Source organism: Phytophthora cinnamomi, assembly GCF_018691715.1.
Source record: "Phytophthora cinnamomi strain GKB4 chromosome Unknown Contig59, whole genome shotgun sequence".
Lineage (NCBI taxonomy): Eukaryota > Oomycota > Peronosporomycetes > Peronosporales > Peronosporaceae > Phytophthora > Phytophthora cinnamomi.
In genome coordinates this window covers 19,338-88,084 of record NW_027150992.1, presented here as the reverse complement: position 1 = coordinate 88,084, position 68,747 = coordinate 19,338, and the positions used below count along the sequence as shown (strand labels likewise).

Genomic DNA, 68,747 nt, shown 5'->3' with positions numbered 1-68,747 from the left:
CTCGACTCAACGCCTGATGAGGAACTGGTACGACTCGCTGGGACTCCCAAAGCGTGTACCAAGTCATCCTCGCTGACCGAGCGCCCACTGCGTCGAGCTGCTCCGCCAGAGTCTTCGATCTTGTTGATGTGCTCCAGCACATCATCACCTTCCGCCATCATCGTCGTGAAGAAACGTCGACGAAGGAAGAGCTTGTTGGCCAAACTCTTCTTCTGAAGTGTCCTTCCAGTTCTTGACCATGCATCGTACGCATCGCTTCAGCCGACCGGACCAGCGGCGCTCGAATCTTCCATCGCGAGACAGATGATCGCCAGCGCCTTGCGAGACTTCCTCTTGAGCGTCGTTTGGTCCAAGTGGCGCAGGTGCCAACGTTCGACCCCCTTGTCACTTCCACAGGTCTCGTCCTCGAGCACCATCGCCATCTTGAACTTCCACGTGTAAGTTGGTTCCGTCGAACTTGTTGATGCGAGAGGTCGTGGTCGAGGCGGCGTCCATGGCGAAAGCGTAGTCGAGCTCTTCAGCAGGAAAACGGGCTGGGCTCATAACCAAAAGGAAGGTCGTTTGAGCCTAGATGCAGAATGCAAAGTGATTGATTTGGGTCCTTAGGTTCGCGAACTGCCTGCTGCCTCTAAGCCTCTGGATATTCCTGCTGGATACACTTACTGGATTCCTAACTGGATAGAAGGTCCTTCAGCCAATCATCAGCGAGTGCCACGTAGATGCCATCCTGTACCCACATCTTGTACCCACGCGTCCATCATCAGCGTCCTGTAATTCGTCCATCATCAGCGTCCGAATCCTCGTCCCATCATCACACGAATGATGGCGGCACCACTGAGTGAAGGTCACACCGGTACCTTACTGGTACACCGCAGCTGGTCGAGGCGATCCCTTGACAACAGAAAAATCGGAAGATGACGATGAAGACGGCTCGACTCCGCCCATGTTCTGGCGTGCAAGTGCGAATGCTGTAGAAGCAAGTGACAGCGCGGAGCCGAAGACGTTTCAAGAAGCTGTGAACGGACTCGACCAGTCCAGTGGCGCAAGGTAGATTCGCGCCGAACTCAAGTCACCGCGGCTGCGAGCGCCTGCCCCGCGCCCAACTCAACCAGCGCGCAGTCGGTATGCCAAGTGGCGTGTTCAAGATCAAGCGCAACGCGGACGGATCGATCGAGAAGTTCAAGGCTCGGCTCGTCGCGAAAGGCTTCTGCAGAAGTACGGCATCGACTTCACCGAGACGTTTTCGCCCCGTGGTCAGTACGTCACGCAGTGGAATGATCACTGGTGGCTGGCACTTCGGATGGCCGATGGACCAGCTCGACGTGGTGACTGCGTTCCCATACGCTTGATGAAGGGAAGGTGTTTGCAGCGTGCCTGAAGGCGTGGAACTGACGACGGTTTCGACTGCGTGGAACTGCTCATAAGGATTTACGGGCTCGCAAGCTTCGCGAGTTTGGAACGAGACCTTGACGAGTATGTGCGCTCCATCGGTTTTCGCGTGTCAAGCTACGACCCATGCTCACATCAAAGGTCGTCGATGGCGAATGACGTTCTGCTGCTGGTCTACGTGGACGGCGTCTTGGGACCGGAAGTCGGCGATATGATCGCGGAAGTCAAGCGCCAACTCAGAGTCGCGGTTCGAGATGACCGACAGTGAGCAGTGTTCCTTCATCCCTCGGATCGAGGTGGTCGACAACGCGGATGGCAGTGTTACGCAGCCAAGCTCGCTACATCAACGACATCCTGAGCGCTTCGGCATGCAAGACTGCAAACCCGCTGCAAGCCCGGTCGACTATCAAGCATGAAGCTAGTCTCAAGCGACGCCATGACCAAGCTGACGCTGCCATTTCAGGAGGCTGTCGGTGCCTCATGCAGCTTGATGACACTCGACTCGCTCCGGACATTTGCGTTCGCAGTTGGCTACGTGTCACGCTTCGTGGAGAACCCGCAAGTCGAGCACTGGATTGCGGTCAAGCGCATCTTCGCTCCTTCATAGCAAGTCGCACGGACTCCGCTTTTCGCCGGGCAGGACATCGACTTTCAAGGTTACTCGATGCCGACTGGGCTGGTGGATCCCAAGTGATCGCAAGTCTACGTCGGCTACCTGTTCAAGTCGCCGGCGGACCGATCTCGTGGGTTCCAAGAAGCAGTCAAGCGTGTCGCTATCGACAAGTGAGGCCGAGTATATCGCTGAGTTTGGCGATTCAAGAAGGCAAGTGGGTACGTGCTGTGCGAGATCCTGGTTGCTGCAGGCGGAATCACGCCCGGTTGAAGATTTTCGAGACAACCAGTCGTGACAAGATGACTAAGAACCCGTCAACATGGCCGCGCGCATCGACATCAAGTACCATCACATCCGCGACGAAGTCAAGCGCGGCGGAAGTGATCGTCGAGTACTGCGAGACTGCGACCATCTGCTGGCCGACATCATGACAAGGGACTTGCCGGACCACGCCATAAGGACTTGACGGCTGCGCCGGCGTTCACGCGTTGCATTTCGAGGCGGCGTGTTGCAGCACTGAACCTGGTACACTGTACCAGGTCAGTCCGGAACCGGTTAGGAACGGTCCAATACGACCACACGTGATCGGTGGTGATTGGACGAGCAGTGTAGAATGATGGCTGATTAGACGCCCGTTGACAGGACGCACGGCCGCGTCTTTAGCACAGCCAGGTGTAAGCTCAACAATCCACCACTTCTGAATTTCGATTCAACCCCCCAAGTGACCTTCCTCGCTCGCCCAAGCCTCGCGGTAACGATGGCCAAGGAACCAGTGCAGATCCAGTACGACCTTCTTCAGGAATGAGACCTTCGACGAGTATGCGCTCCATCGGTTTCGCGTCTCGCTACGACCCTACCCGCACATCAAGGTCGTCGACGGCGAATGCGTTCTGCTGCTGGTCTACGTGGACACGTCTTGGTGACTGGAAGCTCGGCGGAAATGATCGCGGAAGTCAAGCGCCAACTCAAGTCGCGGTTCGAGATGACCGAAGTGGCAAGTGTTCTTTCATCCTCGGGATCGAGGTGGTCGACAACGCGGATGGCAGTGTTACGCTGAGCCAAGCTCGCTACATCAACGACATCCTGGAGCGCTTCGGCATGCAAGACTGCAAACCCGCTGCAAGCCCGGTCAAAAGTAAAGGTCGTTTGAGCACTTGATGTCAGAATGCAAAGTGATTGATTTAGGTCCTTAGTTCGCGAATTGCGTGCTACCTCTAAGCCGACTGGATATTCCTGCTGGATACACTCTACTGGATTCCTAACTGGATAGAAGGTCCTTCAGCCAATCAGCGAGTGCCACGTAGATGCCCATCGTGAACCCACAATCCTGTACCCACGCGTCCCATCATCAGCGTCCCGTAATCCTCGTCCCATCATCACACGAATGATGGCGGCACCTGAGTGAAGGTCGCGTACGTACCTTTATTGGTACCCGCAGCCGGTCGAGTAGCGATCCTTGACAACATTCCACGCGACTCGACGTCGGCTGCACCTTGGATCCCAGCGTGTCGCAGAACTTCGAACTGCACAGAAGTGATCGCCTTCGTCATGATGTCGGCCAGCATGTCCTTCGTCGAGCAGTACTCCAACACCACCTGACCGACTTCCACCTTCTCACGCACGAAGTGGTAGCGAATGTCGATGTGATTGGTGCGCTTGTGGAACTCCGGGTTCTTGGCCAACGCGATGGAGCCTTGGTTGTCCTCGTAGATCTTGATTGCTTCATCGCTTGCCATTTCGCCGAGCTCCTCGCAGAAACACCTTGAGCCACACCGCCTCCTGCGTCGCCTCTGACAGCGCCGTACTCGCCTCTGTAGATGACAGCGCCACCGTCCGCTGCTTCTGCTCCTCCAGCTGATGCACCCGCCGTTCATCATGAACGCGTACCCGCTGTACTTTTCGATTCGATGTCACCAGCCCAGTCTGCGTCGAGTAGCCACACACAACTCCGCAGCCGTCACCCTTCGAGAACTCGATGCCATGCGTGGGCGTGGCTTGCAGATACCGGAGCACACGCTTGAGGGGCTTGCCAGTGTGGGACACGGGTCGGCGGCGAACTGACTCAGCACGCCTACTGCAGCAGCCAGGTCCGACGCGTCGCCACATCAGGTACATCAACGCGCCGACAGCACTCGATAGCAGCTTTCTTCATCGTGTCTTCAGCGCTTTGCAGCCACCCTCGCACATGTTCTTGGTCAAGTCCTGGATCTGGCGTCTTCACGGGTTTGCTGTCCCTGCATGCCGAACTTGCTCAGGATCGACTTGAGAAAACGGCTGCGCATCGTCGTCACCTTTGCTGGACTCAAGTCGTTCTTGATCTCCATACCGAGGAAGTACGTAAAGCTCGCCGAGGTCTGTCATTCGAACCGTTTGCTGAGTGCGCGCTTGGTCGACTCCATCAGCTCGTGAGTCGTTGCTGGCCAGGATCAGGTCGTCACGTAGATGACCACGAAGATCATGCTGTGTCCGTCGCGTTTCACGTAGACGCAATGGTCGATTCCGCACGGTGAACCCGCAGCTTCGCATGAACTCGTCGATGGTCTTGTTCACATGCGCGGCGACTGCTTCAGCCGCAATGACTGCTTCAGCTTGCCACGTAGTCCGGGTGGTCTTCATCGACGTAGCCGTCCGTTGCACCATGTAGATCTCTTCGTCCAAGCCGCCATTCAGAACGCCGTCTTCACATCCATCTGATGCAGCTTGAGACCATACTTGCGGCCAAACTCAGCACGGCCGGATCGACGTGAACTTGGCCACTGGAGCGAAGGTCTGTCGTGTCGATGCCGTAATTCTGCGAGAACCCGCCTACCAGACGCGCGCCTTGAACCGTTCGACCTTCCAGCCTGGTCTCCTTCACACGAAACACCATCTGTTGCCGATGGCCCAGTCCCTTCGGCGTGGCACCACTCCCACGTCTTGTTCTTGAGCAGCGAGTCGCACCTGAGTCGCTACGCCCTTCCACTGGCTGCGTCGCTGGATTCCATCGCCGCCGAGACGTAGTCGGCATCTCTCACTGAATCCACATACGCATGCAGCCTCAAAATCTTGACTCTTTGGGCCGCCGCAGAGACATCTCATCCAGCGTCGGACGTCCATTCTTCGGCGCATATCAGCGGCCCTCAGCACTCCACGGCTTCTTCTAGTGACTGCGTCGCGGGTGTCGCTTGCTGCCGGGTTCGGAAGTCTTCATCCCGCGCAGCCTCATCCTCACCATGCCGTCCTTATCCGATTCGGACGAAGTCTCTTCATCCGTGGCATCTTCATCATCTGGAAGACTAATCACCACCTCCTTCGTAGCATACTTGCATCTCCCACCGTCGAAGACGTCTTCCATGAACTGCGCGTCGCGAGCTCACCAACACGCGCGACCGCCTCTCGATCTCTTCAAACCGATACGCTTTCGTGCCTGAGTACCAAAGGAACCGGCACGCACCGACGGGCGTCAAACTGACCGCTTCGCCTTCGGGACCAGCACGTACGCGTGGCACCAACACCTTTGAGGTTCGCCAGCAGTGGCTTCTTCCCGTCAAACTTGGTGCGGCGACTTATCGTGGCTAATGGCGCGTGTCGGACACCGGTTCCGGAGGAACGTGGCTGTCACCACCGCTTCACCCAGTAACCCTTCGACAACCCGGCATGCTCCAACATGAGCGCGCGCACTCCACCAACGTCCGGTTCATCCGTTCCGCCACGCCGTTCAGTATGTGCGTGTACGGCGGCGTGAACTTCTACACGATACCACGGTCGCTGCAGACGGGCCATCTCGCGCGAAGTGTACTCGCCACCGTTGTCGCTCCGGAGCGTTTTCACACGCTTGCCGGTCTGCGTTTCAGCCAACGCAACGAACTCCAGCGAACTTGGCGGCCACCTCCGACTTGTTCCGCATCAATTACACCACACAGAAGTGCGACTTGTCGTCGATGAACGTGACGAAGTAGCGCTTGCCACCAAACGTAGACGTTCGCTAGGGCCGCACACATCGCGTGAACCACTTCCAGCACTTGCTTGGCACGGTTTGGAGACGACTTCATTAGCTCACTCGCGTTTGCTTGCCAGTGAGCATCGATCACAGTCTCCACTGCTTCACCGACGTCATAAGTCGATGCCAGAGCCGTAGCCTTTCTTGACGATGGCGTCTAGATGGCCATATTAGTGACCGCGCTCGAAGGTGCCAGAGGTACGACGTGGTGTCCCCTTTGCGATCCTTCGAGCTTCCCACATTGGCCTCGTCAGGAGCATCACCGGTGTCATGCTCATGCAGACAGCCCTTTGCCTTCGCGAGCGCCGAGCTTCCGCTTGAGACCCTTCGTCTCCGTGAAGCACCCGTCGCTCTGAACGTCACAGCCCGACGTCCTTGGTGAATCTGCCGACGAGAACAGGTTGCGCGACAAGCTGGGAATGTGCCACACATTCGTGAGCACACCTCTTGACGCCGCGAGGCTGCATCTTCATCACGATGTCGACTCTCGATCGCTTGCACCACACCGTCGTCCGCGAGATGCGTCCACCGGCGAGATCTTCTTGTAATTCCTCAGAACTTCTGGAACTGGTCATGCTGCGTCGCACCCGAGTCGACCAGCCACACCTCATTCGACTTGGTGGTGTTGCTCCCACCGCAACCGAGAAGGAAGTCGCCAGAGTCGTCCTCACTCTGCGCGACGTTCGCTCGCTCGGCCTCTGCCGCTCCGCGTTCTCGCAGGATTCGCACAGGACACTTGGCGATCAATGTCCTTGCTCCCCACAGTAGTGGCAGGCGCTGGCCTTGTTGGCGGTCGCCTGCCGTCCTTGCGCTTGCCGTTGTCGTTTGTCATGAACGCTTGGCCTTGACCGTGCGCGGCTCCGTCGACGCCGCCACCTTTGCTCTGCGCTTCATGTCCTCATGCAGCAACCGAGCCGTCACGAGTTCCCCACGTCAGCGAGTCGGCTCTCGACTCCAACGCCGTGATGAGGAACTGGTACGACTCGCTGAGACTCCCAGAAGCGTGATCCGCAAGTCATCTCGCTGACCGGAGCGCCCACTGCGTCGAGCTGCTCCGCCAAGTCTTGATCTTGTGATGCTCCAGCACATCATCACCTTCCGCCATCATCGTCGAAGAAACGTCGACGAAGGAAGAGCTTATTGGCAAACTCTTCTTCTAAAGGTCCTTCAGTTTGACCATGCATCGTACGCATCGCTTCGCCAACCGGACCAGCGGCAGCTGCAATCTTCCATCGCGAGACAGATGATCGCCAGCGCCTTGCGAGACTTCCTCTTGAACGTCGTTTGGTCAGCGTAGTGGCGCAGTGCTCCAGCTTGATCTCCATTGTCACTTCACAGGTCTCGTTCGAGCACCATCGCCATCTTGAACTTCCACGTGTGGAAGTTGGTTCCGCTCGAACTTGTTGATGCGAGGTCGTGGTCGAGGCGGCCCATGGCGAAAGCGTAGTCGAGTCTTCAGCAGGAAAACGGGGCTTGGGCTCATAACAAAAGTAAAGGTCGTTTGAGCGATGCCGTGGTCGCAAAGTGATTGATTTAGGTCCTTAGTTCGCAAAATGCGCTACCCTTTAAGCCTACTGGATATTCCGCTGGATACACTCTACTGATTCCTAACTGGATAGAAGGTCACAATACCAATCAGCGAGTGCCACGTAGATGCCCATCCTGTACCCACAATCTGGTACCCACGCGTCCCATCATCAGCGTCCTGAATCCTCGCCCCATCATCAGCGTCCCGTAATCCTCGTCCCATCATCACACGAATGATGGCGGCACCACTGAGTGAAGGCCACACCGGTACCTTACTGGTACACCGCAGCTGGTCGAGGCGATCCCTTGACAACACGGTCGACATCAGCATGAAGCTAGTTTCAAGCGACGCCATGACCAAGTTGGACGCGCCATTTCGCGAGGCTGTCAGTCACTCATGCGCCTTGATGACATCGACTGCCCGGACATTGCGTTCGCAGTTGTACGCGTCACGCTTCATGGAGAACCCGCAAGTCGAGCACTGATTGCTGTAGTGGGTCTAACTTGACTCACATTTTGTTACACTGCGCTACGATGAGGAAGCGTAAGTACTTAGTAATTACTTAGGTTAATTATATTTGAATACACAAATATATTAAACAATAAGACTCCAAGGACTAGATTAGGTAAAATGAGAACTGTATTGTTTGTAAATTGATCTTCCTCCTAAATCTGCTAAAACTGTTTATCATCTATGAAAGGGTTGAGGGCTGGCTGTCAGAGCCCCAGCATATTGCTGCTCGATTGGTAGAAAGATGCGCTTTCTACCAATAGGATCTTTTAGTGTGTGGACCACTCATGTGGTGGCCACTTCAATGTATCCATGGTGTGCTTACACCAAGTGAGGAAGTATCTAAACTTTAAGATAACCATTCATATACCAGTGGCTTGAGCCACTTGTACGTGTAACCCGTTACACCATCCCCTTAGGTTAGACGCCCTGCAGTCAATCTTTGAATTGACCATTCGTCAATTCTCCGCGTTTGAGAAGAAACCGCGCTCATTCAACGATGAGCGGCCTCAGAAGAAGTCCGAAGTCGTGGGGAGTCATCTCTCCATCGAGACTACTTCGAACGCCAGAAGGCGAAGTGAGCGACGTCGCGACTTCGACGACGACGATGAAGACATGGAGGGCGAGGAGGACTCGCCTCAAAGCGTAAGACTCAGTGTCGAGCGAATCGCTCGACCATGCTAAGAACTTCGCCGCGTGAGGGACGAATCGGACGCTTCAGTTCGAAGCGTTCGCATTGAGCGAACCCCACTCGCTTCCGCTGGGGCTCTCAGTTCTCGCGCGCTGCTGCAGCGGTGATTCAAACTCAGGTCTCCGCGCGGCTCCGCGCGCGATCCGTGGATGCCGTCCGCTCCAGATCGGACCGGTAGGAACTCGGTACCTCCGGATGAGGTGCCGCGACGTATGCAGCGCCATCAAAATGACGCGTTGCCGAGCTGCACTTTGATGCGGAAACGCATCAAGGATATACATCGGACTCTTTCATGAGCTCCGATGGTTCAAGCAAGAAGACATCTTCTCGCAGCAAAGTGCCGAGTGGCAGGCACTTTGTCAAAGTTGGAAGCTTTGTTGAAACTTCAACAAGAGCCGAGTGCTTACCGTGATCGGATTCAGCAGCCGTGATCGCTTGACGTACTCGAAGCGTGGAAAGTGGAGCAACTCAGTTGCTGCGAGGAGGCATAATGTGCCGTGCGCGCTGAGGGCTTTCAGTGCACGAAGTGTGCCCCAGGGCGGTCCGCTGAGCGACGCGACCTGAACGGGTACACGTCACGTTCCAAGTCTAACAAGAGCTCCGTGCTAAGTTCTTAGCACGTGAGGGTTCGGCGCTAGCGATGATCCGCAGCTCGCCTACTTCCTGCCAGGCGTACTGCCCGTACGCCCTCACATTTCCGGAACGTCCTCCAGCAAGACGTTCCGCGGTCTATGTATCTGATGGGAGGAAATCCTCTCCACGAATACGAAAACGAGCCCTGAGGGTTCGTTTCGGGATATCATGGTCAACAATCCGCTCAACAATCAGCGGGTTGAGCCGGGGCGTCACGGATCGGCGGTGGCGGGGTGGAACACGCCCGGGTATGATCAGCCCCGGGCTGATCAGTATGCGCCTCTCCACGACCGGGTGACCGCCGAGCGTCTCGGGCGCTGAGTTCGCCGCCCTGAAGCAGGAGCTGGCGAACCAGAAGGCCAGTCGCGGCGGTCTCGCAGACCGCCTCGAATATCAGGTCGAGTTGGGACCCAGATGAAGGTTGCTCCGCGCGTCCGCGCGCTAGGATGCTCGTCGCGAGGCCAGTCTCGCTCTGCTCGCTCTGCCGAGGTTCGTCACGAGCAGATGGCTCGTGCTGCGGTATGGTTCAGCCGTCCGACGTAAAAGGTCGGATGGAGGCGCATGCTGACGGTATCTAGCGTGTAGTTGCCGTGCCGTGCCAACACAGTGAACGGCCCGATGAAGCGCGGAGCAAGCTACTGTCCGAAATGAAACTGCATGTTAGGCAGGTTTTGAGTAGCTAACAAAACCAATGAACAACTTTAATTCATTTGTGTTGCCTCTGCCCCATTGTCTGCGTTCAGCTTCTGTTGATCAACAGAAGCTTATTACCTGGACAAACCGAGATCACGGCTTGTCTTTTGGTAGAAGTTGATTGCATCCGGCTGAAGCATCAGCTCGCTCTCCGCTAGAGGCCCGGCCTCTGCGTGGTTTGCGTCTGCGCCTGCGACCCGTGGTCTTGCTCGTTGAGCTGCTGCGCAGACTCAGTGGTTTGTCATTGTGCAGCTGACACCATGTAAGTCAGCGGTTTCTGGCTGCTGTATTGCAGTCGTAGATCCTCCCCACTTAAAGTGGAGCCATCACCCGAGTAAACTCAGACGTGGATGCCGCATGGCATTCACGTAGAACGGTGTATGCCCGGTCGAGGCATACTGAGTTATTGATGGCAAACTCTGCCATCGATAAGCACTCGCTCCAGTATGGAACGAGTGAGCGTAGCTCTTCAAAATCGACGAGCACGCGATTCACGCGCTCGGTTTGACCGTCCGTCTGCGGATGATCCGCAGTCGACATGAAAGCTGGCTCCCAGAGTGCACTTCTACAGGTGCGCTGTGAAGCGGGGTCTCTGTCCGACACGATGTCGGATCGGCATGCCATGGTGTTTGGACACGAATACAGGAGGGCCGTCTGCTTCGGTCACCTAGCACCGCAGCAAGATGTACCATCTTGTAAGCGGTCACAAGACCACAACACCGGTTTCCCTCCGCTATCCGGGGAAGACCAAAGATGAAGTCAAAGACATGGACTCCAACACTCCGACGGAGTCGGTAGTGATTAACGGAGCCTGCGCGAATGGCGCAGGCTTACGCGTTGAGCATACCTCGCAAGCACGGATGTACTGCGCACCCATATACTGGTGGTGCCAGTAGAAGTCGCGCGTGAGAAGGACGTAAGTCTTCACGTCCGAGATGTCCGCAGTCGGGGCATCATGATACTCGTCATGATCCTGAGTCGCAGGTCATGGTCATTGACACGACAACGCGATCCGCGTTGTCGTCATCGCGCCAGATAAGCAGTCCGTCGTGCACACGAAAGCGTGTGCACGCGCCGAAGGTGCTTTGGGCAGCTTCTGACGGGACTTGTCAGAAGGCGCTGTGCCATAGGCCAGCAAAGCTTCGCGTCCGCGTCGTGCGCGTGCGGCCTTCACATCATCAACAGAGAGATGTGGGTTTGCTTGATCGCACGGCGTCAATGGCATCGTCAACAGCTTCGGTAGTCCGGCCGACGTGATAACGCGTCGGCCACAGTTCAATCTTCCGGGTTTGTATTCGACCCGGAAGTTGTACTCCGCAAAGAATAGAGCCATCTCGCCATTCTTTGTGAAATGTGGGACTTACTGCGCAGAATATGGTCGGTGTAGACCACAAAGGTCTACTCCAAGCAATACACCTGAACTTTGCGAGTGCATAGCGGAGTTCCTTTCATGCACGGATAGTTGCGCTCAGCTGGCTTCAGCTGACGCGATTGGTAGACGACACGATCACGGCCCTCGTGATCGTGTGTGATAACGCGCATCCGATCGCGAAATCGGATGCGTCACACACTAGATGAAATGGGCGATCTTGGTCCGCCACTGCCAAGATCGGCGCCTCAGTCAAGCCCGCTTGACTGTCGAATGCCTTTGGCAATCGGGTGTCAATTCCACACAGCTTCTTTCTTAAGAAGCGTGACAGCGGGCGGATCTTGCCCGCGTAATCCTCCACGTACTTGCACAAGTAGCGTGGCCAAGGAACCGCCTCAGTTCCTTGACATTTGAAGGCGTTGGCCATTCATTTATCACTCTGACCTTTCCGGGTCAGGCGAACACCATTCTTCCCTACGAGACACCCGAGGACGAGTATCTCGCTCGCCCCGAAGATACACTTCTTCAGGTTCGCGTAGAGCTTATGTTTCGCATGCGCTCGAAGTCTCCGGAGATGCACCCTGTGCATCTCTACGTCGGTCTTCCCGCCACAGCCGGCTGTGGATGAAAATCATGAAGCGAGCTCGGTGCGAAGTCGCGCACGAGCGCACACGGCGCTCGCACTGTTGAAGGTCGCAGGGCTTCTTAAGCCCTGTGGCATTACTAGCATCTCCCAGAGCATGCCGCTGGCGTGCTCACTGCCGTGAGAGGGATATCGCTCTCACGCATTAGGATTTGATAAAATCCATCTCGCAGTCGAGAGCACTGTAAACGGTGCTCCGGCCATCGAATCGATGATAACATCTTTTCGGTATCGGCGTTCGCGTTGGTACCGTCGCATCGTTCAGCTTGTTGTAGGCATGAACGATGCGCCATCCGCCCTGTGGCTTGACAAGAACGCGGAGCACTGTGCGGGACTTGATTCCGCACTCTTGCTTTTCGACGACTTTCAAGAAGTCGTCGATGCTTTCATTGCTTCGCGGCGTGGCCACTGCCGCGTGACACAGACTTGTGCCCGGCACGAGATCAACTCGTGCTGAATGCCCTTATCCTGCGGAAGCTCGCGGAATTCTTCCGGAGTACGTCTTTGTACTCCTCAATTCGTAATAGGGACTCGACTTCAGCGAGTCCCAACCTTGTTCCTCGAAGCGCCTCGCTTCGTTCGCACTGAGAGCGTCTTCACTCTCAGTGGTATTCCCATGAAGAGCTGCTCAGCTCTTCGCTCGCCTCCGTTCTTTCGCTGTCTGAAAGAACAGACTGTTGATGCGTCCATCGTGCAAGTCGCGGTGAAGCGCTTCCAGCTCATGGCTGAAGCGAAGTCAACTCCGACGCCGCGTCGGAGGATAGCGAGTTCTTCACGATACTGGAATCCAGTATTGGCGCCAAGACGCTTAGCGTCTGACATTCGGCGTACGCCCAGTCTGCCCAGCAGATCGTTCTTGTTGCGTCTCGGTCCGACCGAGACCTTGCGCGTTTCCGCTGCGCTGTTTGTTGTGCGGGCCGGCCTGCACAGTTGTTCTTCTGGTCCAGGCCCGGCTGTGGACAGCTTCGGCGGACCTTCCCGGGGCGCGTATCGCCCGGCTGTATTTCTTCGCAGCCCGGCTGCACGGATGTCTCTCGCCGGCAGACCCTGCTGCGGGCGCGCGATATCGCCCGGCTTGATCGCATGGCGCTTCGTCGCCGGGCTGCACGACGCATGCAACGGTCAGTGCGGTACGTTTGCAACCGTCCGCACTTTGCAGCGTCAACTCCCGGAGTTGAACGCCTTCGTCACCTCGACGCCATTCATTGGCGGAGCCCTCATGAGAGGGTGCGTCGGCTCCGAGCCGACGCGTCGTTGTCGACCTGACCCTTCGGGTCAGGGATGTCCCTGCACGCTGTAACTCCCGGAACCAACATCATCTTCCGACGTCGGCAGCATTCGCGACGTGGGTTCTTCACTTGTGCGCCCTCGCGCACCTTCTGGGCACCTGGGACAGCAGCATTAAGCGCTGTCTCGATGAGAGGCGCGCACCTGCTGGTGCGGCGCTGCGGTAACAGGGCCATCGCTCTCTGTTCCCTTGCGTCCGAAGCGCACGAGCGTGCGCTTCTTCCAGTCTATCACCGATCATGCCGTGCAAGCCACGGCATGCCCATTCACGTCGAACTTATCGTCCAGGTCCAGGACGATAAAGGTTCGACAAACACCGTTGTTTGAGAGAAGCGCACGTTCACGACGCGCTTCTCGGTCTTACGATGGCACCTGTTGCCAGTCGTACTCCAGAAGACTTCGAGGTGTATTACCTCCTCGAAGTCAAGTCTCGCAGGTTCGTAGTCGAACAAAGTTGTTCGACGCGCCTCGACTACCAAAGCTCGAAGAGAGTCACTCGCTCTTCGAGTAAACCTTCAAGATGACTAGGTTCGGCCTGTCATCTTGTTTCTTCAGTGAGCTGTCTCATCGCTGCAGTCTCAGTGTCGCGTGCCGATGTCGGCACGCGACTGCATTACGCAGGGCGCCCCGCGCCTACTGGATGTTCGCGTTTTTTTTATCCGCGGCGATGCCTAGCATCGCCACGACGACCTCCAGGGGCATGGGAGCTGTGCACTCCGTGCAAAGTGACCGATCCTTCCGCAACGGAAGCATCGCACGTTACCTCCTGCCGCTGGTAACCAGCAGTTGCTGTTCTCGAGAGGTCCATTGGTTCCGGACCTCCCGTCCTCGCTACCGGGCGGGTTGCGGCCTCGGCACTTACATGTGAGTTAGCCTGCCGCAGGCTAAACTCTTCTTGCATGGCAAGGGATCGATTCTGAGAGTACTCGGTACTGATAGGTCTTCACAGGCCATCTCTAAGTCCCTTCATGAACGTGACGACCTTATCGCCTGTCAATCGGTAGTCACGATATTTGTAAAATATCGTGGCGCTGCGCGTAAGCATGGACGTCATGCTTACCCTGCTGAAGGTCGAGGAATCCGCCCTCGACCGGAACTCGTTGCGGGGCTCAAACGCTTGTTTGAGCCCTCTTTGAAATTCGTCGTGCTGAAGCACGGGATCGGAGAGTCGGCGTCCATACGCTCCCTCTTGCGCGTCCGCCAAGGCAGGACATGGCGAACGCGACCTTCGACAGCGGGTCGACGATTCGTCGAGCGCTATGGCTGTGTTCAGTCGACAAGCCATCGGAGGAGAGGCTCGCCCTCTTCCCACGTAATTGCTTACGCTCAATTTAATTTTACACGCGTCGTCCCTGACGACGCCGTCACTGAGGAAGCAGCTCACGCCTTCCTTCATGATGAATCCCAGAGCACACCATGTTGCTCCGTCGGCGATAGCGTACGCAGCATCGTAGTATCGCCGCTTCTCCAATGACTGTTGACAGTCGTTGGAGGGCTCTCCCACTCTGGGTCAGACAGGTGGGGGAGTCAGGCGCGTGCAACATGCGTTGCAGGCGTGTTGAGCTCTCGGTCACCTCCGTGCCTCGTCTCGACTGCTCTGTACACCGCGTACGAACGTCAAGCAGTCGGTCGTTGGACGGACTACAAAGTGCTACCAGGTGTAGTGGGTCTAACTTGACTCACTACTTTAGCTTACACGTTGCGCACGTGTATGAGGAAGCGTAGGACTTTATTATTTAGGTTAATTATATTTGAATACACAAATATAATTAAACAAAAGACTCCAGGACTTAGATTAGGTAAAATGAGAACTGTATTGTTTGTAAATTGATCTTCCTCAAATCTGCTAAAACTGTTTATCATCTATGAAAGGGTTGGAGCGGCTGGCCGTCAGAGCCCCGCAATATGCATAGTTCTGATTGGTAGAAAGATGCTTTTACCAATAGGATCTTTTAGGTGTGTGGACACTCAGTGGTGGCCACTTCAATGTATCCATGGTGTGCTTACACCAAGTGAGGAAGTATCCAAACTTTAACAGATACCTATCTTTAAATTACGGCTGCAGCCACTTGTACGTGTAACCCCGTTACACCTGCGGTCAAGCGCATCTCGCTACCTAGGGACCAAGTCGCATCGGGAATCCGCTTACTCGCCGAGGCAAGGACATCGACTTTCAAGGTTACTCGGATGCCGACTGGGCTGGTGATCTTAGTGATCGCAAGTCTACGTCGGGCATTTGTTCCAAGTCGCCGGCGGACCGATCCGCTAGGGTTCCAGACAAGTGTGTCACTCTCTGTTGCAGGGTACTGAACCTTGGTACACTGTACCAGTTCCGAGGTACCCGAACCGGTTAACCGAACCGGTCCAATACGACACACGTTGATTGACGAGGTAGGTTGATTGGACGAGTAGGTTGATTGGACGAGTAGTGTAGAATGATGGTTGATTAGACGCACTAGTTGATAGGACGCACGGCCGCGTGTCTTTATCACTAGCCTAGGGTGTAAGCTCCAACAATCCAATCACTTCTGAATTTCGATTCAACCCCCCAAGTGACCTTCCTCGCCTCGCCCCAAGCCTCGGCGGTGTCAACGACCAAGTCAACCAGTGCAAGATCCCAGTACGACCTTCTTCATCCGTCATGGCGCACGAACTTCACCCTGGCATCGAATTGCTTCTCCACCTTGGTGATGAATCGGCGCAAGCAGCCTTCACTCTCCGACCTGGCTCGCACAGACAGAATCCACACGCAGCCACTGGCTTCGTCGTGATCAGCAACAGGTGCGGCTACCACCCAGCGACTCTTCTTCCATGGGCCCGCAAATGTCGAAGTGGAGGAACTCAACGGCTTGTACTTGCGCTTGTTCGTGCTTGGGAAGGCTTTGCACCATTTTACCTTGTTGCCACGACACTGGCGACTTCTTCGACGATGTCGGCATTTTCGCACCCGTCACCATGCCACTTGAGACCATCTTCCGAAGAACGTCATTCGGCGCGTGACCCAAACGCGCATGAAGATCCACCGCGTTGACCGACGCCTTGGAACGAATTCGCAGCGCAGCTTGGGACTCGGAGCCAGTAGGAGACCGTCGATCAGGTCCGCGGAGCCACGATTGCTTCGACTTCTTCTGTGCGATGTGCATTTCAGCACCATCAAACACCACCTTGAACAGTCCGCTTCGGTTGATCTGCGGCACCGAAAGCAGGTTCTTGTTCATGCTCGGGACGTAAAGTGCATCTTGAATGCGGATGTCGCGCTCCTTGCCGTTGGGCAGAGTGACCCGCTGCACCACCGTCCCGACTCCCATGATCTTGGCCGTGTTGCCGTTGGCGACCGTGAGTTCACCGTCGCACACACCTGATGTCGACAAACTTGGCCTTGTTGTTGCAGATGTGGGTGCGGCACCCACCGCCCGCGAGCCTTGAAACTTGTTGGTCCTGGAGACTCTCACCTCCGCCAGAGACCGCGAACGCGACGCAGTCGTCATCGCTGTCGTCACGCCACTAGACGTTGTTCGCACCGCGACCAGACCAGCCACGTCGTGCACCTCGATTCTCTTCCTTCTGCTTGGTCAGCACTTTTCAATGATGTGCCCCGATTTTCCGCAGTACGTGCAGTGGTGACTCCGCTCGGCGTTGAAGGCCCTCGCAGCATCTTCAATCTTCACCAGGCCGTCTTCTCGCCCTGCCGCGATGTGCTCGTTCGTGAGCACCTTGATCACATCTTGAGTGCGCAGCTCTGCGTTGCTCATCTCCAGTTGAGAACGACGTTCTCGAAACTCTTGAGCAGACTCCTGAGCAAGCAGATCGCCACGTCTTCATCCTCCATCTGGCGCCGATGTTGCTGAGTTGGCGCTGATGAGGACCATTGCAATGATGAAGCACATTGCCGCCTTCTGCCATCTCCATGCTGAAGCTGGCGCTTCAGGTAGATGCGGCCAGCCTTCTGCGACCCCCCCGTAGAGCGAACGCAGTCGCGTCCAGGCCACCCACGCTTCCTCGCAGTCGTCGACCACATGATGGTAGTCAGCATCCATGTGGGAGCAACATCAGGCCGAACGCGATGTTGCTCGACTTGACGTAATCGTCCTGGCCCTCGTGTCCGCGAAGTTGGTTTCGTCTCGCCACGATGCTCCCACCGACGGTCAGGAACACGCCACGTAGCGGTTCCACGTGGCGAATTGTCGCCGTTGAACTTGCGATGAGTCTGCGTGTCTTGGACAGAGGACATGGTGCTTGGGCTCATAACCTGAAGAAGGTCGTGGTTGGGTCTTGCAGTGGTCTTGGTCGTTGACACCGCCGAGGCTTGGGGCGAGGCGAGGAAGTCACTTGGGGGGTTGAATCGAAATTCAGAAGTGATTGATTGTTGGAGCTTACACCCTGTGAGCTAGTGCTAAGACACGCGGCCGTGCGTCCTATCAACTGGTGCGTCTAATCAACCATCATTCCTTCACCTTCGTCCAATCAACCTACTCGTCAATCAGCGTGTGTCGTATTGGACCGGTTCGGTTAACCGGTTCGGGTACCTCGGACCTGGTACAGTGTACCAAGGTTCAGTACCCTGCAACAAGGTAGCTAGCAGTTCGCGAACGAAGGACCTAAATCAATCACTTTGCATTCTGATATCAAGTGCTCAAACGACCTTCCTTTTCTCCGAGTCCCAAGCTGCGCTGAGAATTCGGTGTCCAAGGCGTCGGTCAACGCGGTGGATCTTCATGCGCGTTTGGGTCACGCGCCGAATGACGTTCTTCGGAAGATGGTCCCGAGTGGCATGTACGGTGCGAAAATGCCGACATCGTCGAAGAAGTCAAGCCAGTGTCGGGTGCCAACAAGGAAAATGGTGCGGCCCTCCCAAGCAAGCCGAACAAGAGCAGAATCAAGCCGTTCGAGTTCCTCCACCTTCGACATTTGCGGACCCATGGAAAAGAGCGCTGGGTGGCAGCCTGCTTGCTGCTCATCACGGATGAACCAGCGGCTGCATGTCGGATTCTGCTCATGCAGGTCTGAGAGCGAAGGCTGCTTGCGTCGATTCATCACCAAGGTGGAGAAACAGTTCGACGCCAGGGTGAAGTTCGTGCGCCATGACGCAGCCAACGCCTTCTTAAGACGCTGTACTACGAAGCACCAAGTGCAGCCCACGGTTCGCTATGCGCACCAAACGAACGACGGGGCTGAACGCGCCAACCGAACCATCGTGACCATCGGCCGCAGCATGCTTCACTACGCTGTGGGTTGACAAGACGTTCTGGGCGGAAGCAGCGATGACGGCGATTTACATCAAGAATCGTCTGCCGTCACCAAAGTCGCCCGACAAACTCGTTCGAGATCGTCTACAAGTCAAGCCCAACGATCAAGCACATGCGGATCTTCGGGTGCAAGGCCACGTTTTGACGCCGAAGGAGAAGCGACTCAGTGGGACCGAAAGCTCGTGAAGGAATTTTCATGGGTTACGAGGAGCGTTCCAAGGCGTATCGAGTTTATGACATCAGGTGGGGCAGGTGGTATCTCTCGCGATGTCACATCTCGATGAGTCAAGCTCTCCGACGACTCCAAGGCTGCTGGTGAAGAAGTCAACCGACTTACCGACGGTTTTTCGACTTCATTCACAAGTCTCGGGACTCGGCACAAGGGTGTTCACGCAAGGCGAGGAAGCGCAAATCGCGTCCGGACAACCAAGATCGCGACAATGTTCGGCGTCCTCGTCGCAGTGCTGGACTCGAAGAAGCAAGTGCGCCTGGACGCTCGGAAGACGAAGACCAAGGTGAATCTACGGCGGCGCAGAAGAAAAATCGGAAGAAGACGATGAAGACGGCTCGACCCCTGCCCATGTTCTGGCGTGCAAGTGCGAATGCGGTGGAAGCAAGTGACAGCGCGGAGCCGAAGACGTTTCAAGAAGGTGTGAACGGACCAGACCAAGTCCAATGGCGCAAGGCAATTCGCGCCGAACTCAAGTCAATGCGGCTGCGAGGTGTTTTCCGCGCCGCCAAACTGCCCAACAACCAGCGCGCAGTCGGTACCAAGTGGGTGTTCAAGATCAAGCGCAACGCGGACGGATCGATCGAGAAGTTCAAGGCTCGGCTCGTCGCGAAAGGCTTCGTGCAGAAGTACGGCATCGACTACACCGAGACGTTTTCGCCCGTGGTCAAGTACGTCACGCTGCGAATGATCATTGCGGTTGCCAAGTACTTCGGATGGCCGATGGACCAGCTCGACGTGGTGACTGCGTTCCTATACGGCTTGATGAAGGGGAAGGTGTTCTGCAGCGTGCCTGAAGGCGTGGAACTGGACGACGGTTTCGACTGCGTGGAACTGCTCAAGGCGATTTACGGGCTCAAGCAAGCTTCGCGAGTTTGGAACGAGACCTTCGACGAGTATGTGCGCTCCATCGGTTTTCGCGTGTCAAGCTACGACCCATGCCTCTACATCAAGGTCGTCGATGGCGAATGCGTTCTGCTGCTGGTCTACGTGGACGGCGTCTTGGTGACCGGAAGTTCGGCGGATATGATCGCGGAAGTCAAGCGCCAACTCAAGTCGCGGTTCGAGATGACCGACAGTGGCAAGTGTTCCTTCATCCTCGGGATCGAGGTGGTCGACAACGCGGATGGCAGTGTCACGCTGAGCCAAGCTCGCTACATCAACGACATCCTGGAGCGCTTCGGCATGCAAGACTGCAAACCCGCTGCAAGCCCGGTCGACATCAGCATGAAGCTAGTCTCAAGCGACGCCATGACCAAGCTGGACGCGCCATTTCGCGAGGCTGTCGGTGCACTCATGCACTTGATGACATCGACTCGCCCGGACATTGCGTTCGCAGTTGGCTACGTGTCACGCTTCATGGAGAACCCGCAAGTCGAGCACTGGATTGCGGTCAAGCGCATCTTCCGCTACCTTCAAGGGACCAAGTCGCACGGAATCCGCTTCTCGCCGGGCAAGGACATCGACTTTCAAGGTTACTCGGATGCCGACTGGGCTGGTGATCTTAGTGATCGCAAGTCTACGTCGGGCTACCTGTTCCAAGTCGCCGGCGGACCGATCTCGTGGGGTTCCAAGAAGCAGTCAAGTGTGTCGCTCTCGACAAGCGAGGCCGAGTACATCGCACTGAGTTTGGCGATTCAAGAAGGCAAGTGGGTGCACAAGCTGCTGTGCGAGATCCTGGTTGCTGCAGGCGGAATCACGCCCGAGTTGAAGATTTTCGAAGACAACCAGTCGTGCATCAAGATGACCAAGAACCCCGTCAACCATGGCCGCGCCAAGCACATCGACATCAAGTACCATCACATCCGCGACGAAGTCAAGCGCGGCGAAGTGATCGTCGAGTACTGCGAGACTGCCACCATGCTGGCCGACATCATGACCAAGGGACTTGCCGGACCACGCCACAAGGACTTGACGGCTGCGCTCGGCGTTCACGCGTGTTCACATTGAGGGAGCGTGTTGCAGGGTACAGAACCTTGGTACACTGTACCAGTTCCGAGGTACCCGAACCGGTTAACCGAACCGGTCCAATACGACCACACGTTGATTAGACGAGTAGGTTGATTGGACGAGAAGTGTAGAATGATGGTTGATTAGACGCACTAGTTGATAGGACGCACGGCCGCGAGTCTTTAGCACTAGCCTAGAGTGTAAGCTCCAACAATCCAATCACTTCTGAATTTCGATTCAACCCCCCAAGTGACCTTCCTCGCCTCGCCCCAAGCCTCGGCGGTGTCAACGACCAAGACCAACAAGTGCAAGTTCCCAGTACGACCTTCTTCAACGGGTTTGCTGTCCTGCATGCCGAACTTGCTCAGGATCGACTTGAGAAACTTGGTCTGCCGCATCGTCACCTTGCCGGACTCCAAGTCGTTCTTGATCTCCATGCCGAGGAAGTACGTAAGCTCGCCGAGGTCTGTCATTTCGAACCGTTGGCTGAGTGCGCGCTTGGTCGACCCCATCAGCTCGTCGTCGTTGCTGACCAGGATCAGGTCGTCCACGTAGATGACCACGAAGATCATGCTGTGTCCGTCGCGTTTCACGTAGACGCAATGGTCGGACTCGCACTTGGTGAACCCCAGCTTCAGCATGAACTCGTCGATGGTCTTGTTCCACATGCGCGGCGACTGCTTCAACCCGTACAATGACTGCTTCAGCTTGCACACGTAGTCCGGGTGGTCTTCATCGACGTAGCCGTCCGGTTGCACCATGTAGATCTCTTCGTCCAAGCCGCCATTCAGGAACGCCGTCTTCACATCCATCTGATGCAGCTTGAGACCATACTTGGCGGCCAAACTCAGCACGGCCCGGATCGACGTGAACTTGGCCACTGGAGCGAAGGTCTCGTCGTAGTCGATGCCGTACTTCTGCGAGAACCCTTGGCCACCAGACGCGCCTTGAACCGTTCGACCTCTCCAGCCTGGTTCTCCTTCACGCGGTACCCATCTGTTGCCGATGGCCTTGCGTCCCTTCGGCAGTGGCACCACTTCCCACGTCTTGTTCTTGAGCAGCGAGTCGTACTCCGAGTCGCATGCTTCCTTCCACTTGGCTGCGTCGCTGGATTCCATCGCCGACTTGAACGTAGTCGGCATCTCTCCCACTGAATCCACGACGTACGCAGCCTCAAAATCTTGACTCTCTTGGGCCGCCGCAGACATCTCATCCAGCGTCGAACGTCCATTCTGCGGCGCATATCGCTTGGCCCTCGGCACCTCCACGGCTTCTTCTAGTGACTGCGTCCGCGGGTGTCGCTTGCTGCCGGGTTCGAAGTCTTCATTCCGCGCAGCCTCATCCTCACTGCCGTCCTCATCCGATTCGGACGGAGTCTCTTCATCCGTGGCATCTTCATTATCTTCATCTGGAAGACCAATTACCACCTCCTTCGTAGCATATTTGCGTCTCCCACCGTCGAAGACGTCTTCCATGAACTGCGCGTCGCGGCTCACCAACACGCGACCGCTCTCGATCTCTTCAAACCGATACGCTTTCTCGTGCTCCGAGTACCCCAGGAACCGGCAACGCACCGACCGGGCGTCAAACTTGGACCGCTTCGCCTTCGGGACCAGCACGTACGCGTGGCAACCAAACACCTTGAGGTTCGCCAGCAGTGGCTTCTTTCCCGTCCAAACTTGGTGCGGCGACTTGTCGTGGCTAATGGCGCGTGTCGGACACCGGTTCCGGAGGAACGTGGCTGTCACCACCGCTTCACCCCAGTAACCCTTCGACAACCCGGCATGCTCCAACATGCAGCGCACTCCACCAACGTCCGGTTCATCCGTTCCGCCACGCCGTTCAGCTGTGGCGTGTACGGCGGCGTGAACTTCTGCACGATACCACGGTCGCTGCAGAACTTGGCCATCTCGCGCGAAGTGTACTCGCCACCGTTGTCGCTCCGGAGCGTTTTCACACGCTTGCCGGTCTGCGTTTCAGCCAACGCAACGAACTCAGCGAACTTGGCGGCCACCTCCGACTTGTTCCGCATCAAAGTACACCACACAGAAGTGCGACTTGTCGTCGATGAACGTGACGAAGTAGCGCTTGCCGCAAACGTAGACGTCTGCATGGGGCCGCACACATCGCTGTGAACCACTTCCAGCACGTGCTTCGCACGGTTTGGAGACGACTTCATGTAGCTCACTCGCGTTTGCTTGCCGAGTGAGCATCCGTCGCACAGCTCCCACTGCTTCACCGACGTCATGTCGATGCCAGAGCCGTAGCCCTTCTTGACGATGGCGTCTAGACCGCCATGGCCAATGTGACCAAGTCGAAGGTGCCAGAGGTACGACGTGGTGTCCCCTTTGCGATCCTTCGAGCTTGCCACATTGGCCTCGTCAGGCATCACCGGTGTCATGCTCAGCTTGAACAGCCCTTTGCCTTCGCGAGCGCCGAGCTTCCACTTGAGACCCTTCGTCTCCGTGAAGCACCCGTCGCTCTCGAACGTCACAGGCCCGACGTCCTTGGTGAATCTGCCGACGGAGAACAGGTTGCGCGACAACTTGGGAATGTGCCACACATTCGTGAGCACACCCTTCTTGACGCCGCGCGGGGTCTGCATCTTCATCACGATGTCGACTCTCCCGATCGCTTGCACCACACCGTCGTCCGCGAGATGCACGTCCACCGGCGAGATCTTCTTGTAGTTCCTCATGAACTTCTTGGAACTGGTCATGTGCTGCGTCGCACCCGAGTCGACCAGCCACACCTCATTCGACTTGGTGGTGTTGCTCCCACCACCAACCGAGAAGAGGAAGTCGCCAGAGTCGTCCTCACTCTGCGCGACGTTCGCTCGCTGCGGCCTCTGCCGCTCCGCGTTCTCGCGGATTCGCACAGGACACTTGGCGATCCAATGTCCTTGCTCCCCACAGTAGTGGCAGGCGCTGGCCTTGTTGGCAGTCGCCTGCCGTCCCTACGCTTGCCGTTGTCGCTTGTCATGAACGCTTGGCCTTGACCGTGCGCGGTTCCGTCGACGCCGCCACCTTGCTCCTTGCGCTTCATGTCCTCATGCAGCAGCCGAGCCGTCACGAGTTCCCACGACAGCGAGTCGGCTCTCGACTCCAACGCCGTGATGAGGAACTGGTACGACTCGCTGAGACTCCCAAGAAGCGTGATCACCAAGTCATCCTCGCTGACCGGAGCGCCCACTGCGTCGAGCTGCTCCGCCAGAGTCTTGATCTTGTTGATGTGCTCCAGCACATCATCACCTTCCGCCATCATCGTCGTGAAGAAACGTCGACGAAGGAAGAGCTTGTTGGCCAAACTCTTCTTCTCGAAGTGTCCTTCCAGTTTTGACCATGCATCGTACGCATCCTTGGCCGACCGGACCAGCGGCAGCTGCGAGTCTTCCATCGCGAGACACATGATCGCCAGCGCCTTGCGAGACTTCCTCTTGAACGTCGTTTGGTCCAGCGTAGTGGCGCAGTGCTCCAGCTTGATCTCTCCACTTGTCACTTCCCACAGGTCTCGTTCCTCGAGCACCATCGCCATCTTGAACTTCCACGTGTGGAAGTTGGTTCCGTCGAACTTGTTGATGCGAGAGGTCGTGGTCGAGGCGGCGTCCATGGCGAAAGCGTAGTCGGAGTCTTCAGCAGGGAAACGGGGCTTGGGCTCATAACCAAAAGTAAAGGTCGTTTGAGCACTTGATGTCAGAATGCAAAGTGATTGATTTAGGTCCTTAGTTCGCGAACTGCTAGCTACCTCTAAGCCTACTGGATATTCCTGCTGGATACACTCTACTGGATTCCTAACTGGATAGAAGGTCCTTCAGCCAATCAGCGAGTGCCACGTAGATGCCCATCCTGTACCCACAATCTGCGTCCCATCATCAGCGTCCCATAATCCTCGTCCCATCATCACACGAATGATGGCGGCACCACTGAGTGAAGGTCGCACCGGTACCTTAACGGTACACCGCAGATGGTCGAGGCGATCCCTTGACAACAGTCCTTGACCCTCGTGTCCGCGAAGCTTGGTTTCGTCTCGCGGTTCACGACGCTCCATACCGACTTGGTCAGGAACACGCCACGCATGTAGCGGTTCCACGTGGCGTAGTTGTCGCCGTTGAACTTGTCGATGGAGATCTTGATGTCTTGGACAGAGGACATGGTGCTTGGGCTCATAACCTGAAGAAGGTCGTAGTTGGATCTTGCACTGGTTCACTTGGTCGTAGACACCGTCGAGGCTTGGGGCGAGGCGAGGAAGGTCACTTGGGGGGGTTGAATCGAAATTCAGAAGTGATTGGATTGTTGGAGCTTACACCCTAGGCTAGTGCTAAAGACACGCGACCATGCGTCCTATCAGCTAGTGCGTCTAATCAACCATCATTTTACACTACTCGTCCAATCAACCTACTCGTCTAATCAGCGTGTGGTCGTATTGGACCGGTCGGTTAACCGGTTCGGGTACCTCGGAACTGGTACAGTGTACCAAGGTTCAGTACCCTGCAACAGAAGACCAACGTGAATCTACGGCGGCGCAAGAAGAAAAATCGGAAGAAGACGATGAAGATGGCTCGACCCCACCCATGTTCTGGCGTGCAAGTGCGAATGCTGTGGAAGCAAGTGACAGCGCGGAGCCGAAGACGTTTCAAGAAGGTGTGAACGGACCAGACCAAGTCCAATGGCGCAAGGCAATTCGCGCCGAACTCAAGTCAATGCGGCTGCGAGGTGTTTTCCGCGCCGCCAAACTGCCCAACAACCAGCGCGCAGTCGGTACCAAGTGGGTGTTCAAGATCAAGCGCAACGCGGACGGATCGATCGAGAAGTTCAAGGCTCGGCTCGTCGCGAAAGGCTTCGTGCAGAAGTACGGCATCGACTACACCGAGACGTTTTCGCCCGTGGTCAAGTACGTCACGCTGCGAATGATCATTGCGGTTGCCAAGTACTTCGGATGGCCGATGGACCAGCTCGACGTGGTGACTGCGTTCCTATACGGCTTGATGAAGGGGAAGGTGTTCTACAGCGTGCCTGAAGGCGTGGAACTGGACGACGGTTTCGACTGCGTGGAACTGCTCAAGGCGATTTACGGGCTCAAGCAAGCTTCGCGAGTTTGGAACGAGACCTTCGACGAGTATGTGCGCTCCATCGGTTTTCGCGTGTCAAGCTACGACCCATGCCTCTACATCAAGGTCGTCGATGGCGAATGCGTTCTGCTGCTGGTCTACGTGGACGGCATCTTGGTGACCGGAAGTTCAGCTGATATGATCGCGGAAGTCAAGCGCCAACTCAAGTCGCGGTTCGAGATGACCGACAGTGGCAAGTGTTCCTTCATCCTCGGGATCGAGGTGGTCGACAACGCGGATGGCCGTGTTACGCTCAGCCAAGCTCGCTACATCAACGACATCCTGGAGCGCTTCGGCATGCAAGACTGCAAACCCGCTGCAAGCCCGGTCGACATCAGCATGAAGCTAGTCTCAAGCGACGCCATGACCAAGCTGGACGCGCCATTTCGCGAGGCTGTCGGTGCACTCATGCACTTGATGACATCGACTCGCCCGGACATTGCGTTCGCAGTTGGCTACGTGTCACGCTTCGTGGAGAACCCGCAAGTCGAGCACTGGATTGCGGTCAAGCGCATCTTTCGCTACCTTCAAGGGACCAAGTCGCACGGAATCCGCTTCTCGCCGGGCAAGGACATCGACTTTCAAGGTTACTCGGATGCCGACTGGGCTGGTGATCTTAGTGATCGCAAGTCTACGTCGGGCTACCTGTTCCAAGTCGCCGGCGGACCGATCTCATGGGGTTCCAAGAAGCAGTCAAGTGTGTCACTCTCGACAAGCGAGGGCGAGTACATCGCACTGAGTTTGGCGATTCAAGAAGGCAAGTGGGTGCACAAGCTGCTGTGCGAGATCCTGGTTGCTGCAGGCGGAGTCACGCCCGAGTTGAAGATTTTCGAAGACAACCAGTCGTGCATCAAGATGACCAAGAACCCCGTCAACCATGGCCGCGCCAAGCACATCGACATCAAGTACCATCACATCCGCGACGAAGTCAAGCGCGGCGAAGTGATCGTCGAGTACTGCGAGACTGCCACCATGCTGGCCGACATCATGACCAAGGGACTTGCCGGACCACGCCACAAGGACTTGACGGCTGCGCTCGGCGTTCACGCGTGTTCGCATTGAGGGGGCGTGTTGCAGGGTACTGAACCTTGGTACACTGTACCAGTTCCGAGGTACCCGAACCGGTTAACCGAACCGGTCCAATACGACCACACGTTGATTAGACGAGTAGGTTGATTGGACGAGCAGTGTAGAATGATGGTTGATTATACGCACTAGTTGATAGGACGCACGGCCGCGTGTCTTTAGAAAAGGAAGGTCGTTTGAGCACTTGATATCAGAATGCAAAGTGATTGATTTAGGTCCTTAGTTCGCGAACTGCTTGCTACCTCTAAGCCTACTGGATATTCCTGCTGGATACACTCTACTGGATTCCTAACTGGATAGAAGGTCCTCCAACGAATCCGCGAGTGCCACGTAGATGCCCATCCTGTACCCACAATCCTGTACCCACGCGTCCCATCATCAGCGTCCCGTAATCCTCGTCCCATCACCAGCGTCCCGTAATCCTCGTCCCATCATCACACGAATGATGGCGGCACCACTGAGTGAAGGTCACACCGGTACCTTACTGGTACATCGCAGCTGGTCGAGGCGATCCCTTGACAACATTCCCACGCGACTCGGCGTCGGCTGCACCTTGGATCCCCAGCTTGTGTCGCAGAACTTCGAACTGCACAGAAGTGATCGCCTTCGTCATGAGGTCGGCCAGCATGTCCTTCGTCGAGCAGTACTCCAACACCACCTGACCGTCATCCACCTTCTCACGCACGAAGTGGTAGCGAATGTCGATGTGCTTGGTGCGCTTGTGGAACTCCGGGTTCTTGGCCAACGCGATGGAGCCTTGGTTGTCCTCGTAGATCTTGATTGCTTCATCGCTTGCCATTTCGCCGAGCTCGCGCAGAAACACCTTGAGCCACACCGCCTCCTGCGTCGCCTCTGACAGCGCCATGTACTCCGTCTCTGTAGATGACAGCGCCACCGTCCGCTGCTTCTTGCTCCTCCAGCTGATGCACCCACCGTTCATCATGAACGCGTAGCCGCTTGTACTTCTTCTCGATTCGATGTCACCAGCCCAGTCTGCGTCCGAGTAGCCACACACAACTCCGCAGCCGTCACCCTTCGAGAACTCGATGCCATGCGTGGGCGTGGCTTGCAGATACCGGAGCACACGCTTGAGGGCTTGCCAGTGTGTGGGACACGGGTCGGCGGCGAACTGACTCAGCACGCCTACTGCAGCAGCCAGGTCCGGACGCGTCGCCACCATCAGGTACATCAACGCGCCGACAGCACTCCGATACGGCACGTTCTTCATCGTGTCTTCGTGCTTGCAGCCACCCTCGCACATGTTCTTGGTCAACTTAAGTCCTGGATCCTGCGGCGTCTTCACGGGTTTGCTGTCCTGCATGCCGAACTTGCTCAGGATCGACTTGAGAAACTTGGTCTGCCGCATCGTCACTGTAACGGGGTTACACACACAAGTGACAACAGTCACTTGTGCACGATAACGGTCACAAGTAACAACTGTCACTTGTGCATGACATTTGTCACTTATGGTTTAACAGATAAATATCTGTTAAAGGTTTTGGATACTTCCTCACATTGGTGTAAGACACACCGATGGATACATTGAAGTGGACCACCACAGTGAGTGGTCCACACATACCCAAAGATCCTATTGGTAGAAAGCAGCATCTTTCTACCAATCAGAGTCATGCATATTAGCGGGGCTCTGACAGCCAGCCGCTGCCAACCCTTTCATAGATGATAAACAGTTTTTAGCAGATTTTAGAGGAAGATCAATTTACAAACAATACAGTTCTCATTTTACCTTAAACTAGCTACTTGGAGTCTTGTCTAAGTTAACTTATATTTGTGTATTCAAATATAATTAACCTAAGTAATTACTAAGTATTTACGCTTCCTCATACACGTTGCGCAACGTGTAAGCTAAAGTAGTGAGTCAAGTTAGACCCACTACAGTCACCTTGCCGGACTCCAAGTCGTTCTTGATCTCCATGCCGAGGAAGTACGTAAGCTCGCCGAGGTCTGTCATTTCGAACCGTTTGCTGAGTGCGCGCTTGGTCGACTCCATCAGCTCGTCGTCGTTGCTGGCCAGGATCAGGTCGTCCACGTAGATGACCACGAAGATCATGCTGTGTCCGTCGCGTTTCACGTAGACGCAATGGTCGGACTCGCACTTGGTGAACCCTAGCTTCAGCATGAACTCGTCGATGGTCTTGTTCCACATGCGCGGCGACTGCTTCAACCCGTACAATGACTGCTTCAGCTTGCACACGTAGTCCGGGTGGTCTTCATCGACGTAGCCGTCCGGTTGCACCATGTAGATCTCTTCGTCCAAGCCGCCATTCAGGAACGCCGTCTTCACATCCATCTGATGCAGCTTGAGACCATACTTGGCGGCCAAACTCAGCACGGCCCGGATCGACGTGAACTTGGCTACTGGAGCGAAGGTCTCGTCGTAGTCGATGCCGTACTTCTGCGAGAACCCCTTGGCCACCAGACGCGCCTTGAACCGTTCGACCTCTCCAGCCTGGTTCTCCTTCACGCGAAACACCCATCTGTTGTCGATGGCCTTGCGTCCCTTCGGCAGTGGCACCATTTCCCACGTCTTGTTCTTGAGCAGCGAGTCGTACTCCGAGTCGCATGCTTCCTTCCACTTGGCTGCGTCGCTGGATTCCATCGCCGACTTGAACGTAGTCGGCATCTCTCCCACTGAATCCACGACGTACGCAGCCTCAAAATCTTGACTCTCTTGGGCCGCCGCAGACATCTCATCCAGCGTCGGACGTCCATTCTGCGGCGCATATCGCTTGGCCCTCGGCACCTCCACGGCTTCTTCTAGTGACTGCGTCCGCGGGTGTCGCTTGCTGCCGGGTTCGAAGTCTTCACCCCGCGCAGTCTCACCCTCACTGCCGTCCTCACCCGATTCGGACGGAGTCTCTTCATCCGTGGCATCTTCATCGTCTTCATCTGGAAGACCAATCACCACCTCCTTCGTAGCATATTTGCGTCTCCCACCGTCGAAGACGTCTTCCATGAACTGCGCGTCGTGGCTCACCAACACGCGACCGCTCTCGATCTCTTCAAACCGATACGCTTTCTCGTGCTCCGAGTACCCCAGGAACCGGCAACGCACCGACCGGGCGTCAAACTTGGACCGCTTCGCCTTCGGGACCAGCACGTACGCGTGGCAACCAAACACCTTGAGGTTCGCCAGCAGTGGCTTCTTTCCCGTCCAAACTTGGTGCGGCGACTTGTCGTGGCTAATGGCGCGTGTCGGACACCGGTTCCGGAGGAACGTGGCTGTCACCACCGCTTCACCCCAGTAACCCTTCGACAACCCGGCATGCACCAACATGCAGCGCGCACACTCCACCAACGTCCGGTTCATCCGTTCCGCCACGCCGTTCAGCTGTGGCGTGTACGGCGGCGTGAACTTCTGCACGATACCACGGTCGCTGCAGAACTTGGCCATCTCGCGCGAAGTGTACTCGCCACCGTTGTCGCTCCGGAGCGTTTTCACACGCTTGCCGGTCTGCGTTTCAGCCAACGCAACGAACTCAGCGAACTTGGCGGCCACCTCCGACTTGTTCCGCATCAAGTACACCACACAGAAGTGCGACTTGTCGTCGATGAACGTGACGAAGTAGCGCTTGCCACCAAACGTAGACGTCTGCATGGGGCCGCACACATCGCTGTGAACCACTTCCAGCACTTGCTTCGCACGGTTTGGAGACGACTTCATGTAGCTCACTCGCGTTTGTTTGCCGAGTGAGCATCCGTCGCACAGCTCCCACTGCTTCACCGACGTCATGTCGATACCAGAGCCGTAGCCCTTCTTGACGATGGCGTCTAGACCGCCATGGCCAATGTGACCAAGTCGAAGGTGCCAGAGGTACGACGTGGTGTCCCCTTTGCGATCCTTCGAGCTTGCCACATTGGCCTCGTCAGGCATCACCGGTGTCATGCTCAGCTTGAATAGCCCTTTGCCTTCGCGAGCGCCGAGCTTCCACTTGAGACCCTTCGTCTCCGTGAAGCACCCGTCGCTCGAACGTCACAGGCCCGACGTCCTTGGTGAATCTGCCGACGGAGAACAGGTTGCGCGACAACTTGGGAATGTGCCACATTCGTGAGCACACCCTTCTTGACGCCGCGCGGGGTCTGCATCTTCATCACGATGTCGCCTCTCCCGATCGCTTGCACCACACCGTCGTCCGCGAGATGCACGTCCACCGGCGAGATCTTCTTGTAGTTCCTCATGAACTTCTTGGAACTGGTCATGTGCTGCGTCGCACCCGAGTCGACCAGCCACACCTCATTCGACTTGGTGGTGTTGCTCCCACCACCAACCGAGAAGAGGAAGTCGCCAGAGTCGTCCTCACTCTGCGCGACGTTCGCTCGCTGCGGCCTCTGCCGCTCCGCGTTCTCGCGGATTCGCACAGGACACTTGGCGATCCAATGTCCTTGCTCCCCACAGTAGTGGCAGGCGCTGGCCTTGTTGGCGGTCGCCTGCCGTCCCTGCGCTTGCCGTTGTCGCTTGTCATGAACGCTTGGCCTTGACCGTGCGCGGCTCCGTCGACGCCGCCACCTTGCTCCTTGCGCTTCATGTCCTCATGCAGCAGCCGAGCCGTCACGAGTTCCCACGACAGCGAGTCGGCTCGACTCAACGCCGTGATGAGGAACTGGTACGACTCGCTGAGACTCCCAAGAAGCGTGATCGCCAAGTCATCTCGCTGACCGGAGCGCCCACTGCGTCGAGCTGCTCCGCCAGAGTCTTGATCTTGTTGATGTGCTCCAGCACATCATCACCTTCCGCCATCATCGTCGTGAAGAAACGTCGACGAAGGAAGAGCTTGTTGGCCAAACTCTTCTTCTCGAAGTGTCCTTCCAGTTTTTGACCATGCATCGTACGCATCCTTGGCCGACCGGACCAGCGGCAGCTGCGAATCTTCCATCGCGAGACAGATGATCGCCAGCGCCTTGCGAGACTTCCTCTTGAACGTCGTTTGGTCCAGCGTAGTGGCGCAGTGCTCCAGCTTGATCTCTCCACTTGTCACTTCCCACAGGTCTCGTTCCTCGAGCACCATCGCCATCTTGAACTTGTTGATGCGAGAGGTCGTGGTCGAGGCGGCGTCCATGGCGAAAGCGTAGTCGGAGTCTTCAGCAGGGAAAACGGGGCTTGGGCTCATAACCAAAAGTAAAGGTCGTTTGAGCACTTGATGTCGGAATGCAAAGTGATTGATTTAGGTCCTTAGTTCGCGAACTACGTGCTACCTCTAAGCCTACTGGATATTCCTGCTGGATACACTCTACTGGATTCCTAACTGGATAGAAGGTCCTCAGCAATCCGCGAGTGCCACGTAGATGCCCATCCTGTACCCACCGTCCTGTACCCGCGTCCCATCATCAGCGTCCCATAATCCTCGTCCCATCATCACACGAATGATGGCGGCACCACTGAGTGAAGGTCGCACCGGTACCTTAACGGTACACCGCAGATGGTCGAGGCGATCCCTTGACAACAGTCCTTGACCCTCGTGTCCGCGAAGCTTGGTTTCGTCTCGCGGTTCACGACGCTCCATACCGACTTGGTCAGAACACGCCACGCATGTAGCGGTTCCACGTGGCGTAGTTGTCGCCGTTGAACTTGTCGATGGAGATCTTGGTGTCTTGGACAGAGGACATGGTGCTTGGGCTCATAACCTGAAGAAGGTCGTAGTTGGGTCTTGCACTGGTTCACTTGGTCGTAGACACCGCCGAGGCTTGGGGCGAGGCGAGGAAGGTCACTTGGGGGTTGAATCGAAATTCAGAAGTGATTGGATTGTTGGAGCTTACACCCTAGGCTAGTGCTAAAGACGCGGCCGTGCGTCCTATCAACTAGTGCGTCTAATCAACCATCATTCTACACTACTCGTCCAATCAACCTACTCGTCTAATCAACGTGTGGTCGTATTGGACCGGTTCGGTTAACCGGTTCGGGTACCTCGGAACTGGTACAGTGTACCAAGGTTCAGTACCCTGCAACACTACGGCGGCGCAAGAAGCAAAATCGGAAGAAGACGATGAAGACGGCTCGACCCCACCCATGTTCTGGCGTGCAAGTGCCAATGCTGTGGAAGCAAGTGACAGCGCGGAGCCGAAGACGTTTCAAGAAGCTGTGAACGGACCAGACCAAGTCCAGTGGCGCAAGGCAATTCGCGCCGAACTCAAGTCGATGCGGCTGCGAGGTGTCTTCCGCGCCGCCAAACTGCCCAACAACCAGCGCGCAGTCGGTACCAAGTGGGTGTTCAAGATCAAGCGCAACGCGGACGGATCGATCGAGAAGTTCAAGGCTCGGCTCGTCGCGAAAGGCTTCGTGCAGAAGTATGGCATCGACTACACCGAGACGTTTTCGCCCGTGGTCAAGTACGTCACGCTGCGAATGATCATTGCGGTTGCCAAGTACTTCGGATGGCCGATGGACCAGCTCGACGTGGTGACTGCGTTCCTGTACGGCTTGATGAAGAAGGTGTTCTGCAGCGTGCCTGAAGGCGTGGAACTGGACGACGGTTTCGACTGCGTGGAACTGCTCAAAGCGATTTACGGGCTCAAGCAAGCTTCGCGAGTTTGGAACGAGACCTTCGACGAGTATGTGCGCTCCATCGGTTTTCGCATGTCAAGCTACGACCCCTGCCTCTACATCAAGGTCGTCGACGGCGAATGCGTTTTGCTGCTGGTCTACGTGGACGACGTGTTGGTGACCGGAAGTTCGGCGGATATGATCGCGGAAGCCAAGCGCCAACTCAAGTCGCGGTTCGAGATGACCGACAGTGGCATGTGTTCCTTCATCCTCGGGATCGAGGTGGTCGACAACGCGGATGGCAGTGTTACGCTCAGCCAAGCTCGCTACATCAACGACATCCTGGAGCGCTTCGGCATGCAAGACTGCAAACCCGCTGCAAGTCCGGTCGACATCAGCATGAAGCTAGTCTCAAGCGACGCCATGACCAAGCTGGACGCGCCATTTCGCGAGGCTGTCGGTGCACTCATGCACTTGATGACATCGACTCGCCCGGACATTGCGTTCGCAGTTGGCTACGTGTCACGCTTCGTGGAGAACCCGCAAGTCGAGCACTGGATTGCGGTCAAGCGCATCTTTCGCTACCTTCAAGGGACCAAGTCGCACGGACTCCGTTTTTCGCCGGGCAAGGACATCGACTTTCAAGGTTACTCGGATGCCGACTGGGCTGGTGATCTTAGTGATCGCAAGTCTACGTCGGGCTACCTGTTCCAAGTCGCCGGCGGACCGATCTCATGGGGTTCCAAGAAGCAGTCAAGTGTGTCACTCTCGACAAGCGAGGCCGAGTACATCGCACTGAGTTTGGCGATTCAAGAAGGCAAGTGGGTGCACAAGCTGCTGTGCGAGATCCTGGTTGCTGCAGGCGGAGTCACGCCCGAGTTGAAGATTTTCGAAGACAACCAGTCGTGCATCAAGATGACCAAGAACCCCGTCAACCATGGCCGCGCCAAGCACATCGACATCAAGTACCATCACATCCGCGACGAAGTCAAGCGCGGCGAAGTGACCGTCGAGTACTGCGAGACTGCCACCATGCTGGCCGACATCATGACCAAGGGACTTGCCGGACCACGCCACAAGGACTTGACGGCTGCGCTCGGCGTTCACGCGTGTTCGCATTGAGGGGGCGTGTTGCAGGGTACTGAACCTTGGTACACTGTACCAGTTCCGAGGTACCCGAACCGGTTAACCGAACCGGTCCAATACGACCACACGTTGATTAGACGAGTAGGTTGATTGGACGAACTGTGTAGAATGATGGTTGATTAGACGCACTAGTTGATAGGACGCACGGCCGCGTGTCTTTAGCACTAGCCTAGGGTGTAAAAGTAAAGGTCGTTTGAGCACTTGATGTCAGAATGCAAAGTGATTGATTTAGGTCCTTAGTTCGCGAACTGCTTGCTACCTCTAAGCCTACTGGATATTCCTGCTGGATACACTCTACTGGATTCCTAACTGGATAGAAGGTCCTCCAACGAATCCGCGAGTGCCACGTAGATGCCCATCCTGTACCCACAATCCTGTACCCACGCGTCCCATCATCAGCGTCCCGTAATCCTCGTCCCATCACCAGCGTCCCGTAATCCTCGTCCCATCATCACACGAATGATGGCGGCACCACTGAGTGAAGGTCGCACCGGTACCTTAACGGTACACCGCAGATGGCCGAGGCGATCCCTTGACAACAGTCCTTGACCCTCGTGTCCGCGAAGCTTGGTTTCGTCTCGCGGTTCACGACGCTCCATACCGACTTGGTCAGGAACACGCCACGCATGTAGCGGTTCCACGTGGCGTAGTTGTCGCCGTTGAACTTGTCGATGGAGATCTTGATGTCTTGGACAGAGGACATGGTGCTTGGGCTCATAACCTGAAGAAGGTCGTAGTTGGATCTTGCACTGGTTCACTTGGTCGTAGACACCGGCGAGGCTTGGGGCGAGGCGAGGAAGGTCACTTGGGGGGTTGAATCGAAATTCAGAAGTGATTGGATTGTTGGAGCTTACACCCTAGGCTAGTGCTAAAGACACGCGGCCGTGCGTCCTATCAGCTAGTGCGTCTAATCAACCATCATTCTACACTACTCGTCCAATCAACCTACTCGTCTAATCAGCGTGTGGTCGTATTGGACCGGTCGGTTAACCGGTTCGGGTACCTCGGAACTGGTACAGTGTACCAAGGTTCAGTACCCTGCAACAGAAGACCAACGTGAATCTACGGCGGCGCAAGAAGAAAAATCGGAAGAAGACGATGAAGATGGCTCGACCCCACCCATGTTCTGGCGTGCAAGTGCGAATGCGGTGGAAGCAAGTGACAGCGCGGAGCCGAAGACGTTTCAAGAAGCTGTGAACGAACCAGACCAAGTCCAATGGCGCAAGGCAATTCGCGCCGAACTCAAGTCGATGCGGCTGCGAGGTGTTTTCCGCGCCGCCAAACTGCCCAACCAGCGCACAGTCGGTACCAAGTGGGTGTTCAAGATCAAGCGCAACGCGGACGGATCGATCGAGAAGTTCAAGGCTCGGCTCGTCGCGAAAGGCTTCGTGCAGAAGTACGGCATCGACTACACCGAGACGTTTTCGCCCGTGGTCAAGTACGTCACGCTGCGAATGATCATTGCGGTTGCCAAGTACTTCGGATGGCCGATGGACCAGCTCGACGTGGTGACTGCGTTCCTATACGGCTTGATGAAGGGGAAGGTGTTCTGCAGCGTGCCTGAAGGCGTGGAACTGGACGACGGTTTCGACTGCGTGGAACTGCTCAAGGCGATTTACGGGCTCAAGCAAGCTTCGCGAGTTTGGAACGAGACCTTCGACGAGTATGTGCGCTCCATCGGTTTTCGCGTGTCAAGCTACGACCCCTGCCTCTACATCAAGGTCGTCGATGGCGAATGCGTTCTGCTGCTGGTCTACGTGGACGGCGTCTTGGTGACCGGAAGTTCAGCTGATATGATCGCGGAAGTCAAGCGCCAACTCAAGTCGCGGTTCGAGATGACCGACAGTGGCAAGTGTTCCTTCATCCTCGGGATCGAGGTGGTCGACAACGCGGATGGCAGTGTTACGCTCAGCCAAGCTCGCTACATCAACGACATCCTGGAGCGCTTCGGCATGCAAGACTGCAAACCCGCTGCAAGTCCGGTCGACATCAGCATGAAGCTAGTCTCAAGCGACGCCATGACCAAGCTGGACGCGCCATTTCGCGAGGCTGTCGGTGCACTCATGCACTTGATGACATCGACTCGCCCGGACATTGCGTTCGCAGTTGGCTACGTGTCACGCTTCATGGAGAACCCGCAAGTCGAGCACTGGATTGCGGTCAAGCGCATCTTCCGCTACCTTCAAGGGACCAAGTCGCACGGACTCCGTTTTCCGCCGGGCAAGGACATCGACTTTCAAGGTTACTCGGATGCCGACTGGGCTGGTGATCTTAGTGATCGCAAGTCTACGTCGGGCTACCTGTTCCAAGTCGCCGGCGGACCGATCTCATGGGGTTCCAAGAAGCAGTCAAGTGTGTCACTCTCGACAAGCGAGGCCGAGTACATCGCACTGAGTTTGGCGATTCAAGAAGGCAAGTGGGTGCACAAGCTGCTGTGCGAGATCCTGGTTGCTGCAGGCGGAGTCACGCCCGAGTTGAAGATTTTCGAAGACAACCAGTCGTGCATCAAGATGACCAAGAACCCCGTCAACCATGGCCGCGCCAAGCACATCGACATCAAGTACCATCACATCCGCGACGAAGTCAAGCGCGGCGAAGTGATCGTCGAGTACTGCGAGACTGCCACCATGCTGGCCGACATCATGACCAAGGGACTTGCCGGACCACGCCACAAGGACTTGACGGCTGCGCTCGGCGTTCACGCGTGTTCGCATTGAGGGGGCGTGTTGCAGGGTACTGAACCTTGGTACACTGTACCAGTTCCGAGGTACCCGAACCGGTTAACCGAACCGGTCCAATACGACCACGTTGATTAGACGAGTAGGTTGATTGGACGAGCAGTGTAGAATGATGGTTGATTATACGCACTAGTTGATAGGACGCACGGCCGCGTGTCTTTAGAAAGGAAGGTCGTTTGAGCACTTGATATCAGCATGCAAAGTGATTGATTTAGGTCGTTAGTTCGCGAACTGCATGCTACCTCTAAGCCTACTGGATATTCCTGCTGGATACACTCTACTGGATTCCTAACTGGATAGAAGGTCCTCCAGCAATCCGCGAGTGCCACGTAGATGCCCATCCTGTACCCACAATCCTGTACCCACGCGTCCCATCATCAGCGTCCCGTAATCCTCGTCCCATCACCAGCGTCCCGTAATCCTCGTCCCATCATCACACGAATGATGGCGGCACCACTGAGTGAAGGTCACACCGGTACCTTACTGGTACATCGCAGCTGGTCGAGGCGATCCCTTGACAACATTCCCACGCGACTCGGCGTCGGCTGCACCTTGGATCCCCAGCTTGTGTCGCAGAACTTCGAACTGCACAGAAGTGATCGCCTTCGTCATGAGGTCGGCCAGCATGTCCTTCGTCGAGCAGTACTCCAACACCACCTGACCGTCTTCCACCTTCTCACGCACGAAGTGGTAGCGAATGTCGATGTGCTTGGTGCGCTTGTGGAACTCCGGGTTCTTGGCCAACGCGATGGAGCCTTGGTTGTCCTCGTAGATCTTGATTGCTTCATCGCTTGCCATTTCGCCGAGCTCGCGCAGAAACACCTTGAGCCACACCGCCTCCTGCGTCGCCTCTGACAGCGCCATGTACTCCGCCTCTGTAGATGACAGCGCCACCGTCCGCTGCTTCTTGCTCCTCCAGCTGATGCACCCGCCGTTCATCATGAACGCGTAGCCGCTTGTACTTCTTCTCGATTCGATGTCACCAGCCCAGTCTGCGTCCGAGTAGCCACACAACTCCGCAGCCGTCACCCTTCGAGAACTCGATGCCATGCGTGGGCGTGGCTTGCAGATACCGGAGCACACGCTTGAGGGCTTGCCAGTGTGTGGGACACGGGTCGGCGGCGAACTGACTCAGCACGCCTACTGCAGCAGCCAGGTCCGGACGCGTCGCCACCATCAGGTACATCAACGCGCCGACAGCACTCCGATACGGCACGTTCTTCATCGTGTCTTCGTACCGCACATGTTCTTGGTCAACTTAAGTCCTGGATCCTGCGGCGTCTTCACGGGTTTGCTGTCCTGCATGCCGAACTTGCTCAGGATCGACTTGGTCTGCCGCATCGTCACTGTAACGACACACAAGTAACTAACAACTGTCACTTGTGCATGACATTTGTCACTTATGGTTTAACAGATAAATATCTGTTAAAGGTTTGGATACTTCTCACATTGGTGTAAGACACACCGATGGATACATTGAAGTGGACCACCACAGTGAGTGGTCACAGATCCTATTGGTGAAAGCAGCATCTTTCGCAATCAGAGTCATGCATATTAGCGGGGCTCTGACAGCCAGCCGCCCTTTCATAGATGATAAACAGTTTTAGCAGATTTTAGAGGAAGATCAATTTACAAACAATACAGTTCTCAATTTACCTTAAACTAGCTACTTGGAGTCTTGTCTAAGTTAACTTATATTTGTGTATTCAAATATAATTAACCTAAGTAATTACTCTTCCTCGTACACGTTGCGCAACGTGTAAGCTAAAGTAGTGAGTCAAGTTAGACCCACTACAGTCACCTTGCCGGACTCCAAGTCGTTCTTGATCTCCATGCCGAGGAAGTACGTAAGCTCGCCGAGGTCTGTCATTTCGAACCGTTTGCTGAGTGCGCGCTTGGTCGACTCCATCAGCTCGTCGTCGTTGCTGGCCAGGATCAGGTCGTCCACGTAGATGACCACGAAGATCATGCTGTGTCCGTCGCGTTTCACGTAGACGCAATGGTCGGACTCGCACTTGGTGAACCCTAGCTTCAGCATGAACTCGTCGATGGTCTTGTTCCACATGCGCGGCGACTGCTTCAACCCGTACAATGACTGCTTCAGCTTGCACACGTAGTCCGGGTGGTCTTCATCGACGTAGCCGTCCGGTTGCACCATGTAGATCTCTTCGTCCAAGCCGCCATTCAGGAACGCCGTCTTCACATCCATCTGATGCAGCTTGAGACCATACTTGGCGGCCAAACTCAGCACGGCCCGGATCGACGTGAACTTGGCTACTGGAGCGAAGGTCTCGTCGTAGTCGATGCCGTACTTCTGCGAGAACCCCTTGGCCACCAGACGCGCCTTGAACCGTTCGACCTCTCCAGCCTGGTTCTCCTTCACGCGAAACACCCATCTGTTGTCGATGGCCTTGCGTCCCTTCGGCAGTGGCACCATTTCCCACGTCTTGTTCTTGAGCAGCGAGTCGTACTCCGAGTCGCATGCTTCCTTCCATTTGGCTGCGTCGCTGGATTCCATCGCCGACTTGAACGTAGTCGGCATCTCTCCCACTGAATCCACGACGTACGCAGCCTCAAAATCTTGACTCTCTTGGGCCGCCGCAGACATCTCATCCAGCGTCGGATGTCCATTCTGCGGCGCATATTGCTTGGCCCTCGGCACCTCCACGGCTTCTTCTAGTGACTGCGTCCGCGGGTGTCGCTTGCTGCCGGGTTCGAAGTCTTCACCCCGCGCAGTCTCACCCTCACTGCCGTCCTCACCCGATTCGGACGGAGTCTCTTCATCCGTGGCATCTTCATCGTCTTCATCTGGAAGACCAATCACCACCTCCTTCGTAGCATATTTGCGTCTCCCACCGTCGAAGACGTCTTCCATGAACTGCGCGTCGTGGCTCACCAACACGCGACCGCTCTCGATCTCTTCAAACCGATACGCTTTCTCGTGCTTCGAGTACCCCAGGAACCGGCAACGCACCGACCGGGCGTCAAACTTGGACCGCTTCGCCTTCGGGACCAGCACGTACGCGTGGCAACCAAACACCTTGAGGTTCGCCAGCAGTGGCTTCTTTCCCGTCCAAACTTGGTGCGGCGACTTGTCGTGGCTAATGGCGCGTGTCGGACACCGGTTCCGGAGGAACGTGGCTGTCACCACCGCTTCACCCCAGTAACCCTTCGACAACCCGGCATGCACCAACATGCAGCGCGCACACTCCACCAACGTCCGGTTCATCCGTTCCGCCACGCCGTTCAGCTGTGGCGTGTACGGCGGCGTGAACTTCTGCACGATACCACGGTCGCTGCAGAACTTGGCCATCTCGCGCGAAGTGTACTCGCCACCATTGTCGCTCCGGAGCGTTTTCACACGCTTGCCGGTCTGCGTTTCAGCCAACGCAACGAACTCAGCGAACTTGGCGGCCACCTCCGACTTGTTCCGCATCAAGTACACCACACATAAGTGCGACTTGTCGTCGATGAACGTGACGAAGTAGCGCTTGCCACCAAACGTAGACGTCTGCATGGGGCCGCACACATCGCTGTGAACCACTTCCAGCACTTGCTTCGCACGGACTGGAGACGACTTCATGTAGCTCACTCGCGTTTGTTTGCCGAGTGAACATCCGTCGCACAGCTCCCACTGCTTCACTGACGTCATGTCGATACCAGAGCCGTAGCCCTTCTTGACGATGGCGTCTAGACCGCCATGGCCAATGTGACCAAGTCGAAGGTGCCAGAGGAACGACGTGGTGTCCCCTTTGCGATCCTTCGAGCTTGCCACATTGGCCTCGTCAGGCATCACCGGTGTCATGCTCAGCTTGAATAGCCCTTTGCCTTCGCGAGCGCCGAGCTTCCACTTGAGACCCTTCGTCTCCGTGAAGCACCCGTCGCGCTCGAACGTCACAGGCCCGACGTCCTTGGTGAATCTGCCGACGGAGAACAGGTTGCGCGACAACTTGGGAATGTGCCACACATTCGTGAGCACACCCTTCTTGACGCCGCGCGGGGTCTGCATCTTCATCACGATGTCGCCTCTCCCGATCGCTTGCACCACACCGTCGTCCGCGAGATGCACGTCCACCGGCGAGATCTTCTTGTAGTTCCTCATGAACTTCTTGGAACTGGTCATGTGCTGCGTCGCACCCGAGTCGACCAGCCACACCTCATTCGACTTGGTGGTGTTGCTCCCACCACCAACCGAGAAGAGGAAGTCGCCAGAGTCGTCCTCACTCTGCGCGACGTTCGCTCGCTGCGGCCTCTGCCGCTCCGCGTTCTCGCGGATTCGCACAGGACACTTGGCGATCCAATGTCCTTGCTCCCCACAGTAGTGGCAGGCGCTGGCCTTGTTGGCGGTCGCCTGCCGTCCCTGCGCTTGCCGTTGTCGCTTGTCATGAACGCTTGGCCTTGACCGTGCGCGGCTCCGTCGACGCCGCCACCTTGCTCCTTGCGCTTCATGTCCTCATGCAGCAGCCGAGCCGTCACGAGTTCCCACGACAGCGAGTCGGCTCTCGACTCCAACGCCGTGATGAGGAACTGGTACGACTCGCTGAGACTCCCAAGAAGCGTGATCACCAAGTCATCCTCGCTGACCGGAGCGCCCACTGCGTCGAGCTGCTCCGCCAGAGTCTTGATCTTGTTGATGTGCTCCAGCACATCATCACCTTCCGCCATCATCGTCGTGAAGAAACGTCGACGAAGGAAGAGCTTGTTGGCCAAACTCTTCTTCTCGAAGTGTCCTTCCAGTTTTGACCATGCATCGTACGCATCCTTGGCCGACCGGACCAGCGGCAGCTGCGAATCTTCCATCGCGAGACAGATGATCGCCAGCGCCTTGCGAGACTTCCTCTTGAACGTCGTTTGGTCCAGCGTAGTGGCGCAGTGCTCCAGCTTGATCTCTCCACTTGTCACTTCCCACAGGTCTCGTTCCTCGAGCACCATCGCCATCTTGAACTTCCACGTGTGGAAGTTGGTTCCGTCGAACTTGTTGATGCGAGAGGTCGTGGTCGAGGCGGCGTCCATGGCGAAAGCGTAGTCGGAGTCTTCAGCAGGGAAAACGGGGCTTGGGCTCATAACCAAAAGTAAAGGTCGTTTGAGCACTTGATGTCAGAATGCAAAGTGATTGATTTAGGTCCTTAGTTCGCGAGCTGCTTGCTACCTCTAAGCCTACTGGATATTCCTGCTGGATACACTCTACTGGATTCCTAACTGGATAGAAGGTCCTCCAACGAATCCGCGAGTGCCACGTAGATGCCCATCCTGTACCCACCGTCCTGTACCCACGCGTCCCATCATCAGCATCCCATAATCCTCGTCCCATCATCACACGAATGATGGCGGCACCACTGAGTGAAGGTCGCACCGGTACCTTAACGGTACACCGCAGATGGTCGAGGCGATCCCTTGACAACAGTCCTTGACCCTCGTGTCCGCGAAGCTTGGTTTCGTCTCGCGGTTCACGACGCTCCATACCGACTTGGTCAGGAACACGCCACGCATGTAGCGGTTCCACGTGGCGTAGTTGTCGCCGTTGAACTTGTCGATGGAGATCTTGATGTCTTGGACAGAGGACATGGTGCTTGGGCTCATAACCTGAAGAAGGTCGTAGTTGGATCTTGCACTGGTTCACTTGGTCGTAGACACCGGCGAGGCTTGGGGCGAGGCGAGGAAGGTCACTTGGGGGGTTGAATCGAAATTCAGAAGTGATTGGATTGTTGGAGCTTACACCCTAGGCTAGTGCTAAAGACACGCGGCCGTGCGTCCTATCAGCTAGTGCGTCTAATCAACCATCATTCTACACTACTCGTCCAATCAACCTACTCGTCTAATCAGCGTGTGGTCGTATTGGACCGGTCGGTTAACCGGTTCGGGTACCTCGGAACTGGTACAGTGTACCAAGGTTCAGTACCCTGCAACAGAAGACCAACGTGAATCTACGGCGGCGCAAGAAGAAAAATCGGAAGAAGACGATGAAGATGGCTCGACCCCACCCATGTTCTGGCGTGCAAGTGCGAATGCTGTGGAAGCAAGTGACAGCGCGGAGCCGAAGACGTTTCAAGAAGGTGTGAACGGACCAGACCAAGTCCAATGGCGCAAGGCAATTCGCGCCGAACTCAAGTCAATGCGGCTGCGAGGTGTTTTCCGCGCCGCCAAACTGCCCAACAACCAGCGCGCAGTCGGTACCAAGTGGGTGTTCAAGATCAAGCGCAACGCGGACGGATCGATCGAGAAGTTCAAGGCTCGGCTCGTCGCGAAAGGCTTCGTGCAGAAGTACGGCATCGACTACACCGAGACGTTTTCGCCCGTGGTCAAGTACGTCACGCTGCGAATGATCATTGCGGTTGCCAAGTACTTCGGATGGCCGATGGACCAGCTCGACGTGGTGACTGCGTTCCTATACGGCTTGATGAAGGGGAAGGTGTTCTGCAGCGTGCCTGAAGGCGTGGAACTGGACGACGGTTTCGACTGCGTGGAACTGCTCAAGGCGATTTACGGGCTCAAGCAAGCTTCGCGAGTTTGGAACGAGACCTTCGACGAGTATGTGCGCTCCATCGGTTTTCGCGTGTCAAGCTACGACCCATGCCTCTACATCAAGGTCGTCGATGGCGAATGCGTTCTGCTGCTGGTCTACGTGGACGACGTCTTGGTGACCGGAAGTTCAGCTGATATGATCGCGGAAGTCAAGCGCCAACTCAAGTCGCGGTTCGAGATGACTGACAGTGGCAAGTGTTCCTTCATCCTCGGGATCGAGGTGGTCGACAACGCGGATGGCAGTGTTACGCTGAGCCAAGCTCGCTACATCAATGACATCCTGGAGCGCTTCGGCATGCAAGACTGCAAACCCGCTGCAAGTCCGGTCGACATCAGCATGAAGCTAGTCTCAAGCGACGCCATGACCAAGCTGGACGCGCCATTTCGCGAGGCTGTCGGTGCACTCATGCACTTGATGACATCGACTCGCCCGGACATTGCGTTCGCAGTTGGCTACGTGTCACGCTTCGTGGAGAACCCGCAAGTCGAGCACTGGATTGCGGTCAAGCGCATCTTTCGCTACCTTCAAGGGACCAAGTCGCACGGACTCCGTTTTTCGCCGGGCAAGGACATCGACTTTCAAGGTTACTCGGATGCCGACTGGGCTGGTGATCTTAGTGATCGCAAGTCTACGTCGGGCTACCTGTTCCAAGTCGCCGGTGGACCGATCTCATGGGGTTCCAAGAAGCAGTCAAGTGTGTCACTCTCGACAAGCGAGGGCGAGTACATCGCACTGAGTTTGGCGATTCAAGAAGGCAAGTGGGTGCACAAGCTGCTGTGCGAGATCCTGGTTGCTGCAGGCGGAGTCACGCCCGAGTTGAAGATTTTCGAAGACAACCAGTCGTGCATCAAGATGACCAAGAACCCCGTCAACCATGGCCGCGCCAAGCACATCGACATCAAGTACCATCACATCCGCGACGAAGTCAAGCGCGGCGAAGTGATCGTCGAGTACTGCGAGACTGCCACCATGCTGGCCGACATCATGACCAAGGGACTTGCCGGACCACGCCACAAGGACTTGACGGCTGCGCTCGGCGTTCACGCGTGTTCGCATTGAGGGGGCGTGTTGCAGGGTACTGAACCTTGGTACACTGTACCAGTTCCGAGGTACCCGAACCGGTTAACCGAACCGGTCCAATACGACCACACGTTGATTAGACGAGTAGGTTGATTGGACGAGTAGTGTAGAATGATGGTTGATTATACGCACTAGTTGATAGGACGCACGGCCGCGTGTCTTTAGAAAAGGAAGGTCGTTTGAGCACTTGATATCAGAATGCAAAGTGATTGATTTAGGTCCTTAGTTCGCGAGCTGCTTGCTACCTCTAAGCCTACTGGATATTCCTGCTGGATACACTCTACTGGATTCCTAACTGGATAGAAGGTCCTCCAACGAATCCGCGAGTGCCACGTAGATGCCCATCCTGTACCCACCGTCCTGTACCCACGCGTCCCATCATCAGCATCCCGTAATCCTCGTCCCATCATCACACGAATGATGGCGGCACCACTGAGTGAAGGTCACACCGGTACCTTACTGGTACACTGCAGATGGTCGAGGCGATCCCTTGACAACAGTCCTTGACCCTCGTGTCCGCGAAGCTTGGTTTCGTCTCGCGGTTCACGACGCTCCATACCGACTTGGTCAGGAACACGCCACGCATGTAGCGGTTCCACGTGGCGTAGTTGTCGCCGTTGAACTTGTCGATGGAGATCTTGATGTCTTGGACAGAGGACATGGTGCTTGGGCTCATAACCTGAAGAAGGTCGTAGTTGGATCTTGCACTGGTTCACTTGGTCGTAGACACCGGCGAGGCTTGGGGCGAGGCGAGGAAGGTCACTTGGGGGGTTGAATCGAAATTCAGAAGTGATTGGATTGTTGGAGCTTACACCCTAGGCTAGTGCTAAAGACACGCGGCCGTGCGTCCTATCAGCTAGTGCGTCTAATCAACCATCATTCTACACTACTCGTCCAATCAACCTACTCGTCTAATCAGCGTGTGGTCGTATTGGACCGGTCGGTTAACCGGTTCGGGTACCTCGGAACTGGTACAGTGTACCAAGGTTCAGTACCCTGCAACAGAAGACCAACGTGAATCTACGGCGGCGCAAGAAGAAAAATCGGAAGAAGACGATGAAGATGGCTCGACCCCACCCATGTTCTGGCGTGCAAGTGCGAATGCTGTGGAAGCAAGTGACAGCGCGGAGCCGAAGACGTTTCAAGAAGGTGTGAACGGACCAGACCAAGTCCAATGGCGCAAGGCAATTCGCGCCGAACTCAAGTCAATGCGGCTGCGAGGTGTTTTCCGCGCCGCCAAACTGCCCAACAACCAGCGCGCAGTCGGTACCAAGTGGGTGTTCAAGATCAAGCGCAACGCGGACGGATCGATCGAGAAGTTCAAGGCTCGGCTCGTCGCGAAAGGCTTCGTGCAGAAGTACGGCATCGACTACACCGAGACGTTTTCGCCCGTGGTCAAGTACGTCACGCTGCGAATGATCATTGCGGTTGCCAAGTACTTCGGATGGCCGATGGACCAGCTCGACGTGGTGACTGCGTTCCTATACGGCTTGATGAAGGGGAAGGTGTTCTGCAGCGTGCCTGAAGGCGTGGAACTGGACGATGGTTTCGACTGCGTGGAACTGCTCAAGGCGATTTACGGGCTCAAGCAAGCTTCGCGAGTTTGGAACGAGACCTTCGACGAGTATGTGCGCTCCATCGGTTTTCGCGTGTCAAGCTACGACCCATGCCTCTACATCAAGGTCGTCGATGGCGAATGCGTTCTGCTGCTGGTCTACGTGGACGACGTCTTGGTGACCGGAAGTTCAGCTGATATGATCGCGGAAGTCAAGCGTCAACTCAAGTCGCGGTTCGAGATGACCGACAGTGGCAAGTGTTCCTTCATCCTCGGGATCGAGGTGGTCGACAACGCTACATCAACGACATCCTGGAGCGCTTCGGCATGCAAGACTGCAAACCCGCTGCAAGTCCGGTCGACATCAGCATGAAGCTAGTCTCAAGCGACGCCATGACCAAGTTGGACGCGCCATTTCGCGAGGCTGTCGGTGCACTCATGCACTTGATGACATCGACTCGCCCGGACATTGCGTTCGCTGTCGGCTACGTGTCACGCTTCATGGAGAACCCGCAAGTCGAGCACTGGATTGCGGTCAAGCGCATCTTCCGCTACCTTCAAGGGACCAAGTCGCACGGAATCCGTTTTTCGCCGGGCAAGGACATCGATTTTCAAGGTTACTCGGATGCCGACTGGGCTGGTGATCTTAGTGATCGCAAGTCTACGTCGGGCTACCTGTTCCAAGTCGCCGGTGGACCGATCTCGTGGGGTTCCAAGAAGCAGTCAAGTGTGTCGCTGTCGACAAGCGAGGCCGAGTACATCGCACTGAGTTTGGCGATTCAAGAAGGCAAGTGGGTGCACAAGCTACTGTGCGAGATCCTGGTTGCTGCAGGCGGAATCACGCCCGAGTTGAAGATTTTCGAAGGCAACCAGTCGTGCATCAAGATGACCAAGAACCCCGTCAACCATGGCCGCGCCAAGCACATCGACATCAAGTACCATCACATCCGTTCCAAGAAGCAGTCAAGTGTGTCGCTGTCGACAAGCGAGGCCGAGTACATCGCACTGAGTTTGGCGATTCAAGAAGGCAAGTGGGTGCACAAGCTACTGTGCGAGATCCTGGTTGCTGCAGGCGGAATCACGCCCGAGTTGAAGATTTTCGAAGGCAACCAGTCGTGCATCAAGATGACCAAGAACCCCGTCAACCATGACCGCGCCAAGCACATCGACATCAAGTACCATCACATCCGCGACGAATGACACGAAGCGGCTCCAGAAGATTTGCTCAAGTCTCTCCTCAGTGACCCGGCCAGCGACAGGCCTATAAGACATGCGACGGAAGAGCACAAGAGAAGAGCGAAGACACAAGCGAGAAAGAAGGCTCAAGCAAGTCCAGACAGAGAGCCGAAGAAGATTGCTCAAGATCGTCCAGACTGCCGCCATAGTGAAGTCAAGTCAAACTCCAGACTCATTGGTCACCGGACCCCGGACGCAGGATTCCAGACACCATGCTCCGGACGAAGATCTTCGATGGGCGACCGGCCGCGCCCTGTCCCAGCCTGATTTGTACCCAGAAAGGCCTTCCAAGTTTCAAGTATACTCCGACCAAGATGCTAACGACCGACCAAGACGACCGACCATGATATGTTATGCACCGACCAGATTCCTGCCCTATCCATGACTTGCTCGACATGCGACGTGATTACGCCACGCCCCGACTATAGTGAAACCAAGATAAAAGAGCTGATTCCAGAGAGAACAGTGGATACAGAAGCCTAAGAAATCAGAGAGTTCAATTTGCCAAGAAGGGCGCAAGTGCTTCCCCGTCCCCAGGGACGAGGTGTGCTGTCAAGTAAGCGAGAGGAACAAGCCTCGACCGGAGGGATTAACCCTGCCGGCGGCCCTAAGCTACAAGACCTGCGCTTGGACGCGTCGTGACCGCGAATACCGCCGTGGAACTCTCCCAAAGGCTAAGACCAAGTTAGGCGGTGATCGGGCGACGCGCGCTCCGAGGTGACCTGTCCTATTTCATATTCCAGTTGTTGGTCCTTCGTTCGGAGGTCCCATTTCATATTAACTGCGTTTCTAGGAGGTTGTGTGTAGTCACCCCTAGATCCGATCGATTGACTACTGTGTGATAGGATTGTATATTGTCTGACCGGAGGTTGTTCTCCTTTTTGGAGTTGAACGTTTGGATAGTCTTCCGCCTGGAGCTAATTATCTCCTTGCGGGAGCTGGTGCGCGTGAGTGAAGGGTGCTTTCGGACTCGACCGGTGGTCCGGAAGAAACTCCAGTAGACCGGTGTACGGGCCCCCCGCTCAAGGGCCCCCCAAAGAATAAGTAGCGGCTGTATATTTGTATATTTGCATATTAACTCTCTGATTTTGAAGGTTTGGCTGGAAGGATCTGCTTGTGATCTCAACCCCAGTCGTGGAGACCTACGTTTGAAGTAACGTAAGCACTCTACACCGAAGACCTTATCATTGTGAAGACAACTCATCAGGTGAAGTTCGTTCTATCGAAGATAAACGACACCTACAGGGATTCACAAGGTCACACGCCACCTCCGTTGGGAGCACCTAGTGCTGCTATCGGAGTCTGACCCCATTGGGAAAATCCGTAAGGAGGAGTAATTCTCCGGACGGGCGGCCCCGTGGCATCGTGCTATACACCTGGGCGGCAAAAGGCGCTCACCCGCCTCGCCACACGAAGTCAAGCGCGGCGAAGTGATCGTCGAGTACTGCGAGACTGCCACCATACTGGCCGACATCATGACCAAGGGACTTGCCGGACCACGCCACAAGGACTTGACGGCTGCGCTCGGCGTTCACGCGTGTTCGCATTGAGGGGGCGTGTTGCAGGGTACTGAACCTTGGTACACTGTACCAGTTCCGAGGTACCCGAACCGGTTAACCGAACCGGTCCAATACGACCACACGTTGATTAGACGAGTAGGTTGATTGGACGAGTAGTGTAGAATGATGGTTGATTAGACGCACTAGTTGATAGGACGCATGGTCGCGTGTCTTTAGCACTAGCCTAGGGTGTAAGCTCCAACAATCCAATCACTTCTGAATTTCGATTCAACCCCCCATGTAGTGGGTCTAACTTGACTCACTACTTTAGCTTACACGTTGCGCAACGTGTATGAGGAAGCGTAAGTACTTAGTAATTACTTAGGTTAATTATATTTGAATACACAAATATAAGTTAACTTAGACAAGACTCCAAGTAGCTAGTTTAAGGTAAAATGAGAACTGTATTGTTTGTAAATTGATCTTCCTCTAAAATCTGCTAAAAACTGTTTATCATCTATGAAAGGGTTGGCAGCGGCTGGCTGTCAGAGCCCCGCTAATATGCATGTCTCTGATTGGTAGAAAGCAGCATCTTTCTACCAATAAGATCTTTTGGGTATGTGTGGACCACTCACTGTGGTGGTCCACTTCAATGTATCCATCGGTGTGTCTTACACCAATGTGGGGAAGTATCCAAAACGTTTAACAGATAACCTATCTGTTAAAATCACAAGTGGCTTGCAGACACTTGTACGTGTAACCCCGTTACACCATCCCCCCCCTTAAGGTTAGACGCACGGGGTCCCCGCACGTCAATCTTTGGAATTGACCATTCGTCAATTCTCCGCGTTTGGAGAAGAAATCCGCGCTCATTCAACGATGAGCGCGCCTCAGAAGAAGTCCGCAAAGTCGATGGGGAGTCATCTCTCCATCGACGACTACTTCGAACGCCAGAAGGCGAAGTACGGTGACGTCGTCGACTTCGACGACGACGATAAAGACATGGAGGGCGAGGAGGACTCGCCCTCAAAGCGCAAAGACTCAGTGTCGAGCGAATCGCTCGACCCTCACGCTAAGACCATTCGCCCGCGTGAAGGGGACGAATCGGACGCTTCGAGTTCGAAGCGTTCGCGAACTGAGAGTGATACCCCACTCGCTTTCGCTGGGGCTCTCAGTACTCCGCGCGCTGCTGCTGCAGCGCGTGATGTTAAAGCTCAAGGCTCTCCGCGCGCTGCGCCTGCAGCGCGCGATCCATGGATGCCGTCCGCGTCCGAGATCGCGGACCGGTATGGGAACTCGGTACCTCCGAATGAGGTGCCGCTGTACGTATGCAGCGCCATCAAAGATGACGCTGTGGCTGCTGAGCTGCACTTTGATGCGGAAACGCATCAAAGGCGCGATTACTACATCGGACTCTTTCATGAGCTCCGATGGTTTCAAAGCAAGAAGACCTCTTCTCGCAGCAAAGTGCCCGAATGGCAGGCACTTTGTCAAAGCTGGAATGCCTTTGTTGAGAACTTCAACAAGAGGCCGAGTGCTTACCGTGATCGGATTAAGCAAGCGCGTGATCGCTTCGAGACGTACTCGAAGCGTGGAAAGCTGGAGCAACTTCATGTTGCTGCTGAGGAGGCAAATGTGCCGTGCGCTGTGCCCGAGGGCTTTCAGTGCACGAAGTGCTTTCCAGGCGCGGTTCGCTTGAGCGACCGCGACCTGAACGGGTACACGTCGTTCCGTGTGCCCGAGAGTCTGAAAGAGCTCCGTGCTAAGTTCTTAGCGCGTGAGAGTTCGGGCGCTAGCGATGCTCGCAGCGCTCGCACTACTTCCGCTGCGCCAGCGCGTACTGCTCCTCGTACGCCCTCACCATTTCCGGAACGTCCTCCAGCAAGACGTTCCGCGGCTCCCATGTATCTCGATGGGGAGGAAATCCTCTCCAACGAATACGAAAACGAGCCCCTTGAGGGTTCGTTTTCGGGATACTATGGTCAACAATCCGCTCAACAATCCAGCGGGTTGAGCCGCGGGCGTCACGGATCGGCGGGGGTGAGAACACGCCCCGGGTATGATCAGCCCCGGGCTGATCAGTATGCGCCTCTCCACGACCGGGTGACCGTCGTGGAGCGTCTGCAGGGTGCTGAGTTCGCCGCCCCGAAACAGGAGCTGGCGAACCAGAAGGCCCAAGTCGCGGCGGTCTCGCAGACCGCCTCGAATATCCAGGTCGAGCTGGGGACCCAGATGAAGGGGTTGCTCCAGCGCGTCCGCGCGCTGGAGGAGAGGTTGCTCGTCGCCGAGGCCAAGTCCTCCGCTTCTGCCTCGGCTCCTGCCGAGGCTTCGGGTCAGCCGAGCTAGATGGCTCGTGCTGCCGGTATGGCTTCAGCCGTCCGACGTAAAAGGTCGGATGGAGGCGCATGCTAGATGGTATGTCTAGCGTGTATGCGTTGCCGTGCCGTGCCAACACAGTGAACGGCCCGATGAAGCGCGGAGCAAGCTTGCTTGCTCCGAAATCCGAAACTGCATGTTTAGGCAGGTTTTGAGTAGCTAACAAAACCAATGAACTAACTTTGAATTCATTTGTGTTGCCTCTGCCCACATTGTCTGCGTTCAGCTTCTGTTGATCAACAGAAGCTGCTATTGCATCTTGGACAAACCGAATCACGGCTTGTCTTTTGGTAAGGAAGTTGATTGCATCCGAGCTGAAGTCATTCAGCTCGCTCTTCGCTAGAGGTCCGGCCTCTGCGTGGTTCTTTGCGGTGTCTGCGCCCTGCGCAGACCCGTGGTCATTGGCCATGTTGTTGGGGGAGTCTGCGCCCTGCGCAGACTCATGTGGTTTGTCCATTGTTGCAGCTGACACTGTGCAAGTGTCAGCGGTTTTCTGCGGCTGCTGTATTGCAGTCGTAGATCCTCCCCCACTTAAAGTGGGAGCCATCACTCCGAGTAAACTCGGTAGGCGTGGATGCCGCATGGCATTCACGTAGAACGGTGTATGCCCGGTTGAGGCATGCACTGAGTTGTTGATGGCAAACTCTGCCATCGATAAACACTCGCTCCAGTAGTGGAACGAGTGAGCGTAGCTCTTCAACATATCGACGAGCACGCGATTCACGCGCTCGGTTTGACCGTCCGTCTGCGGATGATCCGCAGTCGACATGGAAAGCTGGCTCCCAAGAAGTGTAAACACTTCTTGCCACAGGTGCGCTGTGAAGCGCGGGTCTCTGTCCGACACGATGTCGGACGGCATGCCATGGTGTTTGAACACCATGTCGACGAGCAGACGGGCCGTCTGCTTCGCGGTCACCTCTGCCGGCACCGCAGCAAGATGTACCATCTTGCTGAAACGGTCTACAAAGACCACAACACCGGTGTTCCCTCCGCTGTCCGGGGAAGACCAAAGATGAAGTCCAAAGACATGGACTTCCAACACTCCGACGGAGTCGGTAGTGATTACAGTGGAGCCTGCGCGAATGGCGCAGGCTTCACGCGTTGGCATACCTCGCAAGCACGGATGTACTTGCGCACCCACTATACTGGTGGTGCCAGTAGATGTCGCGCGTGAGAAGGACGTAAGTCTTCTCACGTCCGAGATGTCCCGCAGTCGGGGCATCATGATACTCGTACATGATCCTGAGTCGCAGGTCATGGTCATTTGGCACGACAACGCGATCCGCGTTGTCGTCGACTGCGTTGTAGAGTAGCAGTCCGTCGTGCACACGAAAGCGGTGTGCACGCGCTCGAAGGTGCTTGGGCAGCTTCTGACGGGACTTGTCAGAAGGCGCTGTGCCATAGGCCAGCAAGAGCTTCGCGTCCGCGTCGTGCGCGTACGCGGCCTTCACATCATCCAACAGAGATGATGTGGGTTTGCTCGATCGCATGGCGTCAATGGCATTGACGTCAACAGCTTCTGCATAGTCCGGCCGACGTGATAACGCGTCGGCCACCACGTTCAATCTTCCGGGTTTGTATTCGACCCGGAAGTTATACTCCGCAAAGAATGAGAGCCATCTCGCCATTCTTTGTGAAATGTGGCGACTTCACTGCGGTGCGCAGTGAAGCATGGTCGGTGTAGACCACAAATGGTCTACTCCCAAGCAAATACACTCGGAACTTTGCGAGTGCATACTTCATGGCAAGGAGTTCCTTGTCATGCACCGGATAGTTGCGCTCAGCTGGCTTCAGCTGACGCGATTGGTAGTAGACGACACGATCACGGCCCTCGTGATCGTGCTGCATCAACGCGCATCCGATTGCAAAGTCGGATGCGTCACACACTACGTGAAATGGACGATCTTGGTCAGCCACTGCCAAGATCGGCGCCTCAGTCAAGCCCCGCTTGACTGCATCGAATGCCTTTTGGCAATCGGTTGTCCACTTCCACACAGCTTCTTTCTTAAGAAGCTGTGACAGCGGGCGGATCTTGCCCGCAGAATCCTCCACGTACTTGCACATGTACGTGGCCAAGGAACTGCCTCAGTTCCTTGACACTCGAAGGCGTTGGCCATTCATTTGACCACTCTGACCTTTTCCGGGTCAGGGCGAACACCATTCTTCCCTACGAGACACCCGAGGACGGGTATCTCGCTCGCCCCGAAGATACACTTCTTCAGGTTCGCGTAGAGCTTATGCTTTCGCATAAGCTCAAGTAGCTTCCGGAGATACACCCTGTGCATCTCTACGTCGGTCTTCCCGTCCACAGCCCGGCTGTGGATGAATACATCATCGAAGTAGCTCGGTGCGAAGTCGCGCACCGAGCGCAACAAGTGCGTCACGCACCTGTTGAAAGTCGCAGGGGCATTCTTAAGCCCCTGTGGCATTACTAGCCATTCCCAGAGCATGCCGCTTGGCGTGCTCACTGCCGTGAGAGGGATATCGCTCTCACGCATTAGGATTTGATAAAATCCATCTCGCAAGTCGAGAGCACTGTAAACGGTGCTCCCGGCCATCGAATCGATGATAACATCTTTTCGCGGTATCGGCGTCTGCGCCGGTACCGTCGCATCGTTCAGCTTGTTGTAGGCATGAACGATGCGCCATCCGCCCTGTGGCTTCTTGACACAGAACGTCGGAGCACTGTGCGGGGACTTTGATTCCCGCACTTGTCCTGCTTTACGACGACTTTCAAAGAAGTCGTCGATCGCTTTCACTTGCTCTCGCGGCAGTGGCCACTGCCGCGTGACACAGTACTTCGTGCCCGGCACGAGATCAATCTCGTGCTGAATGCCCTTATCCTGCGGAAGCTCCGCAGGAATCTCTTCCGGGAGTACGTCTTTGTACTCCCTCAACAATTCGTAATAGGGACTCGACTTCAGCGAGTCCCAACCTTGTTCCTCGAAGCGCTCTCGCTTCGTCTTCGCACTGAGAGTGTCTTCACTCTCAGTGGTACTTCCCATGAAGAGCTGCCTCAGCTCTTCGCTCTCGCTCGCCGTTCTTTCGCTGTCCGAAAGAACGCAGACTTGCTCGATGCGTCCATCGTGCAAGTCGCGCGTGAAGCGATTCCAGCTCATGGCTGGAAGCGAAGTCAACTCCGACGCCTTCGTCGGAGGACTAGCGAGTTCCATGTCACGATACTGGAATCCAGTATCGGTGCGCGTCAAGACGCTTAGCGTCTTGACATTCGGCGTCACCGCCGCAGTCTGCCCAGCAGACTGCTCTTGTTGCGTCTCGGTCCCGGACCGAGACTTGCGCAGCTTTTTCCGCTTGCGCCGTCTTCTTGTTGTGCGGGGCCCGGCTCCGCACAGTTGTTCTTCTGGTCCAGGCCCGGCCGTGGACAGTCGTTCGCCGGCGGACCCTGTCCGCGGGCGCGCGGTATCAAGCCCGGCTGCACGGTAATGTGTCCCTTCGCCGGCAGACCCTGTCTGCGGGCGCGCGATATCAAGCCCGGCTTGATCGCATGGCGCTTCGTCGTGCAGCCCGGCTGCACGACAGCATGCAAATTGCGTCAGTGCGGTACGTTTGCAACCGTCCGCACTGTTTGCAGCGTCAACTCCCGGAGTTGACACGCCTTCGTCACCTCGACGCCATTCATTGGCGGATCCCCTCATGACCGAGGGTGCATCGGCTCCCGGAGCCGACGCGTCGTTGTCGACCTGACCGCTTCGGGTCAGGGACTGTCCCTTGCACGCTTGAACGTGGGTGTTGGTTCCCGGAACCAACACATCTTCTTCTTCCGACGTCGGCAGCATTGCCGAAGTGGGTTTCACTTGTGCGCGCCCTCGCGCACTTTTTGGGCACTCCTGGACAGCAGCATTAAGCGCTGTCTCGACTGGTGAGTCGCGCGCACCTGCTGGTGCGTGCGCTGCGGTAACAGGGCCATCGCTCTCTGTTCCGCTGTCGCGGCCGAAGCGCACGAGCGTGCGCTTCTTCCAGTCTATCACCGGATCATGCCGTGCAAGCCACGGCATGCCCATTACTACGTCGAACTTATCGTCCAGGTCCAGGACGATAAAGTGTTCGACAAACACTCGTTGTTTGTACGAGAAGCGCACGTTCACGACGCGCTTCTCGGTCTTCACGATGGCACCTGTTGCCAGTCGTACCTCCAGAAGACTTCGAGGTGTATCTACCTCCTCGAAGTCAAGTCTCGGCAGGCTTCGTAGTCGAACAAAATTGTTCGACGCGCCTGAATCCACCAAAGCTCGAAGAGAGTCGCTCGCTCTCTTCGAGTAAACCTTCAAGATGACCAGGTTCGGCCTGTCATCTTGCTTCTTGCAGCGAGATCTGGTCTCACTGGGGGCTGCAGTCCTCAGTGTCGCGTGCCCGATGTCGGCACGCGCGACTGCATTACCAGTAGGGCGCCCCGCGCCTACTGGATGTTCGCGTTTTTTTGTTGGTCCGCGGCGATGCCTAGCATCGCCACGACGGCCACCTCCAGGGGGCATGGGAGCTGTGCACTCCCGTGCAAAGTGACCGATCCTTCCGCAACGGAAGCATCGCACGTTACCTCCCTGCTGCTGATAACCAGCAGTTGTTGCGCTCGAGAGGTCCATTGGTTCCGGACCTCCCGTCCTCGCTACCGGTCGTGGTTGCGGCCTCGGCACGTTCACATGCAGTTTAGCCTGCCGCAGGCTAAACTCTTCTTGCATGGCAAGAGTGATTGCAGCTTCGAGAGTACTCGGGTACTCTCGGAAGAGATAGGTCTTCACAGGCCCATCTCTAAGCCCCTTCATGAACGTGACGACCTTGGTCGCCTCGTCAATCGGGTTAGTCACGATATTTGATACCAAATATCGTGCGCGCTGCGCGTAAGCATGGACGTCATGCTTACCCTGCTGAAGGTCGAGGAACTCCGCCCTCGACCGGAACTCGTTTGCGGGGGCTCAAACGCTTGTTTGAGCTCCTCTTTGAACACTTCGTACGTGCTGAAGCACGTAGGATCGGAGAGTCGGCGTCCATACGCCCAACTCCTTGCGCGTCCGCCAAGGCAGGACATGGCGAACGCGACCTTCGACAGCGGGTCGACGATGCGTCGAGCCGCTATGGCTGTGTCGAGTTCGACAAGCCATCGGAGGAGAGGCTCGCCCTCTCTTCCCACGTAATTGCTTACGCTCAACGTTAATGGTTGAGCACGCGGTGTCGTCCCTGACGACGCCGTCACTGAGAAGCAGCGTCACGCTGCTCCTTCATGATGAATCCCAGAGCAACACCATGTTGCTCCGTCGGCGATAGCGTACGCAGCATTGTAGCTATCGCCGCTTCTCCAATGACTGTTGACAGTCGTTGGAGGGCCTCCCACTCTGGGTCAGACAGGTGGGGGCAGTCAGCGCGTGCAACATGCGTTGCAGGCGTGTTGGAGCTCTCCATGGGCACCTCCGTGCTCATGTGGTTCTCGGCTCCGCGTTCGTACACCGCGTACGAACGTCAAGCAGTCGGTCGTTGAACGGACTACAAAGTGCTACCAGGTGTAGTGGGTCTAACTTGACTCACTACTTTTGCTGACACGTTGCGCAACGTGTATGAGGAAGCGTAAGTACTTAGTAATTACTTAGGTTAATTATATTTGAATACACAAATATAAGTTAACTTAGACAAGACTCCAAGTAGCTAGTTTAAGGTAAATTGAGAACTGTATTGTTTGTAAATTGATCTTCCTCTAAAATCTGCTAAAAACTGTTTATCATCTATGAAAGGGTTGGCAGCGGCTGGCTGTCAGAGCCCCGCTAATATGCATGTCTCTGATTGGTAGAAAGCAGCATCTTTCTACCAATAAGATCTTTTGGGTATGTGTGGACCACTCACTGTGGTGGTCCACTTCAATGTATCCATCGGTGTGTCTTACACCAATGTGAGGAAGTATCCAAAACGTTTAACAGATAACCTATCTGTTAAATTCACAAGTGGCTTGCAGCCACTTGTACGTGTAACCCCGTTACACCCCAAGTGACCTTCCTCGGCTCGCCCCAAGCCTCGGCGGTGTCTACGACCAAGTCAACCAGTGCAAGACCAAGTACGACTTTCTTCAAGCCACACCGCCTCCTGCGTCGCCTCTGACCGCGCCATGTACTCCGTCTCTGTAGACGATAGCGCCACCGTCCGCTGCTTCTTGCTCCTCCAGCTGATGCACCCGCCGTTCATCATGAACGCGTAGCCGCTTGTACTTCTTCTCGATTCGATGTCACCAGCCCAGTCTGCGTCCGAGTAGCCACACACAACTCCGCAGCCGTCACCCTTCGAGAACTCGATGCCATGCGTGGGCGTGGCTTGCAGATACCGGAGCACACGCTTGAGGGCTTGCCAGTGTGTGGGACACGGGTCGGCGGCGAACTGACTCAGCACGCCTACTGCAGCAGCCAGGTCCGGACGCGTCGCCACCATCAGGTACATCAACGCGCCGACAGCACTCCGATACGGCACGTTCTTCATCGTGTCTTTGTGGTGTAGCGGGATCAGCAAAATCTGCGAGATTGCTAGATCCAACTGCCCAACAGGGCCCGGACACCGACTAACGGAGGGGGTACTCCGATGATCCGTGATCAGTGCTGAACCCCTCACCTTGTGTACCCGTCGGTAGGGCTGGATCTTGCTCCTCTGGAAACTTCTGAAGAGTCCAAGTGTTGAAGTAGGAACGTCTTGGCGAGACGCGGGGATCCGGTGGAGCAGCGCGGAAATCTTCACTCTGCTCGCGGTTCTTGGTCCAGATCAAGTGATTCCCGACTTGGATCTGGCGGCCTGGATCTGGATCCGGCCGAGTGGTTGCCTTGTGGTGTGTTGTAGGCCCTTGTTGGGACTTGGTAGGTCGCCCTTTGTCGTACTTGCCGCTTCCTATAGCGGGATCAGGGTAGTTGAGAATCAAGGATCACCCGGCCAAGTAGTTAACTCCGGGTGATCTGGGATCTGCACTTGTAGGGAGTTCACTAGGAAGGTTGATCTGGCCAATATATTATCCAGATTATTCAACCAACACTAGATCTGCTACCCAGTACCTTGCTGCTTCTTGGTGGACCAATGTCGATCCCGATTCCAGGCGAAGGCGAAGGCACTTGCGTTGTCCAAGGCAAATTTGACTCTTTGGGGGGTGAGGGCCGCTTGCTGGCGCTTGATAGTCTTGGGGTGCGTGTGGAGCCAAATCCAATCTCCACAGCGTACGTCGAGCGGGGCCAATATGTGTTTCCCCGCCGCGAGTAGACCACTTGAGCACTTCCAGGCAAATTCGACTCTGATTTATGGTTATGTCCAATCCTATCACCCAATCCGAACTATCTTCCCATCTGTACCTGCCGGCTCTACGGACCACCTCTACCTTCACTGCATCGTCGCTTGTTCCCTCCGTTGAGCTGTAGCCGCCAGATCACCCACTGAGTCCCAGATCCGCCAGATCCCCAGATCCGCAGATCACCAGATCCCCAGATCCAGATCCACCTGATTCCCAGATCCAGATCCGTTGATCTCCGAAGTGCCTTGATCTGGGTCGGTCTGCGTTGATCTGGGGTCCCTGTGCTGTTGCGACCCCCTTTCCTCACTTTCCTCGTCTTAGCCGTCCACCAGAGGCTTGGATCCGCCCTGGCGTACGGGATCCGGATCCAGATCCACATGGGTACATGTGATCTGGATCCACCTCTCCCAGATCCGCTTGATCCACGCTGATCCTCGCTGATCTTGAGTCCTTGGGTCGTCGCAAACTCCTTTCTCCACTTCGCTTGCCATTGCCACGTCTCAGAGGCCCAGATCCGCATGGGTGCATGTGATCTGGATCTGGATCCACATGGGTACATGTGATCCGTATCCCACCGTCCCTGATCTGGGTTAACTTGTCTTGATCTGGGGTCCTTCGGCTGGCGTAAGCTCCATCCACCGCTTTGCGTATCCTAGTCATCCCTCAGAAGCTCAGATCCGCCTGGGTACAGGTGACCCGGGTCTGGATCCACATGGGTACATGTGATCTGGATCCAACTACTTCCGATAGTGCGGATCTGGCCCTCTGCCGTATGTAGACGTCTTCTGTGTCATCTTGTAGTATTTCCAGTAGTCTCCCTTTGACGCCACACCCATCTGACAGCCTCGATCCACCCACATCACCAGATCCCCTCGATCTGGCTTCTCGGGTGTCACTTCCGCGGTATAGTGACTCCGTCAAGATCCATCTTTTTGCCGATTGCTCCCAATCACCCCTCTCCCGGAATTCGCTTCTCCGCATCTTCATGCTTGCAGCCACCCTCGCACATGTTCTTGGTCAACTTAAGTCCTGGATCCTGCGGCGTCTTCACGGGTTTGCTGTCCTGCATGCCGAACTTGCTCAGGATCGACTTGAGAAACTTGGTCTGTCGCATCGTCACCTTGCCGGACTCCAAGTCGTTCTTGATCTCCATGCCGAGGAAGTACGTAAGTTCGCCGAGGTCTGTCATTTCGAACCGTTTGCTGAGTGCGCGCTTGGTCGACTCCATCAGCTCGTCGTCGTTGCTGGCCAGGATCAGGTCGTCCACGTAGATGACCACGAAGATCATGCTGTGTCCGTCGCGTTTCACATAGACGCAATGGTCGGACTCGCACTTGGTGAACCCCAGCTTCAGCATGAACTCGTCGATGGTCTTGTTCCACATGCGCGGCGACTGCTTCAACCCGTACAATGACTGCTTCAGCTTGCACACGTAGTCCGGGTGGTCTTCATCGATGTAGCCGTCCGGTTGCACCATGTAGATCTCTTCGTCCAAGCTGCCATTCAGGAACGCCGTCTTCACATCCATCTGATGCAGCTTGAGACCATACTTGGCGGCCAAACTCAGCACGGCCCGGATCGACGTGAACTTGGCCACTGGAGCGAAGGTCTCGTCGTAGTCGATGCCGTACTTCTGCGAGAACCCCTTGGCCACCAGACGCGCCTTGAACCGTTCGACCTCTCCAGCCTGGTTCTCCTTCACGCGAAACACCCATCTGTTGCCGATGGCCTTGCGTCCCTTCGGCAGTGGCACCACTTCCCACGTCTTGTTCTTGAGCAGCGAGTCGTACTCCGAGTCGCATGCTTCCTTCCACTTGGCTGCGTCGCTGGATTCCATCGCCGACTTGAACGTAGTCGGCATCTCTCCCACTGAATCCACGACGTACGCAGCCTCAAAATCTTGACTCTCTTGGGCCGCCGCAGACATCTCATCCAGCGTCGAACGTCCATTCTGCGGCGCATATCGCTTGGCCCTCGGCACCTCCACGGCTTCTTCTAGTGACTGCGTCCGCGGGTGTCGCTTGCTGCCGGGTTCGAAGTCTTCATCCCGCGCAGCCTCATCCTCACTGCCGTCCTCATCCGATTCGGACGGAGTCTCTTCATCCGTGGCATCTTCGTCGTCTTCATCTGGGAGACCAATCACCACCTCCTTCGTAGCATACTTGCGTCTCCCACCGTCGAAGACGTCTTCCATGAACTGCGCGTCGCGGCTCACCAACACGCGACCGCTCTCGATCTCTTCAAACCGATACGCTTTCTCGTGCTCCGAGTACCCCAGGAACCGGCAACGCACCGACCGGGCGTCAAACTTGGACCGCTTCGCCTTCGGGACCAGCACGTACGCGTGGCAACCAAACACCTTGAGGTTCGCCAGCAGTGGCTTCTTTCCCGTCCAAACTTGGTGCGGTGACTTGTCGTGGCTAATGGCGCGTGTCGGACACCGGTTCCGGAGGAACGTGGCTGTCACCACCGCTTCGCCCCAGTAACCCTTCGACAACCCGGCATGCTCCAACATGCAGCGCGCACACTCCGCCAACGTCCGGTTCATCCGTTCTACCACGCCGTTCAGCTGTGGCGTGTACGGCGGCGTGAACTTCTGCACGGTACCACGGTCGCTGCAGAACTTGGCCATCTCGCGCGAAGTGTATTCGCCACCGTTGTCGCTCCGGAGCGTTTTCACACGTTTGCCGGTCTGCTTTTCTGTAGTGGGTCTAACTTGACTCACTTCTTTTGCTTACACGTTGCGCAACGTGTATGAGGAAGCGTAAGTACTTAGTAATTACTTAGGTTAATTATAGTTGAGTACACAAATATAAGTTAACTTAGACAAGACTCCAAGTAGCTAGTTTAAGGTAAAATGAGAACTGTATTGCTTGTAAATTGATCTTCCTCTAAAATCTGCTAAAAACTGTTTATCATCTATGAAAGGGTTGACAGCGGCTGGCTGTCAGAGCCCCGCTAATATGCATGACTCTGATTGGTAGAAAGATGCTGCTTTCTACCAATAGGATCTTTGGGTAATTACTTGGGTTAATTATATTTGAATACACAAATATAATTTAAATCCGATAAGACTCCAAGTGACTTAGAATAGGTAAAATGAGAATTGTATTGTTTGTGAATTGATCTTCCTCCTAAATCTGCTAAAACTGTTTATCATCTATGAAAGGGATTGACAGTGGCTGGCTATCAGAGCTCCGCCAATGTGCACGTCTCTAATTGGTAGAAAGATGCTGCTTTCTACCAATAGGATCTTTGGGTATGTGTGGACCACTCACTGTGGTGGTCCACTTCAATGTATCCATTGGTGTGTCTTACACCAAGGTGAGGAACTATCTAAAACTTTTAACAGATATCCTATCTGTTAAAATCACAAGTGGCTTGTAGCCACTTGTGCGTGTAACCCCGTCACACCATCTTCCCCTTAAGGTTAGACGCGCGGGGTCCCCGCACGTCAATCTTTGGAATTGACCATTCGTCAATTCTCCGCGTTTGGAGAAGAAATCCGCGCTCATTCAACGATGAGCGAGCCCCAGAAGAAGAACCCGAAGGCGGTGGAGAGTCATCTCTCCATCGATGACTACTTCGAGCGCCAAAAGGCGAAGTATGGCAACGTCGTCGACTTCGACGACGACGACGAAGACATGGAGGGCGAGGAGGACTCGTCCTCAAAGCGCAAAGACTCAGTGTCGAGCGAATCGCTCGACCCACACGCTAAGACCATTCGCCCGCGTGAAGGGGACGAATCGGACGCTTCGAGTTCGAAGCGTTCGCGAACTGAGAGTGATACCCCACTCGCTTTCGCTGGGGCTCTCAGTACTCCGCGCGCTGCAACTGCAGCGCGTGAATCCAAAGCTCAAGGCTCTCCGCGCGATCCGTGGGTGCCGTCCGCGTCCGAGATCACGGACCGGTATGGGAACTCGGTAACTCCGAATGAGGTGCCGCTGTACGTATGTAGCGCCATCAAAGATGACGCTGTGGCTGCCGAGCTGCACTTTGATGCGGAAACACATCAAAGGCATCGGACTCTTCCATGAGCTCCGATGGTTTCAAAACAAGAAGACATCTTCTCGCAGCAAAGTGCCCGAGTGGCAGGCACTTTGTCAAAGTTGGAATGCTTTCGTTGAAAATTTCAACAAGAGGCCGAGTGCTTACCCTGATCGGATTAAGCAAGCGCGTGATCGCTTCGAGGCGTACTCGAAGCGTGGAAAGTTGGAGCAACTCTACGTTGCTGCGGAGGAGGCAAATGTGCCGTGCGCTGTGCCCGAGGGCTTTCAGTGCGCGAAGTGCTTTCCAGGCGCGGTCCGCTTGAGCGACCGCGACCTGAACGGGTACACGTCGTTCCGTGTGCCCGAGAGTCTGAAAGAGCTCCGTGCTAAGTTCTTAGCGCGTGAGAGTTCGGGCGCTAGCGATGCTCGCAGCGCTCGCACTACTTCCGCTGCGCCAGCGCGTACTGCTCCTCGTACGCCCTCACCATTTCCGGAACGTCCTCCAGCAAGACGTTCCGCGGCTCCCATGTATCTCGATGGGGAGGAAATCCTCTCCAACGAATACGAAAACGAGCCCCTTGTGGGTTCGTTTTCGGGATACTATGGTCAACAATCCGCTCAACAATCCAGCGGGTTGAGCCGCGGGCGTCACGGATCGGCGGGGGTGGGAACACGCCCCGGGTATGATCAGCCCCGGGCTGATCCGTATGCGCCTCTCCACGACCGGGTGACCGCCGTGGAGCGTCTGCAGGGCGCTGAGTTCGCCGCCCTGAAGCAGGAGCTGGCGAACCAGAAGGCCCAAGTCGCGGCGGTCTCGCAGACCGCCTCGAATATCCAGGTCGAGCTGGGGACCCAGATGAAGGGGTTGCTCCAGCGCGTCCGCGCGCTGGAGGAGAGGTTGCTCGTCGCCGAGGCCAAGTCCTCCGCTTCTGCCTCGGCTCCTGCCGAGGCTTCGGGTCAGCCGAGCTAGATGGCTCGTGCTGCAGGTATGGCTTCAGCCGTCCGACGTAAAAGGTCGGATGGAGGCGCATGCTAGATGGTATGTCTAGCGTGTATGCGTTGCCGTGCCGTGCCAACACAGTGAACGGCCCGGTGAAGCGCGGAGCAAGCTTGCTTGCTCCGAAATCCGAAACTGCATGTCTAGGCAGGTTTTGTGTAGCTAACAAAACTAATGAACCAACTTTAAATTCATTTGTGTTGCCTCTGCCCGCATTGTCTGCGTTCAGCTTCTGTTGATCAACAGAAGCTGCTATTGCATCTTGGACAAACCGAATCACGGCTTGTCTTTTGGTAAGGAAGTTGATTGCATCCGAGCTGAAGTCATTCAGCTCGCTCTTCGCTAGAGGTCCGGCCTCTGCGTGGTTCTTTGCGGTGTCTGCGCTCTGCGCAGACCCGTGGTCTTTGTCCTTGTTGGGGGAGTCTGCGCCCTGCGCAGACTCATGTGGTTTGTCCATTGTTGCAGCTGACACTATGTAAGCGTCAGCGGTTTTCTGCGGCTGCTGTATTGCAGTCGTAGATCCTCCCCCGCTTAAAGTGGGAGCCATCACTCCGAGTAAACTCGGTAGACGTGGATTGTAACGGGGTTACACGCACAAGTGGCTTGTAGCCACTTGTGATTTTAACAGATAGGATATCTGTTAAAAGTTTTAGATACTTCCTCACCTTGGTGGAAGTCACACCAATGGGTACATTGAAGTGGGCCACCACAATGAGTGGTCCACACATACCCAAAGATCCTATTGGTAGAAAGCAGCATCTTTCTACCAATCAGAGACATGCATATTAGCGCGGCTCTGACAGCCAGCCGCTGTCAACCCTTACATAGATGATAAACAGTTTTAGCAGATTTTAGAGGAAGATCAATTTACAAACAATACAGTTCTCATTTTACTTAATCTAAGTCACTTGGAGTCTTATCTGATTTAACTTATATTTGTGTACTCAACTATAATTAACCTAAGTAATTACTAAGTACTTACGCTTCCTCATACACGTAGCGCAACGTGTCAGCAAAAGTAGTGAGTCAAGTTAGACCCACTACACCTGGTAGTGTCGTGTAGGAACACGCGCTAAATTATATATGGCACACTTTCCCCACCAACAACACCCACCAAGTCACCGAAGACTCAATGGGCTTGTTAGGGTTAGAACCTGAAGGCCCAGGAACTTTCCCTTGCACCGGGTTGATGTTTCCCCTGTGTACCGAGCGTCCGCTAGTCGACCGACGGAAGACTCAGCGTCACTAGCCACGAGCAAAGGCTAGCACGCTCTCACACACAAAATATACCTCGCAGGCCCTCAGAAGGAAGGGTCCCGGCCTGTTACGGCGTGATACGAGGGTGCCGGAGCTATACTCCCGCGGGAAGAAATAAATGGAGTGCGCTCTCGCTCCTCCAGTTCCTGGCGACGACTCGTCGCTACCAATACACCGGCCACTACTCTCTTGGCCCTGCCAGGGATGAACACACGCTACACTAGTAGATGTGCCCACCGACAGTCATAATCCTACCTACCAGGTTTACCTTGAGCTGCAGGTCGTTCACTGCAGGCACCGGTGTCGCCCTTGCGTGGTTGGAGGAAAAGCTGTTCTGTTATTGTTGCCCGAAGGCTTATCTGGCCTTCTCTTAAGTTTCCTATCGATCAATACAAATATCAAGTATAAACGCGTCCGTTTTGGACCACCAGTTGTAACTCACGACTCTTCGGCGCTTTCTCTGCGACGTGGCGGCGTTACCGACGACTCAAACGGCCGCTGAAACGCCACCGACGACTCGGGACAGGCGCCGACGACTCATAGGTTCGGATCTTGCCAGTAGGTTCGCACCGTACTTAGCGAGCTGCAACCGCCCGCGCTTGACTTGGGACCGTCGACGAGTCATCGTCACCGGCCTATTTAGGCCAATCAGCGATCAGGGAGTTTAGTCCAATGACTGGCGATGGGTTGTGACTTGCCAGTTAACGCCGGCGCCTCGAGTCTTCTTCGTCCCTCGTCCCGCCTTTGGGTTTTGGCTTCGGCTTCATTTCCCGATACCACAACTGCCCCCATCGCGACTCGAGCCGCGTGCTGGTGAGCGTCGGGGTGCTCCTGTGCCATGGTTGGTTCTTCGCGCGCTGCCCAGTCCGCCGTGAACTCGGCCCTCAGGGCTCTCGGTGTATCTCGGTCTTCGCTCCAGGTAAGCCGTCTTCTTCTTGTTCTCTTGCCGTCTTCACTCCTAACCCGGATCTTGGTATCTTGGTCAGTCTTCGCCAGGTCGAGGGAGCTCGCTTGGTGCTGGTAGTTCGTCTGCTGCTCCTGCACCCTCGCAGTCGGCGGTGTCTGAGGATGAGAGCGCTGCTGAGTCGATGGCCAGTTCGGCCACGGTGAGTTTCCTGCCGTCTTCTCGCTTTCTGTTAGCTTCACGTGAGATGCTGATGCTTGGCGGCTTTGTGCGTCTGCTTCCCAGGTTGTTCTGTCATCTCCGGAGTTGGGCTCACTCGCTGTTGGCGATGCGCCGAGCCAAAGTTCGCTGGACGCTTCCGCTGAGTCGTCCGCGTCTCTGGCCACCTCTCCGGCTGCTCCTTCGGTACGTCTCGTTGACTGGCACCTTGATCTTGAGCTGCTCTCGCTTACCTTCACGGTTATTGCCTTCTTTTCTTGTCATTCAGGATACTTCCCTGGTTGATGTGCCTGTTGGTAGTGCTGCCGGCGACTCAGTTGCGATCCAGTCGTCGGAGCTAGCTGCTCGGTGCTATACTTCGAGCGCTGAGGCCAGTCGTTCCACCACCGACGACTCGCTGATCACGGTGTCCCGTGATGTAACGGGGTTACACGTACAAGTGGCTGCAAGCCACTTGTGAATTTAACAGATAGGTTATCTGTTAAACGTTTTGGATTAGCCACTTGTGAATTTAACAGATAGGTTATCTGTTAAACGTTTTGGATACTTCCTCACATTGGTGTAAGACACACCGATGGATACATTGAAGTGGGCCACCACAATGAGTGGTCCACACATACCCAAAGATCCTATTGGTAGAAAGCAGCATCTTTCTACCAATCAGAGTCATGCATATTAGCGGGGCTCTGACAGCCAGCCGCTGCCAACCCTTTCATAGATGATAAACAGTTTTTAGCAGATTTTAGAGGAAGATCAATTTACAAGCAATACAGTTCTCATTTTACCTTAAACTAGCTACTTGGAGTCTTGTCTAAGTTAACTTATATTTGTGTACTCAACTATAATTAACCTAAGTAATTACTAAGTACTTACGCTTCCTCATACACGTTGCGCAACGTGTCAGCAAAAGTAGTGAGTCAAGTTAGACCCACTACACCTGGTAGCACTTTGTAGTCCGTTCAACGACCGACTGCTTGACGTTCGTACGCGGTGTACGAACGCGGAGCCGAGAACCACATGAGCACGGAGGTGCCCATGGAGAGCTCCAACACGCCTGCAACGCATGTTGCACGCGCTGACTGCCCCCACCTGTCTGACCCAGAGTGGGAGGCCCTCCAACGACTGTCAACAGTCATTGGAGAAGCGGCGATAGCTACAATGCTGCGTACGCTATCGCCGACGGAGCAACATGGTGTTGCTCTGGGGTTCATCATGAAGGAGCAGCGTGACGCTGCTTCCTCAGTGACGGCGTCGTCAGGGACGACACCGCGTGCTCAACCATTAACGTTGAGCGTAAGCAATTACGTGGGAAGAGAGGGCGAACCTCTCCTCCGATGGCTTGTCGAACTCGACACAGCCATAGCGGCTCGACGCATCGTCGACCCGCTGTCGAAGGTCGCGTTCGCCATGTCCTGCCTTGGCGGACGCGCAAGGAGTTGGGCGTATGGACGCCGACTCTCCGATCCTACGTGCTTCAGCACGTACGAAGTGTTCAAAGAGGAGCTCAAACAAGCGTTTGAGCCCCCGCAAAACGAGTTCCGGTCGAGGGCGGAGTTCCTCGACCTTCAGCAGGGTAAGCATGACGTCCATGCTTACGCGCAGCGCGCACGATATTTGGTATCAAATATCGTGACTAACCCGATTGACGAGGCGACCAAGGTCGTCACGTTCATGAAGGGGCTTAGAGATGGGCCTGTGAAGACCTATCTCTTCCGAGAGTACCCGAGTACTCTCGAAGCTGCGATCACTCTTGCCATGCAAGAAGAGTTTAGCCTGCGGCAGGCTAAACTGCATGTGAACGTGCCGAGGCCGCAACCACGACCGGTAGCGAGGACGGGAGGTCCGGAGCCAATGGACCTCTCGAGCGCAACAACTGCTGGTTACCAGCAGCAGGGAGGTAACGTGCGATGCTTCCGTTGCGGAAGGATCGGTCACTTTGCACGGGAGTGCACAGCTCCTATGCCCCCTGGAGGTGGCCGTCGTGGCGATGCTAGGCATCGTCGCGGACCAACAAAAAACGCGAACATCCAGTAGGCGCGGGGCGCCCTACTGGTAATGCAGTCGCGCGTGCCGATATCGGGCACGCGACACTGAGGACTGCAGCCCCCAGTGAGACCAGCTCTCACTGCAAGAAACAAGATGACAGGCCGAACCTAGTCATCTTGAAGGTTTACTCGAAGAGAGCGAGTGACTCTCTTCGAGCTTTGGTGGATTCAGGCGCGTCGAACAACTTTGTTCGACTGCGAAGCCTGCCGAGACTTGACTTCGAGGAGGTAGATACACCTCGAAGTCTTCTGGAGGTACGACTGGCAACAGGTGCCATCGTGAAGACCGAGAAGCGCGTCGTGAACGTGCGCTTCTCGTACAAACAACGAGTGTTTGTCGAACACTTTATCGTCCTGGACCTGGACGATAAGTTCGACGTAGTAATGGGCATGCCGTGGCTTGCACGGCATGATCCGGTAATAGACTGGAAGAAGCGCACGCTCGTGCGCTTCGGCCGCGACAGCGGAAC

General features: G+C 55.7%; 12 protein-coding genes across 17 annotated transcripts; 5 read left to right on the top strand and 7 right to left on the bottom strand.

Annotated features, from left to right (window-relative positions):
- Positions 1-19,161: 19,161 nt before the first annotated feature.
- IUM83_19190 (Integrase catalytic core protein) lies at positions 19,162-20,760 on the top strand (the record flags this gene model as incomplete). Of its 2 annotated transcripts, none has more annotated exons than XM_067944233.1 (1): positions 19,162-20,760. In XM_067944233.1, the coding sequence occupies one exon, from the start codon at positions 19,162-19,164 to the stop codon at positions 20,758-20,760; it is 1,599 nt and encodes a 532-aa protein (XP_067787608.1). The 2 variants fall into 2 exon arrangements, with proteins under 2 accessions (XP_067787608.1, XP_067787609.1); XM_067944232.1 differs by having other exon boundaries at positions 20,062-20,760.
- Positions 20,761-20,948: 188 nt separating this feature from the next.
- IUM83_19189 (Gag-Pol polyprotein) lies at positions 20,949-24,369 on the bottom strand (the record flags this gene model as incomplete). Its single annotated transcript, XM_067944231.1, has 3 exons — positions 20,949-22,501; positions 22,555-23,661; positions 23,721-24,369. The coding sequence occupies 3 exons, from the start codon at positions 24,367-24,369 to the stop codon at positions 20,949-20,951; spliced, it is 3,309 nt and encodes a 1,102-aa protein (XP_067787587.1).
- A 181-nt stretch (positions 24,370-24,550) lies between these two features.
- Positions 24,551-24,911, bottom strand: IUM83_19188 (retrovirus-related pol polyprotein; the record flags this gene model as incomplete). Its single annotated transcript, XM_067944230.1, has 2 exons — positions 24,551-24,605; positions 24,706-24,911. 2 exons carry the CDS (start codon positions 24,909-24,911, stop codon positions 24,551-24,553), a joined length of 261 nt encoding a protein of 86 aa, XP_067787603.1.
- A 419-nt stretch (positions 24,912-25,330) lies between these two features.
- IUM83_19187 (Integrase catalytic core protein) lies at positions 25,331-26,929 on the top strand (the record flags this gene model as incomplete). 2 transcript variants are annotated; one of them, XM_067944229.1, is made up of 1 exon in its annotated part: positions 25,331-26,929. In XM_067944229.1, one exon carries the CDS (start codon positions 25,331-25,333, stop codon positions 26,927-26,929), a length of 1,599 nt encoding a protein of 532 aa, XP_067787584.1. The 2 variants fall into 2 exon arrangements, with proteins under 2 accessions (XP_067787584.1, XP_067787585.1); XM_067944228.1 differs by having other exon boundaries at positions 26,231-26,929.
- Positions 26,930-27,434: 505 nt separating this feature from the next.
- On the bottom strand, positions 27,435-28,319 carry IUM83_19186 (retrovirus-related gag-pol polyprotein; the record flags this gene model as incomplete). Its single annotated transcript, XM_067944227.1, has 1 exon — positions 27,435-28,319. The coding sequence occupies one exon, from the start codon at positions 28,317-28,319 to the stop codon at positions 27,435-27,437; it is 885 nt and encodes a 294-aa protein (XP_067787586.1).
- A 510-nt stretch (positions 28,320-28,829) lies between these two features.
- On the bottom strand, positions 28,830-32,028 carry IUM83_19185 (the record flags this gene model as incomplete). 2 transcript variants are annotated; one of them, XM_067944225.1, is made up of 4 exons in its annotated part: positions 28,830-30,911; positions 31,016-31,413; positions 31,479-31,585; positions 31,700-32,028. In XM_067944225.1, the coding sequence occupies 4 exons, from the start codon at positions 32,026-32,028 to the stop codon at positions 28,830-28,832; spliced, it is 2,916 nt and encodes a 971-aa protein (XP_067787581.1). The 2 variants fall into 2 exon arrangements, with proteins under 2 accessions (XP_067787581.1, XP_067787582.1); XM_067944226.1 differs by lacking the exons at positions 31,016-31,413; positions 31,479-31,585; positions 31,700-32,028 and having other exon boundaries at positions 28,830-29,570.
- A 947-nt stretch (positions 32,029-32,975) lies between these two features.
- On the top strand, positions 32,976-34,571 carry IUM83_19184 (Integrase catalytic core protein; the record flags this gene model as incomplete). The annotated part of the gene is made up of 1 exon (XM_067944224.1): positions 32,976-34,571. The coding sequence occupies one exon, from the start codon at positions 32,976-32,978 to the stop codon at positions 34,569-34,571; it is 1,596 nt and encodes a 531-aa protein (XP_067787583.1).
- Positions 34,572-34,900: 329 nt separating this feature from the next.
- Positions 34,901-35,298, bottom strand: IUM83_19183 (retrovirus-related pol polyprotein; the record flags this gene model as incomplete). Its single annotated transcript, XM_067944223.1, has 2 exons — positions 34,901-34,955; positions 35,093-35,298. 2 exons carry the CDS (start codon positions 35,296-35,298, stop codon positions 34,901-34,903), a joined length of 261 nt encoding a protein of 86 aa, XP_067787580.1.
- Positions 35,299-35,716: 418 nt separating this feature from the next.
- On the top strand, positions 35,717-37,312 carry IUM83_19182 (Integrase catalytic core protein; the record flags this gene model as incomplete). 2 transcript variants are annotated; one of them, XM_067944222.1, is made up of 1 exon in its annotated part: positions 35,717-37,312. In XM_067944222.1, one exon carries the CDS (start codon positions 35,717-35,719, stop codon positions 37,310-37,312), a length of 1,596 nt encoding a protein of 531 aa, XP_067787634.1. The 2 variants fall into 2 exon arrangements, with proteins under 2 accessions (XP_067787634.1, XP_067787633.1); XM_067944221.1 differs by having other exon boundaries at positions 36,614-37,312.
- Positions 37,313-39,110: 1,798 nt separating this feature from the next.
- Positions 39,111-39,851, bottom strand: IUM83_19181 (reverse transcriptase; the record flags this gene model as incomplete). The annotated part of the gene is made up of 1 exon (XM_067944220.1): positions 39,111-39,851. The coding sequence occupies one exon, from the start codon at positions 39,849-39,851 to the stop codon at positions 39,111-39,113; it is 741 nt and encodes a 246-aa protein (XP_067787577.1).
- Positions 39,852-43,316: 3,465 nt separating this feature from the next.
- IUM83_19180 (Integrase catalytic core protein) lies at positions 43,317-44,915 on the top strand (the record flags this gene model as incomplete). 2 transcript variants are annotated; one of them, XM_067944219.1, is made up of 2 exons in its annotated part: positions 43,317-43,636; positions 43,754-44,915. In XM_067944219.1, the coding sequence occupies 2 exons, from the start codon at positions 43,317-43,319 to the stop codon at positions 44,913-44,915; spliced, it is 1,482 nt and encodes a 493-aa protein (XP_067787578.1). The 2 variants fall into 2 exon arrangements, with proteins under 2 accessions (XP_067787578.1, XP_067787579.1); XM_067944218.1 differs by having other exon boundaries at positions 43,446-43,636.
- Positions 44,916-45,227: 312 nt separating this feature from the next.
- IUM83_19179 (retrovirus-related pol polyprotein) lies at positions 45,228-45,597 on the bottom strand (the record flags this gene model as incomplete). The annotated part of the gene is made up of 2 exons (XM_067944217.1): positions 45,228-45,282; positions 45,392-45,597. 2 exons carry the CDS (start codon positions 45,595-45,597, stop codon positions 45,228-45,230), a joined length of 261 nt encoding a protein of 86 aa, XP_067787602.1.
- Positions 45,598-68,747: the final 23,150 nt, after the last annotated feature.